The 72,089-nt window shown below is 34.7% G+C and overlaps 4 protein-coding genes, 1 long non-coding RNA gene and 1 other non-coding gene across 8 annotated transcripts in view; 3 read left to right on the forward strand and 3 right to left on the reverse strand.

Moving 5' to 3' along the window:
• The window catches only part of LOC109184182 (synaptotagmin-5-like), an 8,621-nt gene extending 7,781 nt beyond the window's left edge, over positions 1–840 (forward strand). For 2 of the 3 annotated variants that reach the window (XM_019334232.1, XM_019334231.1), the window contains exon 14: positions 260–840. In XM_019334232.1, coding sequence (XP_019189777.1) covers positions 260–490 — 231 coding nt within the window. In that variant the 3' untranslated portion in view covers positions 491–840. The remainder of the gene's footprint in view (positions 1–259) is intronic. The other variant, XR_002054732.1, reaches the window with a different exon arrangement.
• An 11,137-nt stretch (positions 841–11,977) lies between these two features.
• LOC109184189 lies at positions 11,978–23,793 on the reverse strand. Its single transcript, XR_002054734.1, has 3 exons — positions 23,781–23,793; positions 15,366–15,369; positions 11,978–12,064 (listed from the first exon to the last, which is right to left on the reverse strand). It is a non-coding gene; the product is annotated as an uncharacterized LOC109184189 (long non-coding RNA).
• LOC109184188 (CRM-domain containing factor CFM3, chloroplastic/mitochondrial) lies at positions 14,179–22,986 on the forward strand. The gene is made up of 10 exons (XM_019334238.1): positions 14,179–15,114; positions 16,171–16,603; positions 16,677–16,807; positions 17,844–18,287; positions 18,506–18,662; positions 18,757–19,049; positions 19,151–19,210; positions 21,449–21,520; positions 21,695–21,875; positions 22,591–22,986. Exons 1-9 carry the CDS (start codon positions 14,284–14,286, stop codon positions 21,812–21,814), a joined length of 2,541 nt encoding a protein of 846 aa, XP_019189783.1. The 5' UTR covers positions 14,179–14,283; the 3' UTR covers positions 21,815–21,875; positions 22,591–22,986.
• A 919-nt stretch (positions 23,794–24,712) lies between the features above and the next one.
• On the reverse strand, positions 24,713–29,015 carry LOC109184208 (cleavage stimulating factor 64). Its single transcript, XM_019334268.1, has 7 exons — positions 28,890–29,015; positions 28,683–28,760; positions 26,937–26,975; positions 26,280–26,828; positions 26,106–26,195; positions 25,070–25,249; positions 24,713–24,982 (listed from the first exon to the last, which is right to left on the reverse strand). The coding sequence occupies exons 1-7, from the start codon at positions 28,980–28,982 to the stop codon at positions 24,857–24,859; spliced, it is 1,155 nt and encodes a 384-aa protein (XP_019189813.1). The 5' UTR covers positions 28,983–29,015; the 3' UTR covers positions 24,713–24,856.
• Positions 29,016–32,701: 3,686 nt separating this feature from the next.
• LOC109184078 (NAC domain-containing protein 79) lies at positions 32,702–36,111 on the reverse strand. Its single transcript, XM_019334112.1, has 3 exons — positions 35,757–36,111; positions 34,625–34,908; positions 32,702–33,612 (listed from the first exon to the last, which is right to left on the reverse strand). The coding sequence occupies exons 1-3, from the start codon at positions 35,908–35,910 to the stop codon at positions 33,022–33,024; spliced, it is 1,029 nt and encodes a 342-aa protein (XP_019189657.1). The 5' UTR covers positions 35,911–36,111; the 3' UTR covers positions 32,702–33,021.
• A 16,005-nt stretch (positions 36,112–52,116) lies between these two features.
• On the forward strand, positions 52,117–52,189 carry TRNAH-AUG. The gene has a single exon. It is a non-coding gene; the product is annotated as a tRNA-His (tRNA).
• The last annotated feature ends 19,900 nt before the right edge of the window (positions 52,190–72,089 follow it).

Here is a 72,089-nt window from a genome sequence, read left to right on the forward strand (position 1 = left end):
GCCCCTAAGCTGAGGCGAAAAGGGGTGTAAGCGGTTGCTCGTCGATCGACCAACTAGGTGACCGAGTCATCTGAAACTTTTTTTTTAATGGTTTTTCCGCTCAAAACGACGTCATTTTGAGCGGATTTTTTTAAAGCGGCGCCCGACTAGCACCTAGCGCCTTTTGCAGCATTGTAATTATGTTTCATACTTCGTCCTACGCATCATTTATGTACAAGTTCAGAAGCAACAACCTTTTTTTTTTGTCATTATTGATCAGATGAAGCAAATGATGATCAAGCTTCAGTCCTTAGTGGATGACAATGACCAAGAAGGACTCTCGACATCATTGCACGAGCTAGAAAGCCTCCACGAAACCCAAGAAGACTTCATGCTCCAGCTGGAGACCGAGCAGGGGCTTCTACTAAACAAGATAAACGAACTCGGGCAGGAAATCTTTAACTCCTCGTCGTCACCAAATAACTTGGGTAGAAAATCTACATTTCCTTGACAGATGCAACTGCTTCTTCATCAGTGCTCCTCTTTCTCGTGCATTAAGTGTTCTTCTCACACGTAATTCATTACCGGTGGATGGATTACAGAATCCAGAAACTGCAATTTGTTGTCTTGTAATTTGTATAGTGAATATTGATGGAGAAACAGTACTGTTATACAGCCAGAAATGAAGCTGTGGCTTTCAATATAGTGCAAGTGTGTGTAGGCTTATTTAGTTGGCAATCATATAGTGAAAATAACATGTTTACATGTTTATATGTTGAATGTAAGCAAGATTGAGTGATGGATATATGATTTAATGATATGAATGCAATAGTATATTCTTTTTTTTTTGGGTATTTTAAAGATATGATTTTATTGTGTTAGTATACCTTGAGAAGTGATTTTTTTTTTTTCTTTTGAAATTATGAGTGATGGATTTAATCAACCCGGGTGGCCGGAATTAACAAACCCGATAATAATTAAAGAATAGGAGAAGTAAACGAATAATAATATGAAAAGACAAGGTATGTGAGTCACAGAGATTGTATTAATAGTAGATAATGAGATTACATGATGATAGTAGATAATAATAAGACAAGGATGAAGATGAAGATGTCCCAAATGAGGACAAATGGTGCTTATTAAAGTATAATAAGTCTAACCTACTCTATGAAAATAGCATGACCTATGAGAATAGGTATTCGCCCAACTGCCCTTAGAGGCTGACCTTGGAGCCAACCCTAGAGGCCGACGCCGAAGGCTGACCATGGAAGATGACCTTGCCGGTCAAGCCTCTGCGTGGCTTCTGCCTCTAATGTCATAGCGGACCACAGTGATTGAACCCGAGTCATGGCTGACCTTGTGGTCGGCTTTGTCCACCTTGGGCCGACCTTGCTCGGGTCGACTCTCCATCTTCCTTCAGGTCAATTTTCTTGTCATGTCTGCAAGTTGTAACTTGCTATATGGATAGGCCCAGTGTTACAAAAATCCCGCGACGCTAGGCGCTAGCCGGCCGCCTAGCGTATCACCATAATCAGTGGTCTAGCTGACCAACTAGGCCGTCTAAGCACGCCTAGGCTTCCTAGGCGCCAACTAGGCCTTCTAGGCACCGACTAGGTCGCCTAGTCGGCTGATTAGCTATTGTTCCCTTCTTTTTTAAATGAGTTATTTTACTCAATAAGACATCATTTTGAGCGAAATAACCCTAAAGTGTTCAAACTCTAGCTTTTTTAGGTTAATATTTAATATTTTAGTATTAACTATTAAAGTATTAAATAGTTTATAATTATCAAGTCTTAAAAAATTAAATAATTTTAAACAAACTTTTAAAAAATAAAAAATACACGAGCTCCTAGGTGCCAATTAATCGCCGCCTAAGCGCACTAGGCGCTAGGAGTGCCTAGAGATTTTTTCAACCATGGGCAGACCTAAGAAATACTAGCCATGTAATTGCTTGTTAGATTTTTTTGACATAGAAAAGTAACTCACTCTAAGATAGCCTTTCGTAGCCAAAGGCTCCATTTGGCATACTTAGCTTATAAGTCAGCTTAATGCTGAAAGTTAAAAAGTTAATAATTACCAGCTTATTTTGAAACACTATTTAGGGTGTCGTCTCAAAATAAGTTATTATTTTAAACTTTTCATATTTTACCATACAGAATTATAACTTATTTGTATAAGCTCTAACAGGCATAGCCTTAGTGGAAATTGAAAATTATTATCATGTTTAATACAACCTTTGGATAGGATTCGTTTCCCAAGGTAACGAGGAATGTAAAAAAATTTATCAAATTACATATTTATTATTTTTAACACTAAGTATAAAGTATTTTCCCCTCTAGGCTCTAGGAAGTACATACCGCTACTTTACTAAAGATAACACATTATTGAAAAGAAAATAAAAATATATATAGTTATGTTTGTAATTTGTGTTTTTTTTTTTTTTTGCAATATATATATATATATATATATATATATATATATATATATATATATATATATATATATATATATATATATATACACACACACACATGCAGACAGAATGACGTATGCAGTATGTATACATATAATGTATTTTATAGGAAAATTCTTTGTGGTAAACAACTTTCCGAACGTGTCTAATTACCGCTAACGTTCTGACCTCCTTATTAATGAACTCATGCCTGTCAGAGGATAGATGCCTCTGTTTTTGTTTGACAGGCTTCATGGTCGGGTTCACGGCCAACCGATGACATATAACGGACCGGTCGATCCCGGACATATCTTTCGGGCCCCATGCAAAAATGTGCATGTACTCTCGCAAAACTGACAGGACCGAGCTCCTTAGCTCGGGACTAAGTGACCTTCCGAGCTTGATCTTCCTCTCGGGGAAGCTCTCGTCTAACGGGAGTTCTTCAACCTCTTCGGACAGCTTAAGCTGTTCTTTCCTTTCTTCATCTCTTCTCTTAGTGACCGTTTTAATCCGAGATGTTCCGGCCTCTTGGTTCTGTACAGATTTCACGTAACACCTTCTAGCGGACCGAACATCTCCTCTTAAGACTCCCACGCCTTCTAGGGTCTGAAACTTCATACACAGTTGGGGCATTGAGATGACCGCGGTAATCTGTGTGATACCTGGTCGGCCTAGAATAACATTGTGAATGCAGTCGAGATTAACAACCACGAACTCCATCTCGACCTTTAGTATGTAGGGGTGGGTGCCGACCTCTACGGGCAATCGGATGATTCCCTCTAGATGATCATATCACCCGTGAATCCTGACAAGGGAGTCCGGACGGGTTTCATCATGATCGAATTGTGCTTTAACTTCTTGAAGACATCCATATACAACATGTTCACACTACTGCCCGTGTCGCCATTACCCTCTGCACATCAATGCCCATGATGTCGACATTGACGACCAGGGCTTCGGCGTTGTGGTCGGGGTCCGCAGGCAGGTCATCATTTGTGAACATGATCGGCTTGACTCTTACTTTTTTTTCTCTCTCCACTCGGAGTCGATAAGTTCGACCTGCAAGTCATGAGACCACTAGTGTCTCTCTTCCGAGTTGTCTCCCCCTTTTGACCCGCCAAAGATCATGTGGATCACCGGCTTGGAATTGGTTGGCGGGGGCTTGTGGTCTTGCTCGGGTTCCCGGTCCCTTTTGTCTTTGTCTAGCCTCTGAAAAATCTTCTTCCAGGACTTCTTACCCTTATTCTTCTTGGCGACGAACTGTGCCAACTCACCCGACTTCATCATGTCTTCAATCAGCCCCTTAAGGGTATTACATTCTTTGGTGTCATGGCCCCGATTTCGATGATAAGCGCAATACTTTGACTTATTCGGGCCATCCCGGGACAGTTCTAGCAATTGGACCAGATTGCAGGACTCTTGTTTTTTTCTCTCTCCGCTCGGAGTCGATAAATACGACTTGTAAGTCATGAGACCACTAGCGTCTCTCTTCCGAGCTGTCTCTCCCTTCTGACCCGTCAAAGATCACGTGGATCACCAGCTTGGAATTGGTTGGCGGGGGCTCGTGGTCTTGCTCAAGCTCTCGGTCCCTTGTGTCTTTGTCCGGCCTTTGAAAAATCTTCTTCCAGGACTTCTTGCTTTTGTTCTTCTTTGCGGCGAACTGCGCCAACTCACCTGACTTCAGCAGGTCTTCGATCAGCCCCTCAAGGGTATTACATTTGTGACACCCCGGAAATCAATACCTTAAACCCGAATTAATTACTTAATTAATTCCTATTTGCCTTACAATTCCTTCATAATTCCCATTGAATATAGTTAAGGGACCTAGTTTGACCAAATCCCTTAGCCTTCTAAATGTGACCAATGGGTTAGACCTTGTGCTTTATTCCTTATACACAAGCCTTTAATTAAAAGAATTTCTCCTAACTTGTTTGTGGGAAGGAGAGGTCCTTTTAGTCTTTTCACAAGTCCTAACTTGGAACCCAAGATATTTCCTAGACACATTCACCCTAGTCTTCCACACTTGGCCAAGGAAAAACCTCCCTCTCTACATTCTAGTTTATCCTCCAAGCTACCCTAAACCCTCTCATTCTACCAAGAAAACTCCTCACCTTATCCCCAAGGAAACCAAGCAAGATTTCACCTTTCACCATCTTCAAGCTTAGGAAGGGTAAGTTCTAGGCTTCTATAGTTTTATTTAATAGTTTTTCACCTTCTTTATCTAAGTCTTTTCTCTTTGCTTTGTGGGTTTTGGTTTGTGTACTGAAGATCACTTGGAAGAGGACCTTCAAGAAGGATTCTAGGAGTTTGGGAAGTGTTGATTAGGCTAAGAAGGTAACTCATGTCTTACAAAACCAATTTTCTCCTTGCTATGTATGTTTTCTTGTTGTTCTTGAGTGTGAAATGCATATTCTTGAGTATATGCTTTTGGTAGAACTTGTATCTAGGTTTTTGATGCTATTTGTTGAGCTATTTCTATGTATTAAAGTCCCACTTGTTGTCGATGTGAGTTTTGAAGTGTTTGGACTTGAAATTGTGCACTCTTGCAATTTTTCCCTGAAGTGGGAATTTCATCCCTGTTTCGGTACCAGCGGGTAGTTTGCCACCCGCTGGTACATGGCTGACATGTGGCGGGGGATCAACGGGTGGTTGACCACCCGTGGTACCACCCGCTGGTATGGGGGATGATTTTGGCATGTAGTTTGTATCCCGCCGAACCACCCACTGGTACGTCGGTGTTTGGCATCCATGTTGTTGATTCCTTGTGTACTTGTGCGTCTTGATTGATGTCTCGTAAATCTAGAGCGATGTATTAAGTATCCTTAGTAGGATTTGTGAGTCTTGAATCGTGTTTGTGATCCAACTTTTTGATTCGTTGGATTGAAGTGAAGTCTATGACGTACATATGAGCGTTTATGATTATCTTGTTGGTTTGCATGCTAGCTACGTTGTTTGTTGGTACTAGTATGTGTTTTTCCTCGTAATGACCTTGTTTATTCTTGATGATGAGGATTGGTAACTTGTGTTTTATCAATCGTTGTGGTCTCTTGATTTGAAATCTTTCGATATTGTGGCAATACCCTGGGAATGTCTCCTTCGTGTTCTTTCTTGAATTCCTTTGATTGAATCTGTCATTGTGAGCTTGTACAATCGTTGTACCTTATCTTGATTATTCATTGATTGGGCTATTGTTAAGCCTTGATTATCTATGTCGATGACTATGTGATTATGATTGTTATGAGATTGGCGGTAATGAGCTTTACTCCAAAAGTGAGATCGGCGGTATGTTATATCATGTTTATAAAAGCTGGCAGAGGAGCTTAGTCTCCATGGATGGTATAAGGTTGGACTGGTTGTACATGGTGGTCTCAGAGGTACAGGTCGAAACTGTTATAAGGATGGAGTAAAGGTTGGAACTTGGTCATTGATTGTGATTATTGTATCCCTCTTAATTATGATCTTACCCTTGTATGTGAGTGGTTGTTTATTGTTTACCTTTCTCCTCGATGGTTATCCTTGAATCCTTATCATTGTCTTATCAAGTTAATTCGGTTGGTTAGCCGTGTGTTGGTGGAATGAGTATATCCTTCGATGAGTCAATGCCATGATTTAAAAGCTAGTGTTGCTAAGACTATACTTATGTATTCCATAGTCTCAAAGCGGTTTTCTTATAAAATATATATTATGTATTTCAATGTGTTGGAGTGGGTTACTTAGCAATTTTCGCTAACGGTTGTTACACCATATGTTTTTCAGGTACAGAGTAGTTTGACCACGAGCACGCTAGATGAAGTCTTTGTTTAGACTAGCTTCCCTCCTCTCTCTTAGCTTAGACGATGTGGCCTGTGAGCCTTGGATTCTAGACTTGTGTACTTATGATGGTTTTGGATTAAGTAGATTGAATCTAGCCTGTGCATCTAAAGTTATAGTTTAGATGTGGCATAACATCCTCATTTAACTGTTTAGCTTCCGCAACTCTTATACGTTAATGATTAGACTTTGCTTGTATTCCTAAGCTTTAAATGTTTAAAAATATGCTTAAAATCAGGGGTGTTACAACATTCTTCGGTGTCATGGCCTCGATAATGATGATAAGCGCAATATTTTTGACTTATCCGGGCCATCCCGGGACGGTTCTAGCAATTGGACCAGATTGCAGGACTAAGCGTAGTTCAGGATCTCCACTGCGGGTCGGTTTAGCTGGGTGTAGGCTTGATTTTTGTCCCGACCTTTCTGCTACTGATTCGACTATTTCTGATTCGGTTGGCGGTCGTGGCGGCTTGGTCCGGCCTCTTGTCGTTGCTTGGTAGAGTTAGCCTCTCCTATGTTGGCGTAATCGGTCACTCGGCAGAGGGCTTCCTCGTAGGTCTGCGACGGGTGCAGAATGAAGTCTTGGTACAATGCTCCTACTCAGAGCGAATAATGGAGCACGTTGATCGCTATCCGATTGTCCATTGGCTCGACCTCGCCGATTGCATTATTCCACTTGGCGAGGAAATCGGATAGGGACTCACCCTCCTGCTGTTTGACGGCCTCCAAGTATGTGAAGTGTTTCCTAACAGCCTTAGAGTTGGCGAACCGCTGCACGAACTTGCGAGCCAGGTCGACAAAGCTACTTATCATCCCAGGCTCTAGCGACTTAAACCACTCAGCGCCCTCCCTGACCGAGTAGAATAGAAAGCTCGGCATATCACGTCGTCCGATACCCCTATAATGAATATGTTGTCGTAATATTAGTTAATATGTTCCTCCGGGTCAGTTTTCCCACTGTAATCCTTATTCCAGGAATGCGCAGGTCGATCGGGTACTTCTCAACAGTGACGCACCGACTTCGGTAGATCGGGGCATTTGCTCTCGTTTCCACCTGTTGAATTCTTGGCGGACCTAATCCATGATTCCTTAGGGCAGACCGACTTGACCTTCCCGTCGTCCTTCTCTGCAGGGGTGAGAGCGGGATGAGCTAACTTCCTCTTAATCGCCTCGTCGACTAGCTACGGGGAGGTCCACGAACATCCGTCCTTCACCATGGACCCCCAAACGTTCCCGTATTGGCGGCCGGATTTGGTCGAAAGCACTTGTCCTGGGGTTCGGCTCCGCATCCGACCCTAACCGAGACTGAACCGACCGTCGAGGCTGAGCGGGTTTCTCCTGGTGAGTAGACGGTGCCCTCCTTTCTGACTGAGCTAGGCGGAGCTCGGGTTCCTTGGCCCTGAACCCCCTAGTTGCCACAACTTTTGGAGGATTCGGCATCGGTGTGACATTTGCGGGGGGTACATCCCCGGAGTTGGCTGGAACGGGTAAGGCGGTGCGTAGAATCTCGATGAACCTTGCCACCACTAGAACGCTAGATCAATCATTCCCCCTGGATTTGTCAGGTATGGATACGGCATCTGGCCGGGAGCTGCTGAGAACGCTGGTCCCTACTAGATGACATTCATAAGCTCAGGCGGCGGTGCTCCCCTCCCCGGAGTGTGATTAAGATCCATAGGGAGTTGAGATGGGATCGGAGGTCTGAGCTACTATCCTCAGCCTCTTGCTCGTTAAAGAAATTGAGATACGTATACATTGTGCTCAGAGTTGGTATAGGCGGAATGGACGGCCTGTTATGTACCGCTTCCCATAGATGGAGTCAAATGATGTAGTAAATATGTTCAGTTACAACTACAAATACGGTTCTAGGGTAGGTTCCGTGTTCGGATCCTCTGCCTAGCCTGCTTGTTGGTTTATGTTCTAAGGCTCGGAATGCTTGATAGTGGGTCAGAGGCTCCCGGGTTAATCGCTAGTGTATTGAAATAGCCAAAAATACCTAAAAACATAAAAAGTACAATTGGGAAGGTTTCTCTGTGCAACAACGCATTTTCGGGGTAAAACTCTATAAAGTACACGACTTTAAGGCTAAATCATGCTTAAAACACCTTCGAAAAGTCCTTAAAAACTAGCATCTTTTTACGCTTATCACATGTCAAAACACACACGAAGGGGAACCGGACCATGTGTCTCATTCACCTTAGATTTGAAAAATGTCGCAAGGTAGCGGACATTTTCAAATGTATACACAAGAAAAAGGTGCACATAATCATGTAAAAACGGATAGGAAATGCATGAGGAATCAAATTCACTCCCTTGAGTATATAGTGTCCTTCTTCCCATATATTTTCTCCTTTTCCACCCTCACTATTTGTTATCCTCCCAACACTTACGTCAACAATCACCATCAATTTGTTCTTACCTTCCATACTTTGATTGCTAATCTCACCACCATTTTGTTTCTTTTCTACATCCGTTCCAATCATTCTACCCTCAACTTCACAATCTAAACTCTCCTCACCCCAATCTAAGTATTCACAATTATAGTATTCACTCAATGAATAGAAAGAAATGTTGTCATATTCCCCTATTGTACCCATCAATGTTGCAAAAGACGTTAGGCGCCCCCGTAGGCGCCTAGGCGCCCGATTTATATATATATTTTTAATTTTTTTTTGTTAAATTAAATAATGGTGAGTGCGTGAGAGGTCAGTAATTAAGATGAAGTAGTCTCAACTTTCAACGTTAGCATTGAAAAAGTAATAATACAGTTGGTCCCAACTCCCTAGATCTGATTTCAAAAGCCATGAAAAAGTAAAAAAATAAAAAAGCATATGATTTGTCCCAACTCCCAACGTTAGCTTTGGCCTTGAATGAATGCATCATCTCGTTTCATCTCTCAAAGCATCTATTTCTCCAGTAGTCTCCAACTCTCGGAGCATCATCTGATTTCATCTCTCTAATTCTCGAAGGCGACCAGCGACTGACGGAGGCGGAGGGGCGTGGTCGGCGACTGACGGACGGAGGAGCTTCGACGGACTGCAGATTCGCCGTGTCGGAGTCTCGGAGACTACTTCTCTGTTTCTGAAGTCGCGAACTCGCGAGAAGAAAAAAAAAAAGAAAAAGAAACACGGTTTAGACGGATTGGCCGGCTAGGCGGTCTAGGCAGCCGCCTAGCCGGCCGACCGCGGAGGAGGCCGATTTCGGCCTTCCTCGACGCGGCCAGTGGCCGCCTAGCGGTGCCTAGGCGCGATTTTTGCAACACTGGTACCCATAGAGTCAGTCTCACTAGAATCTACGGAATCACCCCCACCCCCTCCCTAAAACATCAAAAGAAACATCAATGAAAGGATCAATAGAATCATCAAGGGGGTTATTCCCACACGGGGCACAAATAGAATCAATACAATATTTAGCATCTAGATTTTCAAATTGAATGACACACGAAGGTTCAAGATAGTTACCAAATATAGTGTCATCATTCGATTCCTTGTCTTCCCACACTACCTCGATGTTGTCCACCTCCTCACTAGTTTCTTCCACCCCTTGTGGTTGTGTCCATTCATAGAGTGGAATCTCTTGAAGTACAGGAGAATCATCAAGCAAAAGATTGTCCTCGGCCCTAGGTGTTGTAATACTCCTTGAAACATAAGCTTGGGCCTCCATCTCGATGTTTGCAGTGAGCTTCTTCGTCAAGTGGTGAAGAGTGTCCTCAAGGTGTTGCAATGGTTGCAACATAGCATTCTTCAAAATGGCTAACTCTTCCCCTAGCTCATTTTTGATTTCGCTCTTGAGGTTTAGCAAGAGCTCTGTTTCTTCACGTATAATCTTGTGCCACTTTTCCTCATGACACTCAAGCTCATTAGGAAGGTATGGTGGGTAAGTATGTTGTGGTTCTTGTGGATGTGTAAATTGGTCTTTTTCAAACCGGTATGGTGGTGGTGAATGGTGAATTGGAAATGGTGTATGGTAGTGTAACGGATAATGGTCTGCATAAGGTATGTAATGGAGGTGTTGTTCACAGGTCGGAATTGGGTCAATGATGCTTCTTCACCGGGTGGACATCCATAAGGATAAGCATCCTTATGTATTAGTGAGCTTATTTGCTATGTTTTTGAAAAATTTCCTACACAAAAGCTCCACCAAACATGTATACTTGCAACTAGAAGTAGTTGCAAGGTGAGCAAAAGTAATATGCAAAGTATTGGTGCCCACTTCCAAGGCAAGAAACAAGCAAAATATGTACAAAAACAAAAAAAACAATAAAGAAAAACAAAATGGATGGGCAACCTAGTACTCTATTGACACATTCCTAGATTGTCATAGTGAGCACGCTTCACTTAGCACCTATTGTCATCCCCGGCAACGACGCCATTTTGATTGATGTAAGTATACGTGGGATGGATGTGTGTGTAAACGAAGGTTGTGGAACCCCCCGAGTGTCGAACTCAAGGATGACAAATCGGAGTAATCAAAGTGCAAGACAATCCGTTGTCACGATGTGTCAACAAGGTGAACTAGGTGCTAGAGGTAAGAGTATGGAAAGTTGTGTGTGCAAGCAAGGTGAACAAGAAAACTAAATAAAACAAATAAGAATGTAAAATGGGGATTTGGATGGAAAAGGGGTCGTGATCATGCATTCATTGGTCTCAAGTGGCCAAGAATGTGATGCAAGGCATGACTATCCTAAGGGAGAACCATGGCACCATCATTAGGTTGCGTAGAACCTAAACTCCCAATTCCTACGTCGGGTGAGGCATTCTAACAAACACTAAGAGGGCGGTCTACCGTTTCCTCCCCGAACTACCGGAGATTGCAAGGGTAAGACTAAGAAAAGGGCAATCTCTTGCTCCTTCTCCACTCTTACGTCCATTTGACCATCTCTCCATTGGAGCTCACAATGGAGAAAGGTCAATATGCACACCTCTACAATATAGACATTCAAGTTCAATCCATACATCAAATCCCATCATCTAATCTATACAAAACATGAAAACACAATCACAATCCAATTCCAACCCAAATCCTAGATGTCTAGCAATTCATCATCATTAATTGATAAAAAGCACAACTCAAATATGAAATTAAAGCAAGAAGAAGATAGGTTACCCAAGTCTTCAATCCAATGTGCTAGCAATCCAAATAGCAATGTTGAATAATGAATTCTAGAGATGAAATGGAAATCTTATCTAATGAAAGGAAGAAATATCTAACCCTAATCTAAATCTAACCTAAGAGAGTTGAAATTGAAGTGAAAATTGATGGTAAAAAAAGAAGTCTCTCAAATAGTCCCCTTACAAGCCTTTAAATAGGCTGAAAATCTGAAATTTCCGCGCTGGCCGCACAACTAATTCCACAACGCGCGTTGTCCAATGCGTTGTACTTTCTGTTTCCCGACAACGCACGTTGTGCGTTACGTTGAACTTTCTGTTGGGATTTTTCCTTTCTTTCCTTCACCAAAGTTGTAGCCCTTGAAGCTTCCAAACCATAGCCACTTGAATCACCTCATTTGGACACTCCTAGCTTGAAATATGCTCCGATTACGAAATTGTCGCCGGAATGTCCTGTAATTGACAATGTTTTGCTCTTTTCTTCAAAGGCAATTATACTTAGTCCTCATTCCTAACTTCTATCAAATTAAGTTATTCTAAACATGAATTAGGCTTAAAGGACTCTAAATATAGCATAATAAGCCTCCTAAATACCCTACCAAGTGTAACATCTTTGGCACTTATCAACATACTTTATATGTTAAATGCACAAATTTTTGAGATATTGTTATAATATGTCTATATGTCGATGATTTGATTTTTACTTGAAACTAATCTCATAATTCAATGAGGCACTCATTAAGAGATTTGAAATGAATATATGGTTCTTACTTCTTATGTGTTACTTTCTTGGCCTTGTGAATTGGGAGTGTACGAAGCTACAAGGCAAGATATTTGTTTTGGAGTTGGAATGCTTAGCAGATTCATGGAAGAATCAAAATAATCACATTGGGCTGTAGCAAATTAAAGTGAATCCTGAGATATTTCAAAGGTACGAGTAATGATGAAATTTCGTACTTTACTAAATGAAGTTATGAAACTTGTTGGATATACAGATAGTGATTGGACTGTAGATGTTGAGACCAATAAAAGCACATCGAGATATACTTTTTATCTTGGTTCTGCTATATTTTCTTGGCCTTCAAAGAAGTAGCATGTTGTAGCACATTAAATCGTAGATGCATAATACATTGCAACAACAAATTGTGATACTCAAGCAATTTGGCTTAAGAGAATTTTGAAATTTTATGACACCTGCAGTAAGCACCTACAATTGTTTTCTGTAACAACAAGTATATCATGCCTCATGCCAGTACTAAGTATATTGATGTAAGATTCCATAAGGTTAGGGAGTTGGTTGTTTCTGGTAAGATATCATTGTAGAACATTTATACTAGTGAGAATGCAATTGACATGTTAACAAAGGCAGATTGTCTAAACCTGTTAAATTCCTTTTGAGTCATATTCGGTCATCTTTATAGTAGGTCAATGAACCAAATTGTCCATGAACTGGCTGAAGCGATTGCGTTCACGCTACCTTAATAGTTTAGGAATGAGTCTCCCGCCTGTATTCAACCCCTTGTTCTTTTTGAAAGGAAATATCGGATTTCATTAATAATCAACCATAGATGAGATACACGCCGGCGGCTCAGTAAACCACTGACCTAAGGCAGACATAGAATCAGATGCTCGTGCTAACACATGAGCCAAGTGATTCGCAGACCCATTGACATGGCGAACATGCACGTTCCCAATGTTAGTAGAAATGCTTCGACATTGCTTTATAATCAAACCAACATACGATAAGTTCAGTTTACAAGAATTGAAAGCAGTACTAAAATTAAGACAATCTGTTTCTAAAATAATATTATTAAAATATCGTGTCTTTATCCACGTGGGCGCCTCCTTTACCACCATTGATTCAACCATGTATGGATCATTGCCGCAGCTTAGCTTACCACAACAGGTGGCCAAAAATTTCCCATGAACATCCCGTAATATTGCACCATAACCAGCGTCATTGCCATAAATACTCCATTTGTCACATTTTATCTATATTATTCATTGATTAAATAAACCCTTTCCTCTTTACTTATTTCTATTAGCATTTCTTATAATTTTAAATTTAATTTTTTTTTTATGTTTAATATTACTTTTAATGTAATTTCTACTTTTTAAATATATAAATTTTAGAACAAAAACCCAAAATGGTCCCTCGACTATAGCTAAATTCACAAATTGATCATCGACTTTCAATTTCAACCAATTAAGTCTTTAACTTTGCAATTTTAACACGATTTCATCCTCCGTCTATTTGACCGTTTGTTGACTGTGATTTTTGAGGATATATATGTAATTTCATGGTCCATCGTCGGTTTTTTAAGGTTCCGGTTGCATTTTCAGACCGCACTCTAGTTAAGTTCGTACCAGATCGAAGAAGACGACGTGTTTCCGAAATGGTGCAACGTAATCCTGGAGGTCTCCATGTGCTCCGACGAGAGCTGCAGGTTCTTCTGGAGATCGCCGATGAAGGCGCAGCCGCCAGCGATAATGCAGAATCGCGGTGAATGATGCAGATTCGTGAAATTACATATATATCCTCAAAGATCACGGTCAATAAACTGTCAAATAGACAGAGGATCAAATTGTGTTAAAATTACAAAGTTAAAAATTTAATTGGTTGAAATTGAAAATCAAGAACCAATTTATGAATTTAGCTATAATCAAAGGACCATTTTAAATATTTACTCTAAATTTTACATACTAATTCTAAACTTAATATTTAAAAAATTAAACTATAAATAAACCTCTCCTTTGGATTTCAAAAAAAAAAAAAAAAAAAAAAAAAAAAAACTCCTTTCGAGTATCCTTTAAAAGGAAATATCCCAATGCTGGTATGGTATATCTTATCGTCATCTTCGTCCAGTTCCCGCCTCCGAAGCCCACTGCATAACTGTGAGCTCAACCAATGAAAGCTTACATCAATTGAAGAAGATGTCCCTATCTCTATCCACTGCAAACTTAACAGAAATGCCATCGCATATCTTCTCTACACCCGCTCGCCGCCCGCCGTTCTTTCTCCTGCTTAAACCTCTTTCTTCCCTCCGCCCCCCCGTCACCGCCGCCGCCGGAAAGGCCAAAATACCCTCCCGAAACTACGGTAAGTCCAAGCCTGCACCGCTCAAGTCCAAGCAGCAGCAGCAGCAGCCCTCCCACTCTTCTTCGTGGCTCAACAAGTGGCCGCAGCATCCCGTAGAGCCATTGGCATCAAGCACCAATCCCGTTGATTTGGACACGGAAACCCGAGTTTTCGACGGGCACACCAGAACCGGGGGGACTGCGATTGAAAGGATTGTGTTTCGGTTGAGGAATTTGGGATTGGGCTCGGATGACGAAGAAGATGATGAGGGGAATTCGGGATTGGATGTTAATGGGGAAGGTAAATTGGGGGATTTGTTGAAGAGGGATTGGGTTCGGCCTGATACTATGCTGCTGGATAGTGATGATGAGGATGAGGATGAAACATTGCTGCCATGGGAGCGCAGTGTGGAGGGGAAGGATGCTGATGATGATGAGGAGGATGGGAGGAGGAGGAGGATTGCGAAGGCACCCACCTTGGCAGAGCTAACAATTGAGGATGAGGAGCTGCGGAGGCTGAGGCAACAGGGGATGCATCTCAGGGAAAAGATCAATGTACCTAAGGCCGGTGTGACTGGGGCAGTGTTAGAGAAGATTCATGACAAATGGAGGAAAATTGAAGTTGTGAGGTTGAAGTTTCATGAGGCTTTAGCTCATGATATGAAGACTGCACACCAAATCGTTGAGGTTTCTGCACTTTCACTTGGACTTTAAATTCAAATCTACACTATTTTATTTGTGTTTTAGCACTCTTGAAAATTTGTGAGCATTGCGTGATGTTTTAGAACAGTAATTGTGACACAAAACTTTTAAAGCAGTTCGAGAAATTCCTAATCTGCAAGACAGTTCTCATATTAGGAGAAAAACCTAGTAAATGAGCACGGTTTAAAGTACAAAGGTTGGAAACACTTAATACTTATACTTTTCTCTCAATACACTGAACTCTCAAGACAGTACGTGGGAAATATTGTGCGTGCCACATCTCTTCGGGAAGGGATCCTTTTATAATCTTCTTTGATGTTTTTATTGGAAATATGAATCTCATATTGTCTGGATTTATTCTTTGTTTCCTTCTTTGAGTAATCTTCATATTCCTTGAATCATAGTAGGATTGGTATAATGTTTTTGCCAATAATTTTAGAAAACGCTATTTTGGGCCAACAACTCTGACTCTTCATTTTTCTGTTCCAGTTTACTGTTTGCATACAATTTGGAAGGTTTTACATAAGTCGCTTGTATGCTTAAAATCCTTCCATTTATTAAGGTCCTCAATGAGGTATTGAGGTTGCCCATGCTTAAATTAAAAATTTTCTTCTGGGTAGAAGAGGTGTGGCATTTGATTGATTGAAATAAGATTTTGAATGTCACATTTAAATCTTGTTATATTGACCTAATGCCATGAAACAAGCACTCAAATAAAATGAGCCAATGGTGTAAGTTGAAAACTCAAAAATATGTAAGAAATGTTGATCATTAAATAAATTGTTATGTTTTAGCAAAGTTCCTCAAACTAAATTGGATCTTTCTCTTCCAGAATATACCTGCTGAAATAAATCCACACTATACATTTCATGCAACTGAATAATCCTATGCAAACTAAATTGGAAGTATGTAATTTATAATACACTGGCCAATTGAGATGTATATCAATATGATATTAATTGCCTGCTACTATTTAGTTGAGCTGTTCAGTCATTTTGCTTATATGAATATGGTCTTCAATGGACCCCTTTTTATCATCAGCGTCGAACAGGTGGACTTGTGGTATGGAGGTCTGGAAGTGTTATGGCGGTGTACCGTGGAAATAACTATCTTGGGCCCTCTTCAAGAGCTGAACCCAAAGATAGAGAAGTTTCTTCCTCTGATAAATCTGTGAACAACGAAAATAAGAGCTTTCACCCAGTTGAGGAAAAAAGTAACCCGGTTATCCACAATAAAAGCATGACAGCAGAAGAGGCTGAATTTAATAAGTTGCTAGATGGTTTAGGTCCACGCTTTGAAGATTGGTGGGGAACAGGAATTCTTCCTGTGGATGCTGATTTACTTCCTCTGACAGTTCCCGGCTACAAAACTCCTTTTCGGCTTCTTCCTACCAGAATGAGACCTAACCTAACCAATGCAGAAATGACTAATTTACGAAAACTTGCAAAATCACTCCCTTGCCATTTTGCTCTAGGTACTTTCTGTCTTTTTGTACTTTATATTGCAGGACTTACATTGTCTAAGTTGTAGCGTCATCATGGATTCAGGGAGAAATAGACACCATCAGGGTTTGGCAGTTGCTATTATCAAACTCTGGGAGAAAAGTTTAATTGCGAAAATTGCTGTGAAACGTGGAATTCAGAATACAAACAACAAACTAATGTCTGAGGAGTTGAAGGTGTGTTGGGTTTTATCTGTTATACGCCATTCTCAATTCTTCTGTACCTTTCTGTTTTATGACGTAATCTGATGATTGTGCATAGATTTGAGACAAAATGTTCAGAACATATCAAGTTTAGGATTCAGTGGATAAGGGATCATATTTTAGAACCAACAGACATCTAAAATTCATGCATTTTGGCACTTCAAGTAATTTGTTTATTATACTTTGGAAGTTGAATACTACATATGTTGGCATTGTGTTAGATGCCCTAAAAATTTCTTTCCTGTATGTATACGGAAATTTGCTACTTTGGCCCTTGGTGTATTTGTTTAGAAAGGAATGCACAAATTTTATTCAGCACCTTCTGACACATCTAGTGTTGGAGGAAGTGGTTTCCTTGCTTTTCATTTGTTGCAAGAGTAGTGGAATTTTTCAAGTGTGTGTGTGTGTATTGATGAGTTATTATCCTTAACTTTTGTTTCCTTCTACTTTAACATTTGCTATTTATTGGCTTTATTGCTTTAAGCTCTGGGCTTGCCACCAAATACTAGGGAAGTTGCATCTATAATCTCTTGGTGAAGACCAAATTATAAGAACACTTCTGGTTCTCTATTATGTATTTCTCTCTGTCTCGTCAAGAAAACAAAAATTAATTGATGACTTATATTCAGTGCTTGTTTAGTTGTCTCTAATATCTAGTATTCAACTTAGATATTGTGTGGTTAGAATACTTCCAAACTAATGGTTTTGAATTTTGAAGGACGGGCAACTGTATGCGTGTATAGTGGTTTGGTTTAGTATATGTTGTGTGAATTTTTCACATAGATATAAATGAGTTCTGATGCCATAGGGAAATTTTTGTGAGACACTGCTATTCAGAACTGCAATAGTATTTTGATAGATAACATTATGGTACATTGTAAAGTCTATAATTCCATGTAGCTAGATCTAATTTTCCTGTCTCTTTTATATTATTCGGGAAGGAGTAGGAGAATGAGCACATGTCAAGATGTATGCAGCTTACTGCAACTAACAACCTCTCATATAACAGGCATTAACAGGTGGAGTGTTATTGCTAAGAAACAAATTCTACATAGTCATCTATCGGGGAAAGGATTTTGTTCCCCCAAGTGTTGCATCTGCTTTAGCAGAAAGACAGGAAATAACAAAACAGATACTAGATGATGAAGAAAAAGTGCGAAAGGGAGCAACAACATTATTGGCTGTGGATAACTATGGACATGAACTAACTGGTAATTTAGCAGAACTATATGAGGCTAATGATGTTGAAGAGAAACAGAGAAGAGGGTTGGCAGCAGTAGCACCTGTTGATAATGATGGACACGCACTAGCTGGTACTTTAGCAGAATTTTATGAGGCTCAAGCCCAATGGGGGAGAGATGTATCCAATGAAGAGCGTGAAAAGATGTTGAAAGATGCAGCTAGAGCCAGGACTGAAAGAGTAATCAAGCGGCTTGAACATAAATTAGCCATTGTAAGTATATTTCTTTGTTTTAATTGGATAGAAAATATGATGGTTCCTTACCTAATGCTATTGTTCCTTATTTTAGGATATAAATGAATATAACTTGGCTTTTGCTAGTAGCTTCTCTGTTAAATCCTAATTTTTTTGGTTGCAAATACTTTCATTCTAAGCACAATGCATACAGTATACACATCTTTGTCTGAACTTTTTTCTCTTTAATGCAACAGTCTCAAGCCAAGAAGCTTAAAGCAGAGAACCTTCTATCAAAAATTGTAGCATCCTGGGTTCCTGCTGGTCCTTCTGATGACCAGGAAACAATCACAGAGGAGGAAAGGGTCATGTATCGTCAGGTTGGATTGAAGATGAAATCATACTTGCCACTTGGTCAGTTATTTCACTTGATTTTTATTTTTATTTTTAATAAAATTATATCCTACTTGAAATTGACAATTTTCTGTTTAATCTTCTGACCTTTAAGGTATTCGCGGAGTTTTTGATGGTGTTATTGAGAACATGCATCTACATTGGAAGCACAGAGAACTTGTAAAGTTAATTTCAAAAGAAAAGGAGCTTGCTTTTGTTGAGGAAACAGCTAGACTCTTGGAATATGAAAGTGGTGGAATCCTAGTGGCAATAGATAGAGTACCGAAAGGTTATTCTCTAATTTTCTATCGTGGGAAAAATTATCGACGACCCATTAGCCTCAGGCCAAGGAACCTTCTGACTAAGGCAAAGGCACTAAAGCGTCGAGTGGCTTTGCAACGATATGAGGTATTTTCATTCTCTACATACAATGTTTCTTTGTGATATCTTCATTGTTAAAAATTATATTATATACTTATTCTTTCTGATACATGCACGTTATTCTGTAGGCTCTGAGTCAGCACATCTCTGAACTGGAAAATAACATAGAGCAAACGAGAAGAGAAATTGTAAGTCATAGTTTCATATTCAGTTAATATTAATGCACTCATAGAGTCATAGGTATCAACTGAGTAGATATCTGTTGCTTGAATTAGACAATTGTGCTTTCAATTGCCAATATCCTCACTGGTTGTGAACTTTTCTGTCTGCCAAAACTTCATTCTATTAGCAGTCAAGACCACATTTCTTGGTTGCCTTGTTCTTTCTTTGTCAAAAATAAGACATGCTTGGAGCTGCTCGAATAAACTGTTATTATGATGTTAACTAGTAATTTATCCGTGCATAGAGGTGTCTAATAGGCGGGCTTGGGCTGGCCCGGTCCTAACAATAAAGAAAAGGCTAGCTTGGTCCATAGTCCGGAAAATAAAAAAAAAATTAGAAAAAAATATTAAAGATTATATATTTTAATATATAAATTATTATTTATGTAGTTACATATTTTTATTATAATTTACAACATAGAAATTATTATTTTGAACATTACAATTTACAAGTACATTAAAAAATAAAAACCAATCTTTTTTTTTTAATATTAATTTATGTTTATTTTTATTATTATAACTTATATATATAACTTAAAAATTATTTATTGACATATTTCTATTATAGTTAATCAACTATATAAATAAAGTCATACTATAAATAATGTAAAAGAAATCTTAGAAAAAGTCTTGAAGTAATAATCAATTTTTATTGAAGATTAAAAGAAATAAATAAATTATTTTATTTTATTTTATTTTTTAAAAATTCATTTAAAGCTCTCACCCAAAGTATTTTGTCCACGTGAAAGCGGTTTAGTGATATGAATTTGTATTACTCGCTCTATCCAATTTTACTTGTCTTGTTTGATATTCATTGGTCAAACGACTTTTTATTCTTTGTTGATTTTCATTAGTATTTTATTATTTTAAAATATGATATTTTTGTTTTTAATAGTGCTTTTAATATTGTTTCTAAATATATAAATTTTATATATATTAATACTAAACTTAATTTATGAAAAATTGAATTGTAAATAATTTTAGTCAAGCCTTATTAACCGAACCAGACACATAAAATGAGACGGAAGGAGTAGTACATTATATATTTAATGCTGAATTTTTTTTTTTATATATTCATAATTGTATCATCATTATCATAAATCTTATATCTTATATATTTATAATTTCATTTAAGAAAAATGACACTTTTTGTTCTTGAATTATAGGAAAATAACACTTTTTGCCCGTCAATTATACATGTTGCCACTTCTCGTAATAATATTAAATTAATTTTTAATTTATATATTTATAGGATTAAACTATTATTTTTAATTTGTATATATTTATTTATTCAAGATATATAATTTCAATGTGATCTATATTGTAAAATATTTAAGAAATTGGAACATGTCATTTATTTACAAAAATTAATATTGATTGCATTTATTAAGGAAATACAATTATATAGTGTATAATATAACATATAATAGAACATATTTATATAGAAATGAGCGAGAAGTTCTTTTGGCAGCACTTTTGTTATTATATAGATATAGATATAAATACAGATCTGGATTTTGTGCCATGTGTTGTTTCTACTGGGAATATAAAACAAGAAAATACTTTCTCACTCTCCTTCCTCTTGGGAACAAGCTTTTAGCTGCATCTCCCAATTCTTCTGGACTCTTTTCCTCAAATAAGTCAACTCTTTTGGATGATTTTCATGGAAAGCACACTGACTTTTGAGTAAGTTGGTTCTTTTTTATATGGTTCACATCCCAAAATTGCATCTTTTGGTACTAGGTATTTATTTTTATTTGAAAAAAATGTAGCTGATATTGTAAAATCCCTAATAAAGGGAGATGCAACAAGAAACAGATGTAATCATAATAAACAAAAATTTGAAGATAATCACATTATGGAGTAGAACTGGTTTATCTCGCTTATGATACTGAATAACTCTCATTGCATATTGTTGGGCATTTGCTTACCACATTCTTTTTGTACTCTGTTGACATAGTTGGTCTGTACCTCTAAGCTGTATCTGAATTAGTTTCAAGTTTTCCCTTTCTCATGGGTATTTTACTGCTACTGAATCTTGACTGCACCAAAATTTTGGTTGTGTTGATGGAATTATCTGCTTGATACCTACTATATTTATGCTAGTGCTGTCACTACAGCTGAACTTCATTATACATTTAAACATCAATTCCTTTTCCTTGACTCAACTGAAATTTATCATGTTATATTTTGGATACTGTATAGGGTGATTCTCAAGATGTAAATGGCAGTGACCGGAAGCACGCGAAGTTCAATCATGTTTCAGAGTTAACCCAAGTGAGTTCTTTAACTTGAATGTCTGGTAAGTCCCAGACTGCTAGTGTCAGTGTTGTAACTGGTGACAGCTTATTTAAGTTCTTTTTGGGACAAATTTTTGATCAATATGGCTTGATAGCTAAAGTGATAATGGCAAATGAATGATCTTTATTGTTTATATACGCATATGTATAGAGTGAAGTTGAAGCTTCGTGGATGGTTTCTGATGGCGATGAAGATGAAGATCCTGAATGGGAGAGTGATGAAGATTCTGAGTATTCCGATGCAGAGTTTTCATTTGCGCAAAGAGAATAGCAGATTTCTTTCTTGTTTTATCGAGCTTCTGGGGGCACAAAGACTAACTTCCATTTTTGAGGTAATCTATTGATTTAGTTAGCAGTGAAAATTTGTTGATACGCCAACTCTTAATGTGCATTACTTTGGATACTCTTTGAGATAAAACAATTAAAAATGTTTCTGAAGGCCACCATCTTGCTATTGGAACTAACTGATAGAAAAAAGAAAAAGTGAAATACTAAAATAGAGAGAGGGATGGGGGGGGGGGGGGGGGGGGAGATTAGGGTTGGTCGGTATTTTAATATAAAGGTGTTCTATGTGAAACTTCTGCCAGATGCATTGGTTTGCTTGGCTATGGCCCTTGTTTTTAAAGTTTCTTATTGGGTCCTTGGTTACAGATATCAAACTACTCTATATTTACCACTGTTGTAAAAATCAGCATTAGGCACTAGGCGCCCCTAGGCCGAGGGGATTTTACATTTTTTACCCTTAGGCAGACATTAGACGGCTAACTAGGCAGCCTAGGCGCCTGTGTTGGCCAACTCAACCGAGTATTTTTTTTTGGTGTGCAATGTGTATACTACTGTGGTTTTCTTATTATTATTACTCGCCTGACTAGCGCCTTCTACAACATTGTTATTTACTGTGTATGATTATGACCATACTCGATTTCTGAAAGGATAATTATAGGAACCCACCACTCCACCAGAGTGCCAATATTTTTTGCATGAACTAAAAGCATACACAGCAAAGTTTTAGCAACCATAATCTAATGATATCTTTTGGTGTTGAAGCATTGAGAATTGGAGTGGCAGTGGCATCTCAACAGTTTTGAGGAACAATGCAAAGAGTTTCATATTATAAACAATTGCATCTAACAACCTCAGCCCAGAATGATTGGTCATTCTATGAATCTTGTGGCTAAAGCGAGCGGTTTTGTCTGATACGTTGCCCAACGGCCACCTGTTGACAACTTCAAGTGTGTGCCAACATTACAGTTATTCTGAAGCAGATCTTTTGTCAAGCCCCTAATTATGCTGTATTTATAGAGTTTGTATTGTATGGTCCTTGTATACATTGTTAGGACTAGAGGTCAATGTATAGCCAGATTAGCTTGCACTTGTTTGCAGCTACTTGAATTGTGCAACTTGTATTTATGCATGTACATGTTTACCATTCTTCTTTTTACTCATATTTTCTTCTAGACTACAGAAGTGGAATGAATGGTATGGTTATTTTACAAAAGAATTATTCACTTTTAGTCTTTAAGTATTATTTTTGTCATTATTGGTGTATGACTAGTATCTTAAAGTTGGTATGATTTTGAACTAAAAATGTGATGCAAATGAAAGTCATGCACCAAATTTGGTAGAGATAATACTCAAGGACTAAGTGGGGAAACTACTTACACCAAGTATTTTTTTTTTTTAATTGCTGTTGCAAGGGTGTAATATAGTTTTTTTTTTTTTTTTTTTTAAAAAACTATATATATAAAGAGAATTTCATTTATGATCCTATGACTATTGGGGTATTGTTAATTGGAGTGCACGAGTTTTAAAATTGTCAATTTGACTCCACAACTATTTAATTTTTCTTAATTATAGTCTCTTCCGCCAAATTACCGGCGAGAAGTAGCCGGAAATTTTTAATGGCTAAAATGTTGAGGACAATTTGTCTTCTGTTTCTTCTCTTCTCCTCCTTTTCCATTTTCTTGCTTTGCTTGTTTGCCAAATTTCAAAATCTGGCGCTGCTTCTTGCTTCTGGATTTCCTGTTCTGGAACCAGTAAAAGACGTTGGCGTCACCCACTTCCCCATACTCTTCAAGCCTAATTCTTATCTGCCTTATCTCCTCCCGGGACGGATTCACCACCCCGGAATTCAAGAGAGATTCCAAGATACGTATAGGCTCCGGTTTCAAATTTCACCTTGGCTTTGGCTCCTGTGTCCTCTCCTCAACCCCTGTCGCAAAACAACCAATAGTCACACTAATCACACAAAATCTAAACTAAGAAAGCTTAATTATAAGTTCCAATTAACACACCGCTGGTACGTTTTTTAAAATCTTTTGTTTTCTAAGCCTTCTAGTTTTAATCAATGCCAGCATGACTGCAACTCCTCCCTCACCAAGAGTGGGTTAATTGGAACTTATAATTAAGCTTTTGGTTTAGATTTTATGTAATTAGTGTGATTATTGGTTGTTTTGCGGTAGGGGTTGAGGAAAAGACACCGAAGCTGAAGCGGAGGTCGTCAGAACAAATACATATCCTGGAATCTCTCTTCAATTCCGGAGTGGTGAATCCGTCCTGGGAGGAGATAAGACGGATAAGAATTAAGATTGAAGAGTACGGAGAAGTGGGTGATGCCAACATCTTTTACTTGTTCTAGAATAGCAAATCCAGAAGCAAGAACAAACATCATCAGACTTTGGAATTTGACAAACAAGCTGAGCAAGAAAATGGAAAAGAAAGAGAAGTGAAGCAAAAGACAAATTAGACAAATTTTCCCTCATCATTCTAGTTTCTAGCCATTAAAAATTTCTGGCTATTTCTCGCTGGTATATATATATATAAAGGAAGGATTCAGGTGCATTGCAAATTTAATTATGTGGAAATAGGCACGGAAGAGAGCATTTCAGAATTAATGTTAGCCCTTCAAATTCAATATATGATGAACAAGACGATGTGGCTATCTGAACCAAAATTTTACCAAATAGTATGCATAATCTTTCATACTCATTAACTACTTATGAATTAAAAAATTGACACAAGTTAATTCTAAATAAATAAAATTGTATAGTACAAAAACTTTACTTCTTATAGCGATACCCTTTCATTGCATAAATCTAACCCCCCCACCCAAAAAAAAAAAAAAAAAAAAAAAAAAAAAAAAAAAAAAGGGGAGGGGAGGGGGAGTCGGTCATCACAAATACAAGAGCCTTGAAACCTTAAGTCCGGGTTGATCTTAAATGAACATTTCAAATCATAGACCCTAATTCTGAATACAAACAAGTTCATTATGCGGCAGTATTGCAGCAAGAGTGTAGGGGTGCCACTTTGGGTCTCATTTACGCAGCATCTGTTGCAACTGAAGAACTTGAGTCCTTTGCTCTGGAGGCAATGAATGAATCTGTTCCGGCGTGAGACTCATCACTTGCTGAAGAAGGGCCTGTTCCATCTCCGGAGTCAACTGCATCATCAATAAAATTCACATGTTTTTGGGACCTCAAGTAAAATAACATTGAAAAATACAAGAGAAAAGAAATGCATAAATTACTGCTGGTTGTCGAGCAGGCTGATTTCCAGGGCCCATTTGGCTGGGGAATGGTGGTGGCGGTCCGGGAAGTTGTCCTGTAGGTGCATTCTCTGGTAGGCCAGGGATCCAAGGAGAGCCTCTATCTGCTGGCATGGAGCTTCCAACTTGATTGAAATCACTTCTTATGTGTGAACTTCCCGCCTTAGAAACACACCAGATGTTGGCAAGCATGTTAGCTTAGGAGCATTTCAGGAACCAAAAAGGTAGAGTAGGTAGGTACAAATGAACTTCAAGACAATTAGAGTACTTGCTTTCAGAAAACAATCAAACCATTTTTAACTGGTTAATGATGGACACAGATATCTTTATGCCTATATGTCAAATAATTCTAGATCAATTTTCACAAACAGTGAATGTGTAGCACATTAAGAAATGGGTGTGCAGACCACAAAAAGTTTGGGACATAGTGCAGAAGGCTCCACATCAAATAGGGTCTTACCCCAGCTTCAAGAGAAATGTTTTACATGGCTTAAACAGCTGAGCATTTGACCTCTATGCCAAACCCAACCTCAGCAGAGCAGTGGAATCCAAGCACTGGGAATTATGTCTCAGAAACTCTTTACATTTAACAGAATTCATTTATAGGAGTTAGTTTCAGAAAACCCATTACCAGAAACAGAATCTTGTTATGCATGTAGTTTCTGTTTCTCTCAAGATGAGGACTTATTTAGGTTTTATGGTCTGAAGGTGGTACATCTTGTTTCCTACTTTGTTTCTGAAGATATATTGAGCTTATGAGTAGTTAACCCCATTAGTAATATTTTAGCAAGGAACTACACTTCTTGACATTTGAGTCATTCGTGAATCACAGAGAGAAGGAAGCCCTAAAATTAGAAGGAATAAATTTCAACCAAATAAATAGATTCAACCTTCAATTGATTAACAACCAAATTACAGCAGGCAAATCTAATAGTTTATCATTGCTAGAGAAGATAAGATTTAAAACCAAAATGACTTAATTATGTAACACTCAAGCTTAGAATAATGTCTAAGGCACCTGATATAGTGACTGGGGAGGTGGCTGATTTGGATGTGGTGGCTGTCCTTGCATAAATGAAGGGCCCATTGCTGCGGGAGGCTTAGCTGCCTAAATGATCAAAATGAACAGAAGATTGGAATTTATATATCAATGAAGTCAATTCAATAACCTGAAAACTTATTTGTAGCTTACATGAAACATGGGTTGTGAATGGTGCATCTGACTGCCAGACTGCTGAAATCCCACATTGGGCCCCATCTGGTGGTGAATTTGCTGAGGGAAGGATTGCATTGAAGGTCTCATCTGCGGTGGTAGTGGTGGCTGCAGTGGCAGGTGCTGAATGCCACTAGTTTGTATTGATTGGTCCAACTGAGTAGGGGCAGAGGGCATGTGAGATTGAATATGTGGCGGTGGCTGTGCGGCAGAATGATGAGGAAGTGGTGGCATGTTAGGAGCTTGAGCTGATTGTGGCAGTGACATTGGTGCTGATAGGGCACTAGCATGTCCTTTTGGTTGTTGTACTTGCTGTAATGGATGAGATGGCAATGAGGGGGGTTGAAGGTTTGATGAAGGAGCAATCGAAGATGACATTGATAATGGAGGTTGGCTATGGTGCTGCTTTCTCATTTGGTCCTGCAAACCTGATTGTGCAGACACTGCTGGAACAGCCTGATTACTTGACTGCTGAACATGAGATGGTGATGGCTGCGTACTTTGTGTTGCAGGAGTTGGTGTGCTCGTCTAAAATAAAGCAAAATTATCAGGAGATGAAAAAATTATGCATGCATATACATATGCAGGCCTCATATACAATCAGCAGGAGTTCATGGGAAAAGATAAAATGCATACCGACTGTGTTGGCTGCACCATCCCAAGCATTATTTGTGCCTAATTAACACACAATGTTGACTACATTAGTAAATAATCAATGAAGAATCAATTTCAGAGATTGGTTAGTATCATAGTATTAAGTATTAACAAAGAGATTCAACATCTTCTGAACTTCATGTCTAATTGCTACAATGTGCATAAGCAGAATAATCATAAACTCTAGTCAAATAGAAGTTAAGCCAAACTTGTGGCGCAAAATGAGAGAAAACCTTGAATCCATTGTCAGCATTGCTAAAAAAAAGAACATGACATGATTTCTTCATTTGCTGTATGGTCAATATTAGTCTGTCCAAGTGAGAAGAATTTCAGCATTTTAAAGCAAGGATCATCTTCCCACTGTACTATATAACCCACTAAACATTCATAAAATAGTGAAGGTTTTCGGTGTGAGAAGACTGTGTTGGGGCATTAGGAGGGATTGTTTATCCAATCATTATGAACTTTCTTGTTTCTATAATCTATGAGTTATCATATCTGATTCTCTGAAAGATATAGTATAGAAAAATAGGCCCAACCTTGTAAATTTAATTTAGCAATAATTATATATTTGAATGCATTTAGTCATTTACACATCATAACATAGAAATAAGATCCTCACAGCTATAAGAATTATCTCAGAAACCACCAGCAAAAATTAAGAACCTTAAAATTGTGTTTGCAATCACAATCACAGTCACGCAAAGGCAGAGACAAGACTTTATTCACTTTAATTATGCGGTGCAGAAGCCACATATGCACATACAACAATTGCCATATGCTCTCTTTTGTTTTAATAAAATAAAAGGACACGACCATTTCTAATAATCAAATTTATACATTTTCTTTGAGCTGAAAACCATTCTTATTATTCAAGGATCAAATTGAAAGGAGTTAACACTTGTCTTCATGCCCACTATAATCGTTTTCAGAACACAGACCCCCTTGACAGACCTAAATCACCAATTTTCAACCCAACTGCCAAACCATACCCCTTTATTGTAACTAATAGCATTCCATGTCAACTATATTAATTTCTGTCATTCACATTAACTTCGTGCTTTTAAAACATGATATATTTTGTGACTTCTATTGAATGATGATGCTTTGAGCAACAAAGAATTGCCAAGACAAAAGATCCCTAATATGCTTGGATCTTGGGGTATAAGGATGATAATTAAGTAGAATGGCTTAAATTCATTGAAAATATGGTTTTTTGCATTTGTGAATTGGGGACTTCAAGCAAGCAAGTGGTACTGTTCTCAAACAACAACCAACACCTTAGTCTTTTAGCCTGGTTTTAATTTCAATTTTTATCATTCTTTGCATTTCATCAACTAAATGGCCACATGAAGAAGTCATTAGGGGTCACTAAAACAATGTAATGGTGAATTTCTCAGGAATTATATAGCTCATTAGTAGCTAGAGAAATAATGATCAGGAATCAATTTAATATCACATTTTCTCTACTCTTAACTAGTTCTTCCCCATACAAACTTCTATTATCTTCCTTTTCCTTTATGCAACTTTCTCTTCACTTCTGAAAATTAGTCCTCCAAATCTGTGACACTCATCATAATTATACAAAAATTAAAACTCTACCTTACTTCAATTATATTTCAGACCCTATTTCGCAACATTCCTTCATTAAAAAATGGCAAAGAGAAAACGAACCAAGTACATAAGATTTTCCCCAGAAAAAGGAATAAACTATAGAATCATTAAGACCTGAAAGAGATCTCTGGCCAAGGTAGGGTTTTGAATGAGAATTTGCCTAGCTTGTTTCTCGTTCTGCTCCATCAGCTTCTGCAGCACACAAAAATATTAAAAATTAAACGAAAATCGAAATTCCAGTCCAGTGCCCTATCTCAAACATGCAAGCGAATGCGTGAGTGACAGACGAAATACAGCACATCTATACGTATATACGCACACCTTCATCTGACACATGATGTCGTAGAGCTGATTCTTCGACATTCCAGCGATGTTCGCCGACAAACCTTCGCCGGCGACCTCCTTTCCCGCCATCGTTCTCTTCTGGCAACTGTGCCGCGTGAGAAATTGAGGAGAGCATTTATATTTCGGCCTTTTGGGTCGTTCAGCACTTAAGCCCAAGTGGAGGCCCAAATAATTGGGCTGACAAATTATACAATAGATTAGGGTATACCTTGCATTGTGGACTTTGGTCTAAAATAATATTCAAATTATGTGTTGATATATTTTGTACCTGCATTTAACCGTTCACGTGTTTTTAAATAAACTGAAAATACATAATATGTTAACTACAGACATATAACATAGTAACTATATACACATAATATGTTAACTGTATATACATATGTTCTATTTGGTAACATAGCTGATAAGCCAATTTTGACTTATTTAGCTAAGTTTGACTGGTCAATAAGCTACTTTAAATGTTTGATAAAATGACTTATTGCATTAACTTGGCAATAAGTCAAAATTAGAAATGCTAAGAAGAATAGACTTTTTGGTAAGGATGGCAATGGGTCGGGGGTGGGACGGGGAGGGCTACATCCATCACCCGACCTACCTTATATTTTCTCCACCCACCCCCACCCCCAACTCACATCGGGTGGACTTTTTCAAAACTCATCCCCACCCTATGAGTGCGGGTGCTCACTACGGGTACCCACCACTTATCATATATTTTTTTAAATAATATTTAAATTACTGACACATAATAAAATTCATTAGTGATACTAAAACATAAATTAATAGAAATATTTAAATATAATAACTAAATTGTTTTTAAAAGTAAACTTAGTAGTCTAAATATAAAAATAGAAAAAAGGATACACGAAGTTATATAAACTTTTATAAATAACTATATACTAGTACTTATTTTACTGTTATATATATATATATATATATATATATATATATATATATATATATATATATATATATATATATATATATACACACACACACACACACACATGGTGGGTCGAGTGGGGTTCTAGGCGAGTTTTGTAGATAGAACTCGAATCCAACCCGACCCATTGCAGGTTTATTTTTTTTAACACCCACCACCCGCCATCACGCAAATTATGCCCTGGAAACGTGTCCACCGTGAATGGTGAACACAAGTCCAAACGACGTCGTTTTTATGCAAAAAAAAAAAAAAAAAAAAAAAAAAAAAAAAAAATCGTGGATGTGGAGTTAACGGCACGCGTTTGATCAAATTATGAATTTTCTGTTATGAGATTATGAATGTAATGAAAATTCATAATCTCATAACAGAAAATTCATAATCGCATAAAAGTAAAATATTTATTAAATTATGAATTTTCTGTTATGAGATTATGAATTTTCTGTTATGAGATTATGAATGTAATGTAGATTCATAATCTCATAACAGAAAATTCATAATTTCATAACAGAAAATTCATAATATCATAACAGAAAATTCATAATCTCATAACTGAAAATTCATAATCTTATAACAGAAAATTCATAATCTCATGGTTCCAAAGTGAATGTGTAGGCATGGTTCCAAAGTGAATGTGCAGGCATGGATTCATAATTTATGAATGTCCGTGATTTCGGACGGGAATGTGTAGGCATGGTTCCAAAGTGAATGTGCAGGCATGAATTCATAATTTATGAATATCCGAAATCATTGCTCACCTCAAATTAAAGTGAAACCGCGAAATGTGAAAATGAAAGAAGAAAAGTTAGACAATTAATTAAGAAAAAAAAAATAACGGTGTACTAACATCGCTGGAACCGTGTTCACTAGGAATGGTGAACACGGTTCCATGGCATAACGATTGCCGTCATCACTCAAAAAATTCGATCCATGGCGGAGTTAATTGGGGTGGATATCCACGGGGCAGATTGAAATTGTCATCCCCGCTTTTTGGTTAGTTAATTGACCTTAATTATGAAAAGACCATTTACACTTGCCATTTCTAATATTTATCTCTCTTGTTGTTATTCACATGCCTTGCCCATTTTCCTTTATGTTTCTGTAACAACAATAATAATGTTTTTTTTTTCTTTTTTGATTTTCACTCATCCTTGTAATAAATAATAATAATAATAATAATAATAATAATAATAACAATAATAATAATAATAATAATAATAAATAAATAAATAGTAAAAGTAATTTAAGAGTTAAAAATTAGCACAATATGTTTATGCTCTTATAGGTCATTTTACATACAATCAACTAAAAGTAAATAATTAATTTATCAAACACTTTTTTACAATTAGATAATACTATCAGGTGGTCAAACCAGCTAACCCAATCAACTATTAGTTATCAACTAACTTAATCAGCTATCAGCTAATACCCATTCGACAAGCACCCCAATAATATTTTAACAACTTATTATATGTCTGCATTTAACATATTATGTGTCTTCAATTTACTTAAGCCACATAAGCTATTAACGGCAAATACAAAATATGTGAATTGTAAATACATTAGTTTTTACATCAGAATTCATAATACAAGATAGACCATGATCTATGATATAATAATTGCTTGGGCCTATTGTGGAGAATGGAAAAATTGGGCTTTAAAAGTGAAACAAAGGCCCAAATGCAACTTTTCAATACAACTGTTATTCATCCTTCAAGGATGTTTTAAATTTAGTATTTTATGCAATAATTTTCGACATTTATGATTCAAAATGTGTTCAATGTCTTGCTTTCACTATCTAGTTTTCTACAAAATTATTGAATATGATGATATCCTTATGATGCATTGTACAATATTTACTCTTTTTTTTTTTTTTTAATTTAATATAAATTTAATGTATGAGGTGAAATTCGAACTTAAAATTTTACTGTAACTAAAACTAAAGACATGATTGTCAATGCGATCACATCATGTGGACACTAAAATAGGCAACATAAATTGCTTGACAAGATCAAATTACCAATTCCCCTTATTAAGATGATGATAAGGTGGTCCAACTAATCCAACTAATTTCATTCAACAGGTAAGAATTTTTCTTGCTGCAAGTTGGAGCCGAGCTGAGGTGATTTTATGAGCTTTAATTAATAATTTCTTTGATGATGACTAAAATGTTCTTGAATCCCCAATCTCAAGAGTCCCTCACACCGCCTGACAGAGTATTTGGAATGATGTAAATTTTGAGCATAATCCCTACACTGCCGTCGCGAGGTTCGAATCTTGATCTCTTTTCCTAAATACTGCTTACTAAATCATTGAGCTAAGCCCGTGCGAGCTTGATGACTAAAATGTGGGGCATAGTATAGAGACAATTGTTATGCTGTGGAACTGTGCCACCTTGCAAGGTGGATACGGTTCTATGTTCATAATTATTGAATTATATGTTCATAATTATAAAGCTATATATTCATAACTTTTGAACTTCATATTCACAATTATTGAATCTCTATATTCATAATTACACAACTATATGTTCATAATTATAGAACTATATCTTCATAATTTTTGAACTATATATTCATAGTTATGAGCACTGCTGGAAATTATGAAATTTCCGACCACCTGAAAGTGATCAAGTGGAAAGCCTTGTTCTGACCACTTTAATTTTGGTATCCTGAAAAACCTTTGTTGCTATTTCCGACCACTTTTTGCTTTCGACTTGACTTAAGATCACTTTTAGTGGTCGGAAATTTTATAATTTCCAGTAGTAGAACAGTCTTAGAACTGTGTCCACCTTGCAACTGTACTTGTTGAGATAGATAGATCTTGAATATATAATAATATATGTATGTAGTGAATGAAAGACAAAATATACAACAAATTAAAAAGACTAGGGATTTTCCCAAGTCAATAACCACAGTTACGTTGATGATGACTGTTACAGTACAAGAAAACATAATAATAATCTTAAAACCAACAATGTATATATAATTATTCGATCGAGCTTATTGTTTTGTGTGAACTTTAACATACCCTAAAATACAATATTGACAGGGTGTTGTACTTACTCCTTTTCTTGGCCAAATCTCCATGGATCGATTGGAAGATCGATACACTAAAATAAACCTTTCTAGCGCGCTTCTTTACAAGCTGTTAGCTAAGTAGTCCTGATATTCACCAGATGTGGGAGTCCTGTGGGTTTTGCTGCTGATGATGGTGATGGTGATTGGCCGCAGAATTATCTAAAACCATAGAGGAAGTAGAAGTTGTGGTGAAGTCATTAGAGTTAATCAAATCATTGTTACCAAATTGTGGCATGTTGTTATTGTAGCAGGTGTAATCACTTGTGGTTATAGGTGCAGCTTGATGGTGAGCTTGGCCTCTAAGCTGCAATGCCCTAAAGAGAAAAGAGTTGACCGATGAGAGGTTTGAGGTGAGCAAGGAGGAGGTTGATGGTGGCCAAGAAGGGAGAAGGGGGAGAGTAGTGTTGTTGTTCATCATGTTGAGATTGTTCATGTTCATGCCCTCATTGGTATTGTTGTTGTAGCTTTGCAAAGAAATGTTGTTGAGGATCCCATTTGATCCCATTATTGTAGTAGTGTTGAAGTTTGGTAGCTCAATGTCTCCCAATTCATTGGCTATGGTGGTGTTGGTGTCACAAGGAGAACCATCTAGGGATTGTGGAGAAGATGCTGATGTTGCCTGCACTGGTTTCTTCATTATTGTATTGCACTTTTGGAACACTCTACAAACCACCCATTCCTCCTGTCAATAGGTACATTAGGTACATGTTTAATTCACTGGTTCAATAGATCAGATAATTTTTGAGAGAATATATATAAATATACCTGAACGCAAGCCTATGAAAGAATAATCATGTAACAAATATAATAATTAATGAATGCAAAATAGTTAACAATCAGAAAAACTTAATAATCTATATATTTTCATCAACATGTATTTCTAAATAAAGGTAAAAAGACTAATTGGGTTAATGGGTTTAACTAGTTAATAACATTAGTTAATTGTATAAAGATGTTTGATAACTTAGCTATTACATACAAAATGATTTTTCCAAAAAGCTGATCGAAAAGATACTTTTGAATAGTTTTTTGAATTTTAGTGTTTTGGACCAATAAACAGTTACAAAAAATTAATTAATCAAATACTTATATGGGTTGTTTAATCAAGTCGATCAAACAACTAATAATGATCAAATAAGTCAAAATTAACTGATAAGCTAACTATTTTACCAATATTCCATCTAAAATTACACTCCCAATTGAGATTACTGGCGTTTTAACATAATGCTAAAAGGATCTCAAGTAGTCAAGCACTTATAAGTCAAAATAGAAAACCAAAGGGAGTATTAATATTAGTATTTTTAGAAAACTTTTACAACGTAATGCTTATCTATTTTGAGCTTACACACATTAAAAGTATTAAGTGATGAAATACAATACATATAAGACACAAAATTAATAGTCAAATGAGAATCTCTTATCTCGTAAGAATTTGCAAACTAACATGAATGCACACAATCGTATATATATATATATATATATATATATATATATATATAAATTTTTACGGGAAGAAGGATTTTCATTGGAAAATCACCTTAAGACGTACACAATGTATGTAAATACTATAAAAGTATCAATCAATAATGTTGTGTTAATGATAATGAATTGTGCACACAATGCAACATTATATTCTAGTGTATGTATGTATGTATGTGTTAGTTGTAGAATATATATAGGGAGTATATTTTTACCTTGGTGGGTTTGAAGCCATGCTTAGATTCAAGCCTATATTCATGCATAACCCAGTTGGTCTTCTCCCCTTTTGGAGCTCTCCCTCTGTAAAAAACCAGCGTCTTCTTCATCCCCACCAGCTGCGGCTGCGCATGCACGCCGCCGCCGCGGAAGATCTCTTTGTCTTTGCCGGTCGTCTTCCAATACCCGGCTTCCGTCGCCCGGTTCGTCCGAAGCCCCGTCGGATACTTCCGGTCCCTCAGACTGAAGAAGTACCATTCTTTCTCCCCCATCGATGCTTTGCCTGCACTTATTCAAAAACATATATTTAATATTTCCCATTATTTAAGGAGATCTTCAAACCGGCATGCTAATCTTTTGTGAAAAACTAAATAAACTTCATTATATTGCATCAACTATTATGTAATGTGATGACATCTGTTATTGTTCTACTAAATGAGTGGTTACAAGATTGAACTTGGTAGTAGGAACAATTGATTAGTTGAGTTCAAAAATATGAGAAAATATAGAAAAGATACTATCTTACAGAGAATCATAAGTGTTTAAAAAAAAAAAATCATTGCAGCTTGGAAATTATAAAAAAAAAAAAAGAAAAAAAAGAAAATAAAAAAAAGAGAAACAATATTTTAAAAATTTAATTTGCTTTAATTTCTAAGTTCTTTTGTTTGAAATGATGATTACTGGGGCAAAATAAAACCATTTACTAGCTAATATTTTCATCTACTCAAACGTGATCAGAAACAAGAGTAGTTAAAAATAGCAACCACATTCCGACCATCTCCTATGATGGTCGAAAAACTTGTAAAAATCTTAAATTTTCTGCTTGATTTTCATCAATTGGTTGAATATGTATAAATAGAAATATTATCTTTTTCACTTGTGTTTACATTTGAACTTTTTGCCTTTAGAAGAAGAACCCAATATGTATGCGTTCTATATATCAAACAATCGCAATGAGAGTATTGATTCTTTTATTCAAATTATGCCAACTATTATGCACTGTGATAAAACTCTTGTTACCATTTTAAATGGTTACAAGATCGAATTTCGGTGTTAGGTCCATTAATTTTTTAGGCTAAAAAAAGATTTAAGAAAGTATAGAAAAGAGGAGAAATGATTGAGGGAGTTTACCTGGGAGGTCCCAAGGCTCACACTTATTGAGATCAACATCGGCAATTGCTATGGGAGAAAAACCAAAGTCGGAAACCTTATTACTGAGGTAATACGTTATCAGCTCTTCGTCTGTCGGGTGGAACCTAAACCCAGGGGGAAGGCTTTCCTCCATTTTTCCGGCCAATTTGCTTTGCTTTTCTGAGCAGATACGATAGGATTCTCCGGCAACGGCGACTGGCCGGTGGTGTTTGAGGATGTGAAGATCGATCGAGGAAATTAATTAAAGTGAAGAAAGCAAAGAGGGGAGGGTATTAATGGTGCCCAGATTACGTTGTTTTCTATGCTCATCATATCATGCTTCAAGAAGAAGCAGCCAATGGTATCTGTAGCAAGTCAGTCGATCTTATTATTGTACCATTTATTTATTTTTATTTTGATAATTACAGCTACCATATTGACAAAGATAGTCCATTATATTGAGGGGTTTGATTTTTCTTATCTTACTGCTCATTATAATATTGAGGCTACGTGAACACGAGGTTGACACGGTAGAATTGTCTTACCTGCCCGGCTGCCCCTCCCTAGCTAGGGCTTCAAATGCTTGTAATTAATTAATAAATAAAATTACAACATTACAACACTCATTTTAAAAACTTAGGTGATCCCAGTTTCACCGGTCAGATCCTAGTCTTCATGTGCGCAGCAGATAAGATCCAATTCAGACTTTCCAGCATCCTATTCGAACCCTCATACTGCCGCCTTCAATCATGACCTTTAAGTCAACGAATCAACTACACTAAGCCCCGAGAGAAAAATTACAACACTCTTAATTCATCAACGTAACATTTATTTTTCATTATTACTTTTAAATGAAATATATACTCCGCTATTACGAGTTTTTCAAATAAAAACATCACCCATAATAATAATAATTTTTTTGGGGAAAGGACTTTGTGGTCTATTGACGCTAAGTTGCTCCTCTATGTGGGAGGTTGTGGGTTTGAGCCTCTGTAGAGGCCCGACTAGGAGTCAGTAGTACTAAAATAAAATAAAAAATTTTGTGTGCATATATACCAGATTACTGCACACTTCTATGCACAACGAATTAAATCTAATCTAAATCAAGTGTCCAATGTTCGTGGCGTCAATATAACCAAACCCGGCCCCCACCCTATCACTGGAAACAAGTTTTAAGTGAGTATTCTCATCCCTAAAGCCAATGCCCTTAAGGCAATGGGAAGAAGTTTTATGGGAGGAAAAAGTTAACTAGCAGCCAAAGATTTACAACACCTAAAAATGAAAGGATAAAGGAGAAATATATTCTTTGGAGAGTACTTTTGCATATAGAAGTCCAACCACCTTCACCCATTTCTACCAACCCAAAACAAGTCTGTCTAATCATCTTCTTCACTCTTTGATGGTCATTATATCTCCATTGCCAAACATCCCCTCTCTTTCGTCATCCTCATTATTCTACTGACACTTGCCACCCCCTCGATCTCTCTCTATATTTGTGTTTTGCAGTATATGAATATATTAATGGAGTCCGTCCATTCGATCATTATCGCATTTGGGACAAAGTATCTCCAGCTAATTTATTATATAATATAACCATTGATAGTAATTAATTAAGTTTTGGGGTAAGGAATTTGGTATTAAGATAATTTTGATTAAGATATAGTTTCCATTCTATCTAGTATTATCCATCTTATATTACAAGGCTCTGTTTGGCGTATGTGTCAGTGCAACTCACATAATTTTTAAAGAATGTAATCACAAAATTTAATTTATGTAAAACAAAAACAATTAACGGTTGAGTGAAGGGCCAAGTCTAGCACCTTCCTCTCGAAAATGTGATGCCAGTATATAAGGAAGGAAATAAAGTTGCGCTTTCGCTATAAGCTATAGCTTTTGGCGTAGTGGTAAGCATTTGATCTTAGCAAGTGGTATTAGAGCCAAGTGAGGGTTTCGAGCTGAGTCCCAACAAGAACTATACTGTTAAGACCGGCAAGTGTAGTGAGGGGGAATTGTTAGACGGGGGCCAGCGAAGGGCCAAGTCTAGCAATTGGTGGCTAGGAGGATTGTTAATTACGCGAAGGCCAGTGAAAAGCTAAATTCAACACCCAACACCCTGCCTCCTGAAAATGTGGTACCGATTGCATCTTTAATTTGTTGTAAGCTATAGCTTTTGACACAGTGATAAACGCTTGATTCTAACATTCACGTAATTTCATGAGTTGTAAAATTATCTTACAATTTTCCATCATCATGCTATGCAACCCCTAAATGATTATTAAAACTAAAATAATAATAACAATGTATATATTGAATCAGACGTAAGTAAATAATTTGCGGTCGGTGCCAATAGTTGGGCTAAAAAGAAACATTAGTATATGATAATAGTTAGCTTATCAGTCAAATTTAGCTTATTTGACCACTATTAATTATTTAACTTGTTTAAAAAATCAATATAAATGTTTGATTAATTAGATTTTTGTAATTTCAAAATGCTAAAATTCAAGAAGCTACTCAAAATAACTTTTTCAATTAACTTTTTAAGAAAAGAAATTATACTAAACAGTTATAAGCTAACAACTAATTTTACCAAACACCTTTATACAATAAGTTAATATTATTAACTAATCATACCCTTTAATCCAATCAACTAACATTCATTTATCAAAATATGGTGAATATAGTAATTATGTTATTAGGTAAAATCCCAATTGAACATATATACAACAGTAAAAATAAAATAAAATAAAAAATGAGTTGTTGAATCACATGCATACATTGCACGCACCGTCATTGAGGAGGCAGCTGACCATTGGTGGCCTCATACAATTTCTACGTACAACAGTGAATTAACGTGGTTCAATTTCACAACCTATGAGTGGTTAAAAAAGCTCACCAAACCAAAAGACTGCAAACATATATTTATTATTATTATTATTATTATTATTATTATTATTTTTTTTTTTTTCAGAAACCTTGATTTCAGTGTCCATGTTTTTCTAGCCTACCAATCAATTTCCTGTACTTCATACCTTGATACTGTCCAAGTTTCTAGAACTCCCAACACACGTGCATTCTCTTTAACTTCAATGTGTAAGCTGCAAGCCTGCAATTAAGCATATAATTTCTTGGCAAGGAAAGAAATAGATTTGATTAAGGGAGAGTTTCGTTTAGGAGGGATATATATAGATATATGATGTAATATTTTTGGTAATCTCACATAACTTAACAGGGCGTTTGGTTGGAGGGGGAAATTATGTGGGAAAGGAATTGTAATTTCATGGGAGTTGAATTACTGGGAATAAAGTGGGAATTTAAATTCCAGTGTTTGGTTGACAGGAATAGAATTACTGGGAATTTCAATTCCAATATTTGGTATACATGAGAATTGAAAGGGAATAAGTAGTATAAAGTCAAAAATGTCCATTATTGTTGTTAGACATTTTTTAGGTTAAAAAAGGAAGGGGTAATTTTGACTCATCACTATCTTTTTTTCCCAGGAATTAAAATCTCAGGGGGCACATGGGATTTTAATTCCATGAAAATGGGGGAATTGCAATTCCTTCCAACCAAACTACGGAATTTAATGGCCTTTGAAATTAGGTGGGAATTAAGTGGGAAGGGAATTTAAAATCCCTCCAACCAAATGCCCTGTAAAGATTAAAAGAGAATGTGATTTATATGGTTACGGTGTTACAAAAAGTGAACTAAAAATAAAGTTTGAAAACCTCACATTTTACCGTGTGAGCTGTCTATTAGTATTCTTGATTAAGATGGTCAACTATGAGCAACCTAAACTAGTTTATTTCGTAATTTTTTTGCTGGATAAGGTCACAATGTGGGTTTTACCCCGTGCGTATTTTTGGGTAGTGATTGTCGGTTTTTCCGTAAATAAGAAGAATGCGATATTATAATGTTCATATTCTATTTTTTTGGATGACAATGGAAACTCACAAATACTACCCGAGAGCGTGCGTGCACTAGGTAAACTCTACTCTTGCATCTGAAAGTCACGTAAGAAAGGTAAATTGCACTAGATAGGTCGTACTCTATGCGATGGGATCAACCGAGAGGGTGTGACTGAACCAAATACTGACCAAATACAATGTTGAAAAGTTTCATTCTTACTAAACACTCACTATATTCTTGAGGGCTAGGTTCCTTTTAGAAAATTTTAATTTATTTAAAAGATTTTGATTATTATTAATTAATTAAAGTTCCATATAAGATGAAAGATGCCGCATAATTCTCCAACTCACCAACAAGGTTTTGTCTTGTGTTTTTTTTCACATAAATTTATGTTTAATTAAGGAATAATGTTACTGTTTCAATGAATATGAAATTACGTTATGGCTGAATATAAAAAACAATAATCAAGATGAACATTTATATTATAATGAGAATGTACTAAATAATAATAAAATAATAAAATTAATTAACGAGAGCAGCCAATATATTAGTATTTTTTGATATCTTTAAGGTGACGATCCCGATTTGTTATGGATTACGTTAGTCTGGTTTTGGTAGTTATGACCTCCATGCACCTTCATACCTCCCTACTTTAAACAATTCAAAATTAAATTTAAATTTAAATTTAAATTAATGTTAAGAAACTTCTTCGGGCAACTCAAGTGACCGCTCAATCAACGTTTAGTCTTATTTTTAAAGGTAGAGTGAGGATTCGAACACTAGTGAGAACCTTAAGAGTCATTGTATGATTTTGACCAATTAGTAGTAAAGAAAATTACGCATTAAAACAAATTTATGAAAATTTTAAGATATACTATGACAAAATCAGAAATTGGAGTATTTTCAAAAAAAAAAAAAAAAAAAAATCAGAAATTGGAGTCATAAAAAAATAATGTTGATGGCTTGGTCAACAGTAGTTCCACAATTCCCGAACATACATCGTACAGTTGTCTCTTGATATTTTGCGTACGTTGTGCAGTGCGTGTTAGAGATGTTGTTTTATTATATTGCCCTATCATGCATGTTTCAAATTAATAATCTCAATCTCTTCTCTTCTTGTTCGAGTTATTAACTTGGCACGGTCCACACAATTGTGTAAATCACGGTTCAAAATGATATTGTTGAATTTTATGAGTTAAAATAATGTACATTATGAGTTAGAATAATGTACTTTATGTGTTATAATGTACATTATATGTTAAAATAGTATATTTTATGTATTAGAATAATGTACATTTTGTGTTAGAATAATGAAACTTTTAAGGTAAGATAATGTACTTTATGAGTTAGAATAATATACGTTATGCTTTAGAATAATATACATTTTGAGTTAAAAAATGTATGTTGCAGTGAGTCGCATGAAAAAAAAATATTCAAAACCAATCAGCTGTGTGGACCATGATCTATGCAATAACTATTGAATATTCTTGGTATGGGCTATCTCTTTGTAACCAAATTGAGTCCGATCATTTTTTTTTAATCAAAAGGAAAAGATAAATTCAACATAAGTAATTTTAATTATTACAATCACAAATTAAATTTTCTTCGACTACTGAATGCCTAGAGGATCATTGAAAGGAATAACAACACTCTTGGAGGAGGGGAGTCCGAACTTTACTTAATACTAGTATTTGTCCCGTGCGATGCACGGATAAAAATTTATAAGTATTGTTGTAATGTTATATATGATACATAGTAGAATTAATTTTATTAAAAATGTAAGTTTAGTTATACATTATAATATTTAAATGTTAAAGACAATATATGACAAAAAGTGCATTCATATTGCTAACCTCATTTGCAATAATGATCTTACAAAGTTAAACGGACAGAGAAAGACCCGGACCACCTCGTGGTTTACACAAAAAAAAATAATGATCTTACAAATCTATTAATATGCATTCACAGTTAGGCGGAAAAAATATTTCCCTACTTAATTTTACTTTACCTAACTTTCTTTGTAAATAAATTATTAAAAAACTAATCAAAATTACAAACTATTAAAAAGTTAGTACATATTATATAATCAAAATTGATATATAATACTCGTAGAAATTAATTCATGATTACATGAATTTATAAATTTGTACGTATTTTTTTTTATCTTGCATCTTTGTGTTGTATAAACTCAACAATCTCTTTCATATATATATATATATATATATATATATATATATATATATATATATATATATATATAAAGACTTATGATGATTATTAAGTTCCTAAACCTTTGATATTCCATAACTCTCAAATGCACAAAATAGAGGGAAAAATTTTTTACCTTGATTCTGCTATATTATATATAGAGATTATATATAGAGATTATAGTTGATGAAATTATTGAGGTGGCATTTGGATGGTTGGGATATAAGAACTGGATCTGGATTAGGATCGGAATTAGATAATTACTAATAAAAATGAGTTTTAAGAAAAGTACTAGAGCAAATTAAATGTTTGGTACTACATAGAAATTTGAATTAAAATAAACAAAAAAAAAAAAGAATAAGAATAAATAAATATATAACAAATATAATGCATATACACATGTTGGAAAAAATAGTATAAAATGGTATGGAAAGTGACTATTTTGTGGTACAAATATATGTGGAGTCCACTTTTGATTTGGGTCGGGTCAAAGTGAATTCAGACTCTTCGTAGTTAGACGTATGAGAGCGGAAGCGTAGCCATGTAGATCTCCAGCCATAGTTGATGTTCCTGTTGTGTTGCCTTTTAACGGTAGACCGTTAGCCATGTTTTGCCTCAGACCTGACTCAGAACCCTAGATGGTGTATTGGTATCTACTGAGCAGTCTGAGTACCGTAACTGAATGTGCTATCATCAATCATCCTGTATCCCATCAATCCAGGATTATAATAGGCACAGAGTCTGGTTGACTAACAACTTCTAGTTATTCAGTCTAACCAGACCACTTAATAAGCCTAATCAACTTGCACCACTTAATTAAGGCCCTAATATATAATATATACTATATATTATTAGGGAAAATCTTACAAGACGAAGAGATTGATATATTGTACGCTTAAAACGGATAATGGGTGAATTAGAAATTGGTTCTCAAAGTAGGCTCATTTGAGTTGAAAAATGAAGATGGAAAAGACTTTAAAGAAGCTTTTGTCCCACATTGGTTTTAGAAGTGGGTTTGTACCACTATATATACAAGAACCTTTTTAAAGTACATTGAATTGTGTAGTATAGAGGCTTTCCCTTGTGTGTAAGGGGGGAGGGGTACAAATCAAATTTCAAATTGTGCTCGAAAAAACTTGATGTGTGTACGCCCGCATTGAGTAAGAATGTTTTAATTCTAGAATGTCAACATTTTACACACTGAAAATATAGTTTCTCTGCTCCTCTTTCTAATACCTTCTGTGTTCATCCCTTGTTCTAGTTCGTCAGGCTCATTTGTTTGAGTGCTCAAACATTGAGTCGTAGCTTGTTTTATCATTGGAAACCTAGGTTACAACGCTCGTAGCACCTTTAGAAGGTAGCAAATAAGGTTTTAAGGATAGTGCAGGTATCACACGACCCAAGCTAACCACCTAGCCTTTAACCCTATTTCCCGTTGTTTGTGCTTGTTATTATTTTCCAGAAATAATTTTTTTTCGCAGGATTATTTCGTAACAAGCTTAAAACCTTATTCCCTTTTATATTTGTTTTTGTCTCTAATTTCCTTGAAGAAATGGAAAGCCTCGCACTGCCAAACAACAATGGGGACGAGTTCATTGAGATCAACAATGGTGGGAGCGGCAACAATGTTGCACATTTCCAGGCATCGGTGAACGTTGGTTCACAAACCGGTGGGAGCACCGATGGGTACATCCCCATGATGCGGGTACCTACGGTATCAAGTGGTTTAGCTGAAAAACTGAACACGTTCACTGTATCGAACCTCAAGAGGTAGCGGCAAAAGATATTGTTTAACCTGACAACTCTCAGTTTGACAAGGTTCTTGACCGAGAGAATTCCTGAGATAAAGGAACAGGGGATGCTCAATCCGTGATGGAAGTTGGCTTTTGGAAGGATTCTGACTTCCTTTACTGAAACTACATCCTGAATGGATTATGTGATGCGCTATACGGTGTATATCACAAAATTGGCACAACAAAAACTATATTAATGTTTTTTAATCTGTTCATAACTACTTTCTCAACCTCCTGAAGCACAGAGAGTCAATAGCGCCTCCACTGAGGCTTGAACCCACAACCTCCCATGTGCTCTTCAAACAATTGAACTTTACTGCTGGTTAAGCCATTTCTAGGATGACAGTGTCCAAAAAAAAAAAAAAAACATTTATTGTAATTAACATGTCATAAAATATATTCTGCAATATACTTATAAGTCACTTTGTGGCCCTATGGATAAGGTGTTAGTTTACGAAACCAAAAATTTTGGTTTTGATCCCCAGTAGAGTCATTTGTGAGGTGCTATTAATCCATGAAATTACAAACACAGTTATGAGCCAAAACATTTGATTTCTGAAAAATGAGTCATTTTCAGTCCTTTTGTTTTATTTTCATTCATTTAAATGAATATATGAATTATTCATATATTAGTTATTATTATTATTATTATTATTTTTTCCATTTTTCAATTGAAAATGGAATTTCTTTTGTATTTTTTATTGGGTTTTTTTCTCAACATTTCTATTGACAACAGCGTATCAAACAAATATAATTCATTTTAATTGTCGATTTAAGTACAGATAAATGAAGTGGATCTATTTTTTGTTTCAAAAAAATTGTCAATTAGAAAATGTGTGTGTTTATTTTTTTTAGATTTCTTTGTTCAACAGTTTGACTGAATCGTTATTTCCCGTGTTTGGTTCATTTTCTGAAATACTGAGTAAAATTATATAATTAAAAATTTTAATTATTTTATTTTATTTTTTTTTTTTGAAAATATTTTATTTAAAATATAAAAACCAAAATAAAAGTGTTGTTGAAGATAACAAACCAAAACAAAATCACAGGAAAATCTGGTCTCTCAAATTGGAATTAATCCATGCTCAACCACACTTAAATAAAAAATCATACGACCCAGAAGGAATACAAGAAATAATCCAACCAGAAACCATACGTTCCATAAACAACAGAAACCACTGACCACCGTACCAGAAACCATACGACACCGAGCCGCCGACAAAAACAGCAGCCACAGGCGAGTCGAGATGACCGCCATCACTGGTTTCTCTTTGTCCGCCTCCTTAGTTTGTTGGAAATCCGCCGGCTTTGTGCCAACGTCCGGAACTAGAGAGGATAGGGAGCAATCGCAACGACGAGACATCTCCAGCCGTCGGGATCATCGTCAAAGGCGCCGATGACAGAACTAGAGAGAGGGCAGGGAGATAGAGTGAGAATTGCAGGCGACATCGTCTGCTGAATGTTGATGGGGAGGCTGAGCTTCAGACTTCAGTAAGAGAAGTAAAGAATGGAAAATGTGTGAGATTTAAATATACAAAGCATAATCTACGAGAAACTTAACTCGTAGCAGCGGAAGCAGAAGCATTGTAGATCTCCAGCCATGGTTGATATCTTGTTGTATTGCCTTTGAACAGTAGATCTGCAAAATAGGGTTAGCCGTTTTGTCTTATACTTGACTCAGAACCCTAGATGGTGTATTGGTATTTTCTGAGCAGTATGAGTACCATATAATATTCATGTATCTTGTATCCCATCAATACAAGCTTTATATAGTCACATTGGTGGATATAAGACTTAAACCTAAAGGTCCAACCCAACCAATTACTTAATGGGCCTAGTCCACTTGCACCACATAAGTAAGACCCATAATATATAATATATATTATACGGGAAAGTCTTACAGTCTCCCACTTGGTGCAAGTAATAGCACAATTCGCATTAAAGAACAAAACACGCGAATCATAGTAATATGTCCTCTACTGAATAAGTGAGTAATATCTCCTATGATCACATGCATATTTGATTCCCCAACTTGAATCCTTTATGAACAAACCCAATGTTTATTCTTGGTACCTGAAGGGATGTTTCTCAAAATAAAATGTATATGCGCAACTTAAGAGAGAAAATCATCCAAATTGTACAAAAGAGTACATTGTATGATCTCTAATATCCTTAAAAGCATGCCTTAAGTAGAGATCTCTTAATTAGCATAATGCTAACTATATATTCCATAACTTCTTTATAAGTTAACATAAGTACTACCTCTAACGGCTAAGAGCTTGGAGTTGACACGTCTGTCACTCCCACTCATCAAAATAGCCAAAAGATAGTCAAGTCACAGAAGCATTCCAATAACTTAGACAATAAACCAAAACTCTAAGTACATAAATTTGGAATCTTAAACATACACCATAACTTCCCAAATAATCTTAAGGTCCACCTCAAAATGAACTGAACATTATGAGTCTTACTTTTATGTTTCTCAAAATTGTCTTGAGCCTTACAAACTAAAATGGCCCAGGATCAATTTTGAAGAAACTAAATACTATTAAATGCTGAAGAATTTATTACTTAAAAGTGCACCACAAGTTATATGTTTTGTTCTAATAAACTCCTCAATATTGTTACAACATTTTTCATAAATATGTTGCTAAACCAATATGAATTTATATGAACAAATACAATATTAATACTTGTGGAATCTTTTGGACTTATTGTTTTACATACAATCCAATACGGGATGCATGAAGTCAATTAAATCCAAAATCTTTAATGGAGTATCTTAATGATCTTTTTCTAAATGATCACTCCCACTAATTATGGAGTATCTTAATGATCTTTTTCTAAATGATCACTCCCACTGATTAAGATATTCTTTAGCAAAATTAATGATATACGTACTCGTAATTGATTTGACCAACTAACAAATGAAGACCAAAAATGATATGTTGTCATTTGTAAATCAAAATCTCACAAAAACCTAATTGCATAATTAAACTTAATATTATGCACTTAATGTGATCAAATGCATAAAACAATATAAAGGGTATGAAAAATACACCAAATATTCATTTATTCATACTTAACCAAATATGGGCAATAACATTAATCATAATTCAAAGACTAATAAATGAATTATGGAATAAATGTACAATAATGACAACAGTCAGTTGCCTTAAAAAAAAATTTCTCATTTGAAGCATTGCCACATAAACATAATTGGAAACAATTCAGGATTCATAAATAAACCATAATAATAATGTTATCATTAAAATATTAATGGTAATAAATAACCTTATAATCACCATTAATATTTGGTATTAACAACCAAAGTATGGTAATATACCTTCTTTAATGTTTCCATTTTTCTTAAAGAAATAAAATGTGGCAATTTCAAAATTATAGCAGTCAAACTATAACTATAGCACTAATTACCAAAAAATGAATAATGATAAAACTTAATGACTAACCTTAATGATGCAAATTGCATCTCCCATAGTGCTATAATTCTCCCATCTTCATCGTCAGTAACCTCAATGCAACGTCACGTAACAATAAACACTAAATATGTAATCTTTCCAAACATAATAGATTACCAAGAAATAATAATTACTATGAAAGATAATAAACGAGATTAGCCCCTAAACTTAATAATAGTAATTAATCATGCCAAATTTAACTTAATAAATGGCACAACTATAATTAAGGGGATACTGAATGTCAATCTCATATTACCACATAATAATTAATCAAGACTATAATGTCTTTTAGGGAGACTGAAGTTATGGTAATAATCAAATTACCATTGTAAAGGCAATATACCAACTATATTGCTTACTATATCATTAAAGGAATTATATTATTATTAAGGCCCTGAAAACTATTGATGGATTAAAATATATATAATCAACTTAAATAATAGTTGTAATTCTTAATGGCCAAAATAACAATTATAATCCTTAAATTCTTAATGGCTCATAAATAGACCCAAAATAATAATTATAACACTTAATCACTCAAATTAGACCCATAAATTCAATGGTCCAAGTGAGTTGTGACATGAATATAAAATGGTTTGAAATATATCCAAACTTAATATTATTACCAACAATGAATATCATTAACAAAATATGGTAGTCAGTAATAATTAAGACTTAGTGAACATGTTATGCATAATAATCAATATTATTACCATAATAAACATGTTATAAGTCAAACTAAAATTGCTATAATTAACATTAAAATATCACTCAATAATGGTGGGATCCAAACTTTAATGACCCAATATAGGTTCCAAATAGCTTGTTCAAAATAGGTTTTAAAGTCCTAAGTAAAATATAGGACTAAGATATGCCCAAAATTAAATGGGAAACCAAAACAAGCGACTTTAGTATGTCATAATGTCTAAAATTGACCTAAAGATCCAAAGTTGAATGATATTTAATATAGACTATGAGTTAATAATATGTTAATCCAACTTTAAAACATGCTTTTCTAAATGCATAATTATAACAATAAAATTATAAAAAAATACTTAGCATGCTTGGATTTTACATTTTAATATATATTAACCCATAAATCCTAAATAAATTGCAATACTTTGACAATTTAATATGCATCTCAATATTAAATTAAGATTCACATAGCAAATTCAATACTTAATATTTGCTCAAAATTGAATAATAATTTAATTATGAATTTAATGCCAAAATTAAGAGAAAACTAAAAGGCATTAATATTTCAAATTAAGCAATTACTATATATTTACCAATTGCCAAAATAATATACAATATTAATTAAGGTAATATAAATATGGTAATTTAAACTAAATAATTACCATGTACCATAATTAAGATGTATAATATTAAATGAAAGCAAATAAAATATGGTAAATACATATAAATGATAATGGTAATTGCCTAATTACCTTAATCTTACCTTACTTAACTTAATTCACGGTCAAACTAACAACCAAAGCTGAAAGCCTGAAACAGTCGTTCTGTCTTTGCACAATTACACCAGCTTTTGTCTTCTTTAGAAATTCAACGTAATGAATTGGTAGCCGTTCATCTACTGTAACGGAGATTTGGCCATCCGATCGGCGCTGCCTGGAGAAGAATCGACAAGTTGGAGTCTGAACAAAGCCGCACGGAGAAGGAGCACCTCCGCTGGACAGTAACTTCATGCAGCACCAAACTGCTGCAATTCGTAGAAGCCATGTAGCTTTGTTTCTCCAACAAGGGCGTGCTACATTTAGTGCCCAATAGCACTTGTACCAACAATTCTCCATAGTGGTTCCCAAAATGGGCAAACAATTAAGCTCGTAGTTTTATATATAATTAATCAATATATATATATATGATGCTTGAAGATTCAAAATGAAATATATACACAACACAGTATACACATGTATACATACAATAACTAATTTTGTGCTTAATGTTAGATTTGAATCCAGCATACAAATATATACGAACTCCATGTATATATAAAAATTAATGTTGATTAAGACAAAATAATCAACTAGGCAGAGATTGATAAAGACTCTGATACCAAATGTGAGATTTAAATATACAAAGCATAATCTACGAGAAACTTAACTCGTAGCAGCGAAAGCAGAAGCATTGTAGATCTCCAGCCATGGTTGATATCCTGTTGTATTGCCTTTGAACAGTAGATCTGCAAAATAGGGTTAGCCGTTTTGTCTCATACTTGACTCAGAACCCTAGATGGTGTATTGGTATTTTCTGAGCAGTATGAGTACCATATAATATTCATGTATCTTGTATCCCATCAATACAAGCTTTATATAGGCACATTGGTGGATATAAGACTTAAACCTAAAGGTCCAACCCAACCAATTACTTAATGGGCCTAGTCCACTTGCACCACATAAGTAAGACCCATAATATATAATATATATTATACGGGAAAGTCTTACAAAATGACTTTTCAAAAAAAAGAAGGAAAGTCATTTTCTGAAAAAATTGGCTCATTTTCTATTGACCATAACTCATTTTCCTTTGACCTCTCATTTTCCAGTCTAGCCAAACACCAGAAATCGAAAAATGATTTTCAGAAATCATTTTATGGGTTTTCAAATAGACCATTAGGGGAATTCATTGGCCCAAATCAATATAGTTGATTCTAGGCAAATTATACCGTGCACCAGGGCGCACAATGCCAAAACGATGTCGTTTTGACCATGTTTTTTTTTTTTTTTTTTTTTTTTTAGAAATCTTGTTTCCCATTTCTATTGTTACATTCAAAAAAAAAAAAATCTCTGTTTCGAATACACATAAACTCATAACAGAATACACATAATCTAACATAATACATACACATAAACTCTTAACATAATACACATAAAATCTGAACAATAAAAACGACGTCGTTTTGACGGGCGCAGAATGCATTGTGCGCCCTGGTGCATGGTATAACGATTGTTGATTCTAGGCTTAGGATAGTTATGCCATAGATCAGGGTCCACCTTGCAAGGTGGGGATTATATTCACAACCAATGATTTTTTTTTTTTTTAAAAAAAATTATTGAAAACTCAGTGAGTAAATATTCAATTTTGTAATTGTGAATATAGAGTTATGAAATTGTGAATATAGAGTTCAAAAGTTGTGAATATAGAATTATGCAATTGTGAATATTGAGTTCTATAATTTTGTGTATTGAGATCTAAAATTGTGAAGAGTTAATCAACGATTTGGTCCCTCAATTATTAGCGAACTGTCAATAATGTAGTCCCTCAATTGCTTATTCATCGATTTGGTTCACGAAAATAATTATTTTTAGTCGATTTAGTCCCTTCGACCGTTGATTTGGTCCTCAAAAATAATTATTTTTAGTCGATTTAGTCCCTTCGGCCATCGACGGGAGACAGTTACCCGCACTGGAACTTAATTCTATATATATTTGACTCCGCATATATAAAAAGAAGAAATTAGATATAAAATAAACATATTTCTTACATAAATAATCTTTTTCAAAGTATCACTAATGAATTTTATTATTTTATTATGTGTAAGTAATTTAAATATTCTTTTTTTAAAAACATAATAAGATGATAAGTGGTGGGTACCTATAGTGGGCACTCACACCCAGTGGGGGTGGGGGTGGGTTTTGAAAAAGTCCACCCGATGCGGTTTGGAGGTGGGGTGGATGAAGAAAATATAAGGTGGGTCGGGTGATGGATGTAGTGCTTCTACTGAGACTTGAACCCACAACCAGAGACGGAGCCAAAGGGGGGGGGGGGGTGGAGGGGCAAGGGGCACCCACCCCCACCCCATATATAATATTTGTATGCATATATGTATATATAGTACATGTTTTAGTATTAGTATAAAAAACTATTCAATGTCAACAAGAAATGAGTTAGATTAGTTGGTAGAATACATATTTGGTAATAGAAAAGGACAAAAGGTTAAAGGTTTGAATCCTTTAGCATCAACGTAATTTTACAGGTTTTTTTACTCCTTCCCCTTGGCTTCAACACAGTCATGTTTCCTTCCCCTTGGGCTTCAACACAGTAACGTTTTTAATAGCTTTTTTAATATTTAATACACACACATTCTTTTATTTTAATAGTACGTGAGATGTGTAATTTATAATGCGTTTTCTGTTCAAATTATTTTATCAATTAATTATGTTTCATATTTTGTTATGAATATTTTTATAAAGTTTCGATGTGTTATTTTTCGCCCATATCCAACAATATTTACAACTATATTTCTTAGGTAATTTATTTTATTTTTTTTTATTTTTAAATTATCTTTTTTGTTTTAATGTTTTGTTTTTACTGGAAAAATTTTCTGAATCCGTCCCTATTGTTTCGCCTCCCCCCCTCAACCGAATTTCTGGCTCTGTCCCTGGCCACAACCTCCCTTGTAGGAGTTCAACTTGGAGCCATTGGACCACAAGATAAGTTTAAAAAATAAAGAATTTAATTCGATTCCCCTTACAAGGTAAACATGTTGCATGTATAACACTCTTTTATGCCTCTTATTATACAATCCTAAATAAGAGAAATACAACACGAACGCAGAAGTGCACTATTGTGAGGGCCCTTTCTTCCAGCAAGATGCAAAGAATAATGATATCCTTATTAGCTTTTTATTACCTTATTCATCATATCCCATCTCTTGCCAAAAACTTGCAGACAACACCTATGTTTAATAAAGGACATACTTGGCCGCCGCCACGCAAATTTACCTGTCGGACGTGTCACCAAATAATAATAATAATAATAATAATGTTCACCAAAAAATAATAATAATAATAATAATTTTAATATAATCATTCTCATGCAACCTGCGATGCTCTTCAAACAATTGAACTTTACCTCTGGTTAAGCCATTTCTAGGATGACAGTGTCAAAAAAAAAAAAAAAACATTTATTGTAATTAACATGTGATAATATATATTCTGCAATATATTAGCAAGTGATTCTGTGGCCCAATGGATAAGGCGCTGGTCTATGAAACCAGAGATTCTGGGTTCGATCCCCAGAAGAGTCTTTTTTTGTATGGTGCTGCTATCCATTCTCTCAAACTTCGCTTTGCTGCAGTTGATGTTAAATGAAATTACAAACAAAGTTATGGGCCAAAACATTTAGGGGAATTCATTGGCCCAAATCAATATAGTTGATTCTAGGGTTAGGATAGTTACGGCAAATTTTACTGTTGGACCGCGGTCCAATGTATTGTAATCTAGGCATCAAAACGAGACAAATTATATATATCGTGCACTGTGGTGCATAATTGATTATGTATCGCGCATCAAAACGACTTCGTTTTATTTAATAAAAAGAAACGGAATCCGTTCCGCAAAAAAAAGCTCTGTTCTTCAGTTTCATTTTATATACACTGCAGTTTCAGTTTAACACAACTACGGTTTCATTTTGATATAACTACAGTTTCATTCAATATTTATACACTCAAATATGTGAAAATATTATTTAATTTTATTTTATATACACTATAGTTTCATTAAAACACAACTACATGATCATTTCGATATAATTACAACTTCATTGTACAATATACACTCAAATATGTGAAATGTTATTCAGTTTCATTTTATATATACTGCAGTTTCATTTCACCACAACTACATTATCATTTTGATATAACTGCAGTTTCATTTGATAATATAAAAATAATACGTAAGGTAGTGTCGATTTAGATACACTGTAGTGCCACTCTGTTAACACTAATAGTGCGCCGTTTCTTTACTTAAAGAAACGACTTCATTTTGATGCGCGGTGTATAATCGATTATGCACCGCAGTCCACGATATAACAACTGTCAAAACGACATCGTTTTGATTAATGAAAAGAAACAACACCCGTTCTGCGTCGTTCCGCAAAAAGTAACTCAGTTATTCAGTTTCATTTTGTATACACTGCAGTTTCATTTCAACGCAACTACGTTATTATTTTGATATAACTACAGTTTCGTTGAACAATATACACTCAAATATGTGAAATTGTTATTCAATTTCATTTTGTATACACTGTAGTTTTATTTCAACACAGTTACAGTTTCAGTTCAATTCAATTGCAGTTTCATTTGATAATATAAAAATAATACGTGAGGCAGTGTCAGTTTAGATACACTGTAGTTTCATTTGGTAATTAACACACAAAAAATACGCGTTCCGTTAAGCTGTAACGGCTGCCGTTTCTTTACTTAAAGAACGGCGTCGTTTTTGGACCATGGTCCACAAAGCTTTGTGGACAGCGGTTCACAGTATAATTGCTGGATAGTTACCCTATGGATCGGGGTCCACCTTGCAAGGTGAATCTGAATTATATTGACAATTTTAAAACAGAATATTCATAACCAATGTTTTTTAAAAAAAAAAAAAAAATTATTGAAAACAACTCAGTGAGTAAACATTCAGTTCTGTAATTGTGAATATAGAGTTTAAAAATTGTGAATATAGAGTTATGCAATTGTGAATATTGAGTTATGTAATTTTGTGCATTGAGATTTAAAATTGTAAATATTCAATTATAATATTATGAATATAACTCGAATCCACCTTGTAAGGTAGACACGATCCATATCATAATTTGCCTTAAAATGCATAGTGGGACTATTTTGGGTCAATGCTAAGATTTTGGGTCAATTTAATTCCAAGCTTAATCCAAATGCTAAGAATTTAGACTTGTTTGGTCTTCTTTCATGTTCCTCATTTGTAGGACTCTGCATCGGTCGAATACGGATGGATCAGATATCCCATCCGTTCATTCTATCGGAGTTCAATTTTCTTTTTTTTTTTTCCACGATCCGTAATATTTGACGAGCATACTCTATCGAATTTAAAATATCGGATATTAGTTATACAATGTCGAATTTTGGATTGTAATCGGATATTATTAAAATAATATAAAATAATTCTTAATAAAATTTTTTGAAGAAAAAAGTTACTAAAAAATTAAAAACGTAGCCAAAAGACATCTTTACAAAACCACAGCTAAGTAATAAAGCTATGCAGGCAATTAGGCTATTAATATATTTATAAGTAAAACAAAATAATACTGAGTAACTTAGTAACATACAAGTATATAACCATAGCAAAACGTACAAGTTTCAATTTTACAACTAAATAAAAAACAAGTTTAACTTCAACAAAATTACAGCAACCAGCAGTAGGTAGTTAAGTCAGCATTTCAGCACTCAGCACTTCAGCAACAGTCCACCAGTTCTAGTGTTCTACACTTCTACACTCAAAATTAACATTAATCTACTCTTCTTCATGTTAATATTAAAACTTAAAACAATATTAGTCATTAGACATGTAACATTTAACAAAGTAAACTCTAAAAAGGAAACAACTTAGTAAATTGGACCTTAGGCATTAGGCTCAGAATGCATTTTTTGATATCAAGTAAGAATGTGGGCAAATTGCTCAGAATGTGTTGTATTGGCACATTAGCAACATACCAACTCCATTCCATTTATTCAAACAAAGGAGGAAGCTTCATCATAGCCAGCCAATAAAACAAATGCATTAAAACTGAACAGAGAGCAAGGAAGAGTTATACCAGAATTTCAGAATTGCAGAAATGACCAAATGGGACATCACTCACATCAATTGGGCTCAACTCATCTAAGGGCAGCAACATTTCAATAATAGAAATTTGCCAAGCCACTTAAAGGCTAAACACCACTTGCAGTACAAAAATAAAAAAAATAAAGAAAATACAAGTTACAAAGAAATAAAGAATAACATATTTAAGCACACATGCTAAATAAAATAACAAATTTAAAGTTTAAACAGAATGCAAGTGTTTACATTTTCAGTCCCAGCATCAGCTTTAATCATATATTCAAGCATGCAACTGAGATTAGAGATCTTAGAGAAGAATGTGTTGGGTGTGACATAAAGAGAACTAGAGATTCTCACTGTCATATGTTTTCAAAAGCTTCACTAAAATTTCCACAGAACACCAATGCAAGAAGGAAGGAACAGTCCCCAAGTCAGTAGTATAAGATAGGTCATTTTGCTCATATGCATCAAACACTCTTTGATATTGAATTGCAGTGTTGAGCATAATGTAGGTGATGTTCCACCTTGTAGGGACATCAAGCTGTAAAGCTGATTTAGCTTTCACACCAATGAGTTCAGCAAACTCTCTGAACTTTTTCAGCCTAGCAGGTGAGTTCCTAACCCATCTCACTGCATCCCTCACCCTCTTGACTGACTCATCTGCAAATTGCAACCCATCTTGGACCACTAAATTCAGGATATGGGCTATGCACCTCATGTGCATGTACTGAACCTTAAGGCTCCGTTTGGAAAGTAGGAAAATGACTTTTGGAAAATGTTTTCTGGAAAATGAGACATTTTCTAGAAAATATTTTCCTTTCCCGTGTTTAGCTACACACCGGAAAACTGTCTTTGTGTGTTTAGTTCATTTTCCAGAAAATGAGTAGGAAAATGAAAAGAATTGAATAGTTCAAAATTTTAATTGTTTGATACTTTTGATAAAATTTTATATATATATATATATATATATATATATATATATATATATATATATATATATATATATATATATATATATATATATTGTATGTATGTATGTATGTATGTATGTATGTATGTATGTATGTATGTATTAACATTTTAAAAAATGTAATTTTGATTTTAATTTTTAAATACAAAAAAAAAACTAATATTATTTGTAGACTTTACTTATTTTTTGAACTTTAAATTAAAAAAAAAAAAAACCTGCAGACCGGCCCGTGGCTCCCGTCAACCCACATGGGGCGAGCTATGGTTGCATGAACGACAAATTATACCGTGCACCAGGGCGCACTATGCATTGTGCGCCCTGGCCCAAAGTGACGTCATTTTGTACCTTTACGTGTGTCTGTTGTTAACTCCTTAAAAAAAAATTCATGTTTCGAATGTACAGAATTGTATAATAGAATACACAAAAACCTGAAAACACATAATTTTATAATTGAATACACATAATCTTTTTTGAATGGATAATACATATAATCTAACATAATACATAATATACATAAACTCTTAACATAGTATACATAAACTCTTAACTCTTAAAATAAATCCATGTTTCGAATGTACAGAATTATATAATAGAATGCACATAATTTTATACCTAAAAATACAAAATTTTATACCTGGAAACACAGAATTTTATAACTGAAATTCCCATGTTTCGAATGTACAGAATTATATAATAGACTGCACATAATTTTGGGAGGCGCGGGGCGCACATTGCTATGTGCGCCTTGGTGCACGGTATAACGATTGTTGCATGAACCCTAGCCTGCGAGTTTGGTGGGCTGACTCGCAAAAGCCCGCAAAAAATTAGGCCCAAAAATTTTTGCATGTTCATCCCCCCGCCCCCCCCAAAACAAAAAAAAGGGAAGTCATTTTCCCCCAAAACATACCTATTTTCCTTTGACTAAGGCATCATTTTCCATTGACCTCATTTCCCCCCTCTTGCCAAACACTAGAAACTCGGAAAACATTTTCCAGAAGTCATTTTTTCAGGTTTTCAAACGCACCCTAATAGAAGAAGAACCAGAAGATAACACTTTACTCTTAAAAAACCCCAAAGTTGTATCATTAGAAGAAATATTATCCACTGTTACAGTGAACATATTTTTAATTCCCCACTCAAATAAATAACTCTCTAGGGCTTTTGCAATGTACTCCCCCTATGAGAAGAAACTGGGACAAAGGATATAATTTTATTTTTCGGAAGCTTCCACTGGTCATCTATAAAATGTGCAGTACTGCACATATAATTGATTCTTTGGACAGAAGCCCATGTATCAGTGCTTAGACTGACCCTTTGAGTGCCCACCCTTAACAACTTCTTAAGGTTCAGCCTCTCATCAAGGAAAATTTGCTAGATGTCCCTAGAAATGGTCTACCTAAATGAGATATGAAACCTAGGACAAGCATAAGAATAAACCTCTTGAATCCCTGGCCCTCTACAAACCTAAAAGCGAGCTCATCTATGATTATCATCTCACACAGGGCCCTCCTAATGGCATCTTGATTAAATACCCATGTCCCCAAAACCCCCTCAAGAGCCTCTGTTCCAGTCCCAGAAGTGGAAACAGTGTTGAATGTGAGTAGGGACGCCTTGTATCCTTTGGATGAGGATTTTTAAGACAACCCCAACATATGATTTCTCAAAGATGATGTGTCATGTTTTTTAGATTCACAAAGGCAAACTGTTTTGCACAGTAAAGGCATTTGCCTAAAATCAATTTCCCCTCAGAATCTATGATCTTTTCAAAGTGATCCCGGACTTTGGATCTAGATTCAATTTCATTCCTCTTCTTAGTAGCAGGAATAGTAGGAGTGACCATAGGCTGTTGAGGATTCATCTCAATGCCTGGGATTTGTACTCCTTGTTCATCTACTGTGAGGATGGAAGAGGTCCAATTCCACTGATGTTTTGATTGCTCTCCATCTATAAGGATGAGCAACTGGCCATCAGCATAACAGAGCAACAGACTAACAATAAAAGGCTTCCGCACATAATGACATACACATTCCATAATCAGGATTCATGAATTCGCCATTTTATGGAAATGCCCACAAATTAGGACTTAACACTTCAACAGTTAACTATCAACAGGCAACAACTAACATAAACATACTCAGTATGTACTGACATACATATAACACATTTCATTCCATAATCAGGATTCATGAATCATGATTCATGAATTCATCATATTATGGAAATAGGCCCACAAATTAGGGCTCAACACTTCATCACACAACCATCAACAGGGACACCAGGCAACGACTAACGTAAACATACTCAGTATTGACAACAGTTCAACATCAAAAATCAATAAATCATCATTCATTAGGGCTCAACAGTCAACATACAAGTTACAAACATATATCAGTACTCAATAGGTTTCCACCACTACCACGTACATTTAGAAATTACAAATTTAAGGGTCCTTTAACCATAAACTTACAAACATATATCAGAATTTCAACAAATTCATCATGCATATGGAAAGCCCCAAAAAGTAGGGTTCATGCAACATCATTGAACTGGAACAAGCTGAACAGACAAACATGCAACACGAAAATAAGAAAAAAAAAAGATTCAGATATACATTTTAATTGTTTTCTCAAAGTTTCCCTTTGAGATCTAGGGCTTCAAGGCATCAAACTTCCACCGGCGACTAGCGTCTTTGGCTCTTTGCGAGGCTTCCACCAAAGTCCAGACGGAACAGAGTACCAAAGCAGTCGACCAGGGACAACAACAGGTCAACTGCGTCGATTCCCGTCGATGGAGAGTTCGAGATGGACAAATTTTGCACAGAGACAATGAGAGAATCGAGAGCTCACACGTTTCACTCTCTCAGACTTCAAAGAATCGGAGGAATGAGAGAAGTGAGAACTGAAAGTGTCAAGTGTGACTGCGTGAGAGAAGGCGAGAAATTGAGAAGTTCCCAAGTCTCAGAGACTGGAGACTGGAGAACGGAAGGAGATGAGCTGAGGGGTGGAGAGAGTGAGATACTGAGATCTCAGATCTGAGAGTGGAAAATGAAAAACCCTAGAAGTTAAGGATATATTTATAGCAGGCCTAAACTTCGGATTTCCAACGGGTTCGGGTGGGAAATGTCCTAACCTTACCCGAAATTATTAAATAGCCAAATAAGCTCGGGGCGGTTCGGACCATATCCGACGGGTTCGGATATCCTTACTGTTTGGTGCACCAAAGTTCTGGTCAGACAGGTTCATCGGGTGGGACGGGTTTTGCACAGCCCTACTCATTTGGAATAAAGATGCATTAATTAAAGTGCGTGTGCTCAAGAAGTTCTCATCTCCGCTAGGGATGGGGAGGGCATTTCTCACCCCGAATCCAAACCTAGTCTCAGATTCTCTAACTAATATTATATTATATATACTACGTATTATCTACAAATTTAATAAGAGCCAATAATGTTAGGCCCTTAACTGGAACAAAAAAATGTCGGTACGATTGTTTCTTAAAATGAATGGTTCATATTATTTTGATTTTAGAATTATTTAATGATTTTTCTTATTTACCCTCTATTATATTATTTTCTTCCCTTAAATAACCCTAAATTCCGTTAGTATAAACTTTAGTAACGGAATATTCAGTTAACTATTTATTATTCTTAACATACTCATTAATTTCTATAAAAAGGTCTTAGGTTCGAAACCCATCCCAATTAGAGTTAGCATAATTGTTAAACATATACTACGAATATCTTAAAACGTATTAAAAAAATATATATAATATAAAATTTAACATAAACTTTGGTCAAATAATTAACCCGACTAAATACATAGCATTCAAAGTTGAGCATCAATGATTATAAATCAGGAACTTAATCATTTGATTTTCTTGCATTTTAAAAAAAATTTGGTTTAGTTTTTTTTTTTCAATTATGTTTTTCCATTATTGGAATGATTTAGGTCATTATGGTATTAATATTTTTTGTATGTATTTTTATAATGGTACAATTGTACATTACTTTACAAATATTATACTATTATTTTTTTATCGGACAAAATTGTTCTTACATCATTGTCAGACCTGCGCGACCTAACTACCAAGTTGTTGATCATTAATACAATTACACATGAACTGTAAAACGGTATGACCATTTTCAAAGAATTGACAATGTTGACATCACACTGGCCTCAATTGAATAAGTTTACACATCAAAATATTATCAATGCATGAAAACTTCTAAAGAAATTTGTAAGTTAATTTAATTTTTACTATATCATTATAACAATGTCTATTGTGACTATATATTTTGAATTATTTATTAGCAATTAAAAGCAATTGTAGCAATTGTCATTGACACACTCTCAAAATAATTTGTCTCAACAACGAATGGAAATTAAAAAAATTCAATGATTTCATTATTGTTGAACAAAATTAGTAGCTACAACAAAAAAATAATACATATGCATTTAATTAATTTAGAATTAGATGTCTATAATGTCTTTATTTTTTAAAAATATTCATTATAAAAAAATTTAAAAAGAGATGTAATTTCATTAGTTATATTATCTGTATTTCTTACAATTCAAAGATTACTTACCTTTAAATTAATTAATTTATTATATTCACTACATTGTCTACTGTTTTCTTTTTACATTATCTTGTAATTAAATATCAAAGTTATAATACAAAATATGTTATATATATATTTATTTACCAAGTATTTTATACAAATATAATAAATATTAATATTTTGTTCAATTAAGCAAAAAAAAAAAAATAATATTTTGTTCAATACTTTCACATGATAACCTACAATACACATCTCACATCACATGAAACATGTAGGGGAAAAATTACCACTACCAAATATCAATAGGTTCTTGTAAGATAAAGAGCTCATAGTACAACTAAAATCACAGTCATATATACACAGCAAGGCAAATCTAAACCTTCCTACACTATAATCTCATTGCACGATGTATATGCTGTGCAAATTATGTTGTGGAACCGTGTCCACATTGTAAGGTGGACACGGTTCCAAAACTGTTCATAATTATGAATATATTGTTGGGTAATAAGGTGGAAAATCCCAAAATAATAATTCTACAGAAAAATTATTATTATATGGGAAAAACAGAAAACTGGGAAGGAAAAGGTGGAGTGTTTGGGTATAGGTTTAGCACGAGTTCGAACACAAAGTTCTTTTCCTTAAAACCTTATTTGCTACCTCCCACAAGTGCTAGGAGCGTTGTAGCCTATGTTTCTCAGGATAAAACGTGCTACGATTCTTTGTTTAAGCACCTAAACAAAGAAGCCGGCAAACAAAGCAAAGCAGTGAACACTGTTGGCTAAAGAAGAGAGTAGAGGTAGAGTTTTGGTGCTGAAACCTTACTGGAATTCTTTTGTTTCTTACTGTGTAAAAAGCTACTGTCCTACCTTTCTTTATATAGGGCTGTTGGAAGGGATAGCATTCAACATGGCCTTGAATTGGTATTAAAACCAATTGTATAACACCTGTAACAGCCACCCACTAAATAGGATTAAACTCAGTTTTAAAATTGGAATTAAAACAGTATTAATTCCATAACAGATGAGTTTAATCTGTATAACAGGCTGAACTTTCGGGTTTCAAACCGTTGGGGTGCACCTGTTCAGGACACGAGAGTACAACCCGAGAGTGCATCTCTCGTGCTGTGGTGCAACACGAGAGTGCACCTCTCGTGTTCACCGTTGCACGAGAGTTGTGCTCTCTGTGCACCACAACCTCTCGTCTCTCTGTAACACGAGAGTGGTGCTCTCGGTTTCGACCGAACCAAGTGAGTGCACCTGTTTAGGACACGAGAGTACAACCCGAGAGTGCATCTCTCGTGCTGTGGTGCAACACGCCGAACCAAGTGACTATATAGGTTGGAAAATGATACCGAAGTTTGGCATAACTTAGCCCGCAAGGCCAGCAGGTGCCAGCGCACACGAGCTTGGGCTTGAATCAAGCCTTTTTGATCTCATCTCTAGTTGGAATTTGATTTTCGGGGTAGTTTTAAAAACGGAAACAACTGTGTTCAATGCTCGATCCCTGCATAGGATAGATAGGGTCACACCCTTTGAACCTTCCCTCGTGAAGATACATTTACTCTACTGACTGTACGGTAGAACGCGATGTCTTTGAACCGACTGCCGTTTGTGTAGACGATGACATATCTCACACAGGAACCTCCCAACCATGCTTTGTTCTCATGATTGTGCCCATTTTGGTCGTGGGTCACCATTCCTGGTTCTGCAAGAGTTTGTGAAGAATTGTGCCCATCAATTCTCCTTTGAAGCGACCCCCACTTCTCTCTCACACAGGTGATTCTTTCCCGAGTATCCCGCATACTCACATATGTCAACCGACATTCGAATCATTAAAGCATTTAACATGCTAACCTTGTGCGGGAGCCACTGTTTCTAACGAGGAGTGGTAGGGAATCCGAGACCCCCACAGTGACACGCTCCGTTTCATAATTTAGTTGTCCCATTGAACCTATGTGTCAGCTAGGTTGGGTGTCCACTATAGAACTTTATACCAAGGGCTTTAGACTCATTCCTCGTCTCAACTTCTCCACAGCTACTCTACATAACCCTTTGGTTAGCGGATCCGCTATATTGTCTTTTGACTTTACGTAGTCAATCGAGACAACATCAGTTGTGAGAAGTTGTCTAATGGTATAATGTCTACGACGCACATGTCTAGACTTACCATTATATAGTTCAAAAATTATAAACATATAGTTCTATAATTATGAACATATAGTTCCGTAATTATTAATAATTTAATATAGAGATTGAATAATTGTGAATATGAAGTTGAAAAATTATGAATATATAACTTTATAATTATAAACATATAATTCAGTAATTATGAACATAGAGTTCTGTAATTATAAATATAGAGTTCAATAATTATGAATATGAAGTAGTTCAAAAATTATGAATAAATAGCTTTATAATTATGAACATAGAACCGTGTCCACATTGCAAGGTGGACACGGTTCCACAACATAACGATTGTTTGTGCAACCACCACTGCCAATAAAAAAAAAAAAAAAAAAAACAAACAAAAACAAAAACAAAAAAAGAAGACATGTACTGAAGATGAAGATGAAGATAATGATAATGCTATCCAAAAGAGAATTAAGAAGAATTAGAGAAATTTAAATCAAAAGTAGCACTCCGTATTTATTTAGACTAGCGTTATTACAAAGTTGGAAACATTTATTTTAGTGACAATTATAATCAATCTCTCATATATTATCTTGCATTTATATACTTTAAATTATCGATTTAAATAAAAAAAATTCAACATTTATTTACCTATGCATGAAATCTCATATATAATATTGCATTGATATACTTTGAAATACTTATTTAAAGATAATTATTGGGCATTATCCCATTCACGCTTTAAAAAACTAGTATTTATATATGGAGTATAAAATCGTTAAAAGACTCACAAGTCACAACTTAAAACCCTAGACCATCTATAATATTTTCAGAGTCCACTTCTCACTCGCATCTGCCCTCTGCTATCAGGTGTTGTGGGTTGAGGGTGGGGTTTCGTGTGCTTGGTGGGATGGTGACGTCGTTGCTGTGTGGCGCTGTAGGCAGAGGGTAGAGCTGTCAATACGGGCCAGCCCGACCCATACAGGATGGCCCGTCACGGGTTGGAAGAATACGGGTCGGGCCATGCCGGCCCATTTTCCATATGGGTTGGGATTTTTCCAGCCCAACCCGTTGGTTACGGGCTGACGGGCTAAACGGGCCAACCCGTACTACTTTTTTTTTTAAAAAAAAAAAAATTTATTTTAAGCTATTGATTTTATTTTTAATTTGTTATAAGTTATAATAAATAAATTACAATTTAACTCTAGAAATCCAGAATGGCATACTTCTTAATTCCAAACCAACATTCATGATTCCACATTCAAATCTTACAAGTTTTCAACACAATTTTAATACAACATTCAAAGTGTTCAAGAAACACATAACCAAAAGTTCAAAATAGTCAAACATTCAAATATAATTTAAATTCAAAAGTCCATAAATGATAAATCCATTAGTGAGTAGTGACTGCAAGTCTACAACACAACAAAGATATTAGAAGCCTTCCCAATAGCATCATCGTAATGGAAAAAAAAAAAAAGAATAAATTAGTAAAACAATAGGGATTTTAGGGTTAGACTTAAGTCTATGTCTATCCTAATTAGAAATTTCTATTCCGAATAGGGTATTCACGTTTTTTTTTTTTTTTTTTTTTTTTTTAGAAAAGTGTATATATACATTAATTATTATTAATATATTAAGAAGTTATTGTAGCTTAATTGGAAAGAACTTAAATTGGTAACTAAGATTAAATGTTATGGTTCAAATCTCATTTCAAACAAAAATATATCAATTTATAAAAAAAAAAATTATATATTATATATTTAAAACAAAATAAACAATACAATAAATTACGGGCCTAGCACGGGACCGGCCTTGAATACTATGAGCCGGCCCAAGACTGACTGACTACACTCCACCTACCCATAGATCAGTTTCTTTCTCCATCGATATCATTATTATGAAAATGTAATATGGAGTATAATGTAATAAAATACGGAGTATAATGTATTAAAGAATGTAAATGGGGACCTGTGCCAGCTTGGCTTCACCCCATCCTTTACTTTATATTGATGGTCCGTTTGGTTCACGGAATAGACTGGAAATGGCATAGCATTCCCAGTAACAGACCTATTCTTCTGTTTGGTAACAATAGTACATATGGAGTATAATGTACTAAAGAATGTAAACGGGGACCTGTGCCAGCTTGGCTTCACCCCATCCTTTACTTTATATTGATGGTCCATTTGGTTCACGGAATAGACTGGGAATGGCATAGCATTCCCAGTAACAGACCTATTCTTCTGTTTGGTAACAATGTGTATTACTAGGAATAATGTTCCTAGTAATAGCCTATTACCTCAGATGAGGTAATAGCTATTACCAGGGCCCCCCTGGTATTAACTTATTCCTGAGTCCTCAGGAATAGAATATTTTTTTTTTCAATTTTAACCTTATCTTTCTCGCCGTTCTCTCCCTACGTATCATTCTACCCTTCCCAGATTCCTTCATCATCATCGATTCCTTCATCATCAGCATCAAAGTCAAGCAATTTTTCCAGCCACATCAAATTAAAGCATCATCAACATCAACATCAAAATCAAGTAAATCTTTCTGCCACATCAAAGGTAAATTTTCAAATTTTCATTTTTTACCAATTAAATATTTAATTATATATATATATATATATATATATATATATATATATATATATATATATATATATATATATATATATATATATATATATATATATATACACACACACACTGCTGCAGCGCGGAGGGTTCCGCAGCCGCAGCAGTTTTTTTTAATTAGTTTAGTTTATTATATCATTAATTTAATTATCACAAAATTTATATAGAATGACAAAAGACTCTAGGTCAAAAGTGAGGAATTCCGTTAGCAGTCATCGACTCAAAGAGTCAGCTTAATTAGTTTGATTCTATAATGATAGACTTGGTGAGAGTACCAGATAATGATATGTTCATCTAATAATTTACCCATCTAATATCAATCAAAGTTTATTTAGTTAGGAATTGTAATACTTACTCAGGAATTGAATTGTAATACTTAGTTAGAAATTGTAATACTTACTCAGGAATTGAAAATGAAAGAAAAGATTGAATTTTTTTTTTATCTTGAATTGAATTGTAATACTTAGTTAGGAATTGTAATACTTACTCAGGAATTGAAAATGGATGGGTCCTTGACTTAGTTTTTTATTTTATTTTTTTTTTTTTTGGTTTTTAGTTTAGTTTATTGTTTTTTTTTTTTTTTTTTTTTTTTTTTTTTTTTTTTTTTTGCTGAAAAGTGTTATTGTTTATTTGGTTTTGTTTTTTTGTCATAGCAATGTTATTGTTTATTGTTTAATTGTAAGTATTTACTTTTTTTTTGGTACTTTCATTTATTTTTATTAATGTATACATACAAATAATTTATTTATGTTTATTATAGAGTCACAAAGAAGCTGCCTCTTTTAGAACAAGAAGCTTTAGGTTTTATAATGAGTTATCTGCAATATATTCTAAAGATCGTGCAACTGGAAAAGATGCACAGACAGCAGATGACGTAGTTGAAGAAATACAAGATGAAGAACAGAATGATATAAGAGCTGACACAGAAGATAGTGCATTTGTTGGTTTGGATGATATTGATTTAACGAGTACACAACCTGAGCCACAAAATGATGGTAGAAAAAGAAGCAATTCAAGTAAGAGAAAGAGGAGTCATGATGAAGCTATTGAGATATGTGCTGAGAATATGCTTAATGCTGTGAAGCTAATAAGCAATACAATGTCAGAGGTTGGTAAGAATCTGTCTGATGGTCTTCAATATGATCGTGATATGGATATGTTTCAGAAGCTTGAACGTGCATTAAAAGAGGTTGATGGTTTGGCAAATGATGAAATGGACCTTGTTTCGTTTAAGCTCACTGATCATCCTAATAAAGTAGCTTTCTTTCTCAGTCTTGATCCTGATCGAAGACTACAATAGATCAGAAGATTCCTTGCTTTCAATTAATCATTTTATGAACATTGTAACTTGCATTGGATTGTTTTGAGAATTTTGTTAAAAATAACATATGTTATGCTTCTTTTGAATATTGTTAAATGTTCTTTACAAAAGTTTGTTATTTATATGACTATTTTGTTTTGAGTATTAATCATTTGATATGACGATGATGATGATGATGATATATAATAATAATAATAATAATAATAATAATAATAATAACAATAATAACAATAATAACAATAACAATAACAATAACAATAACAATAACAATAACAATAACAATAACAATAACAATAACAATAATAATAATAATAATAATAATAATAATAATAATAATAATAATAATAATAATAATAATAATAATCGTTTTTGTACAAGGGCATTTATGTCTTTTAAACATATATTCTATTCCTATTCCTTAACCAACCAAACGTTGGAATACAGTTCCCTATGTCTATTCCTTTAGCGGACCAAACAACATAATACAATTCCTATTCTATTCCTTGCCTATTCTATTCCCTATGGAATAGCATTCCTATTCCCTCCAAATTCATTCCGTGAACCAAATGGCCCGTAAATGCACAATAAAGACAACTCTAAAGGTTGGGGTGAACAAGGTATTAGCATACCTCTTCTTATTGCTTTCTTAAGTTTGCCCACAATCTACTAGACTACTACCCATGAATCAATTGAGCGACCTGTGCAGGCCTTAAAAAAAATAAAAAATAATAAAAAGTCCTACCGACCCTTCCTAATGTTGCTTCAACCGCCACATTTTAATTCAAGAATTTTAACCCAATTCTCTTTTGTTACAATCATTGAATGCATTGTCGCTTCTCAATCTCCTCCCAAAAAATTGAATCCCAACCCCAAGAGTCATCACACTCTGGCCCAACAGAACATTTGAGAGGATATAAATCACAGTTACTCAATGGTTCAGCAGATAGAGTTAAATGTCGTGTGCACAAGAAATCTGCCCACTTTAGACATAATCCACATACTATCGCTATAGAAATTCAAACCTTGATTTCTTTTTTCAAATACTGCCTAATAATTAAACTAATGAACTAAGCGAGTGCGAATTGTCGTTTCTTGATCAATCTTCTCCAAAAAGGCCATGTCACTTCTCAATCTGCCCCTTAAAATTGACTAACTCACGTGTAAAGATTGTTCACATAAAACATTTCCCTCTTTGCTAGCCTTCAAATTTCTCATTTATTTGGTAATAATAAAAATCAATATGACCAGCACTTTGCCCTTTAATTGGGTCGGCCCAATGCAAACAGAGATTAGTATGAGTATGGTACAAGTTTAAAGGTATCTCCTACAATTAGGGTCTACTTAGGACACTTCATGGTCTGACCAAAATAATAGACGATTTCTTCTTCCCTTTTTTTTTTTTTTTGTTTTTTTTTGTTTTTGTTTTTTGTTTTTGTTTTTTCTTTTCATTCAATCATATGAATATGTAGCGAAAGTAGTATGAATATTTTCTAAATAAATAGATCTTCTGTTTCTTTTTTACATCACCACACAAATACAAAATTTGAGAAAACAATTATCTTTAATTAGTTAAGGTGTTATATATGTAAAATTTATTTATGAAATTTTTACAAGGTCATCAATTCAATCATTATAGAGCATTAACTTACTTATTTAACATTATTTATTTATTTATTTTGGTTGTTCACCATATTGTTTAAACACGAATGATTATTTACAATATAGTATCTGTTGTTTACTTTCTCAATCTTTTTCAACTCAAAAAATCAATAGCTTTACCGCCGGGGTTCGATATTGTGATTTTTTATTTGCAATGATAACAGAAGTTCTTCCATATAAATGCATCCAATATGACATTTTTGTATTAATTCATTTGGATGATCGAAGCCTTTAACCTTAAAAGCCTGAGGCAGCACAGTATTGTAGCATTTCTTTTGTAAAGAGCAAGTCTCGTAGGTATTTAGATGCGTGTGACTAGGTTTTGGTCTTATCTCAATTCTCTTCTTTTCTGTTTTCTTATTATTATCGAATGTCTCTTGAATTACTTTTCCTATCATCTCGACATTCCTGCTTTACTAGATTTCGCATTTCACTACAGCAAAACAAGTTTTCTATACTTTTAATGCAAAGATTCAAAGATATAGTTTTGTACATGAAAAGCTGCCTGTATGCATATGCCCTTGTAGGGGAATTCCTTCATAAACCAGGCCAACTCCTTTTATATAATTTTTTTGAGCAAATACCAATTTTGGTCCCACGAGTATTAGCAAATGACAGTTCTGGTCCACATGTTTAATTCCTACCAATTTTCATCCATGACTATTGTTTTAGTACCAATTTTCATCTACAACTATTATTTTAGTGCCAAAATTCATCACACCGATCACCCATTCGTTTAAGACATGCTGAAATATGAAATTATTAAGGGTAGTTTCGTGCTTTTCAAATTAGGATCCCTATTTGAGCATTAATAAAGGGATTTAAGCCCTAAGATCTATACCAATTTGAAGTTTTCCTCCTCAAATTAAGGTAGGATGAGGAGGAGAACTACGAATTGAGATCGATCTTAGGGCTTAAATTCATTTATTTATGCTCAAATTGAAATATTAAGTTGAAAAGGATGAAAATACCCTTAAAATTTTTAGATTTCGGCATGTCTTAAATAGATAGGTGACCGACGTGATGAATTTTGGTACTAAAATAATAGTCGTGGATTAAAATTGGTACTAAAAAAATAGTCGTGGATAAAAATTGATAAGAATTAAACATGTGTACTAAAACCGTCATTTTATTAATACTCATGGGACTAAAATTGGTATTTTCTCTAATTTTTTTTTTATAACATTAAGTGACTTTTTTTTTTAATTATAAGAAAATGATTATTTATTTATCCTTTTTTTTAAAAGTTTGGCGCATATATCTATTATCTACTATCTACTTCTACTTCTACTATCTATCTACTATACTAATAAGAGCCCAAGAGAGTTAGGCCTATAATGGGTAAAAAAAATGGCGGTCACAGATTTTAATCAAATGAATGGCTCAGATTGATTAAAAGATTGATCAGATTTAAATTTTACACTAAAATTTCCTAAAATACCCACACACCGTTACTAATTCCGTTAAAATTTTAAGAATTGCCGTTAGTTCACCGTTAACTTACTCATTGATTTCAATAAAAAAATGTCTTAGGTTCGAACCTCATCCAATCAAAGTTGGCATAATTAGTACTCTATTTTACTCTTATTAAATTATATATAAATAATAATTTAGTAGTTACAACAAAAAATAATACATATGCATTTCTTTAATTTAGAATTATGTGTCCACAATGTCTTTATTAAAAAAAAAATTATTCATTATCAATAAATTAAATAAGATAAATAATTTTATTAGTTATATTGTCTTTAGTTTTCTTCAATATAAAAATTATTTATATTCAAATTTACTAATTGATTATATTCGCTACATTGTCCTTACAATGTCTTTATTCAGTGAAAAAAAAAAATTATTAATTATCAATAAATTAATTAAAAGAAATATTTTCATTAGTTATATTGTCTTTATTTTTCTCAAATGTAAAAATTTTTCTATTCAAATTCATCAATTGATTATATTCACTACATTATCTATTATCTTTTTTGTGCACTATTTTTCTAATTAAATATCAAAGTTATAACATAAAATAATGCTATATATTTATTTACCAAGTATTTTATTAATACCATGAAAAAAATTAAAAAAATATAATTAATAAAGCCAACAATATTAACTACTTTTGAGAGATTTTGTGACAAAGGGAGTATTCAAATCACACAACAAATTGAAGTGAGAACTACCTCGCAATGTCCTTGTTTGACAATCAGCTGTTAGCGGTTAGCGTTAGCGAATTATACTAGCGGATTTGACCAGCGAATTTATTTAATTATTAACATTGGGTAGAAAAAATGACCGCCAAATTATTAAATAAAATGAATGGTTCATATTGTTCAGGTTTTAATTTTTTTCTTTTAAGATTTTCTAATTTATCCTTAATTATATGATTATCCATTTAACTTTTCCGTTAATTCACCGTTAGTCTAATTCTAATATTAAAGTCTAATATAGAATTATAACTACACCATTAATTTAATTCTAATATTAAAGTCTTAATAGAACTTAATCACAAATCCTAATGTCGGAATCTCCTCAAACAATATTAGTATATATTTAATATTTTATGCCCTAATTTTTATTTGTTCTCCCTTATGTCCCGTATTTGGTTTCAACCATACCTATACAATTATTTTATTGACAATTATAATCAATATTGACTATATTATCTTGCATTTGTAAACTTAGAATTACCTATTTAACCCGCACGGGCTTAGCTCAATGGTTTAGTGGTTAGTATTTGGGAGAAGAGACCAAGGTTTGAACCTCGGCGGCGACAATGCGGGAATTATGTCCAAAGTGGGCAGATTCCTTGTGCGTATCAGCATTTGGCCCTGTCTGCTGAACCATTGAGTCACCGTGATTTACAACTTCCCACAATGCTCTGTCGGGTCGAAGTGTGGGAGGCCCTTGGGGTTGGGGACTCAACCTTTGGGAGAAGAATTACCTATTTAAATACGCAAATTCAACCTTCAATTATCTATGCATGAACAATTTCAATATAATCTTACCTTAATATACTTTAAAGTACTTATTTAAAAAAATTATTGGGCATTTTATCCCAATCGCGTGCGCGTAAAAAACTAGTAGTAATTATATAGACCTTACTATATTATTGAGTGGTTATTAATTAAAGTATAGCGCATTAATTTCATTTTAAAGTATTGAGATATGTGTTATGTGTTATATATCAACTATTACAAGGATAAACAACTATTGCTGAAGATTTTCTTTTAGGTACATTGCACTAGTATTTGCATCTTAATTAATAAGATGAAACTAATCCTCTTATCAAAAAAAAAAAAAAAAAAAAAAAGAAGAAGAAGAAGAAGAAACTAATCCAGTTGAACTTCAATTCGGTCATACATTCATACCCCATTTGAGATGTCTAGATTGTGTTGGACACCAGTGAAGAAGGTTGAAAAAAAAATCCAAAAGGGAAAATCATTTTTTGGGAGAAGAAAGTTTGAGCGTGTGTTGATTGGAAGATGGAAAATGACTTCCGCAAAAAAAAGGGGAAGTCATTTTCTGGATTTTAGCCTTCATTTTCCATTGACTAATAAGCATTTTCCTTTGACCATTTTATTTTCAGCATTCCCAAACACAAAAAACCCGGAAAATGATTTTCAGAAGTCATTTTCCGGGTTTCCAAACAGACCCTAAAATGTTTTAGTATGCCATTTTGTTCATTTTCTGGAAAATGAACCAAACACCAAAAGATAATTTTCCATCATTTTCTGGAAAATGAACCAAACACCAAAAGACAGTTTTCCATTGTGCAGCCAAACACAGGAAAGGAAAATGACTTTTGGAAAATGACTCATTTTCCAGAAGTCATTTTCCGGGTTTCCAAACAGACCCTAAGTTCAACATCCTCACATTAAGATATAGTGCTGATTATAATTGTTACACAAATAAAAAGAAATAAATTTATAAATTTATTACTAGTTATACCTTTTGGTATAGTAATAAATGTTTTGATCCTAAATTCAAAGTCACAAATATTGTCTACTTATTTATATAATATATATATATATATATATATATATATATATATATATATATATATATTTGTGTATTTAATCAACTAGATAGTG

This window comes from Ipomoea nil, unplaced genomic scaffold, assembly GCF_001879475.1.
Source record: "Ipomoea nil cultivar Tokyo-kokei standard unplaced genomic scaffold, Asagao_1.1 scaffold1250, whole genome shotgun sequence".
NCBI lineage: Eukaryota > Viridiplantae > Streptophyta > Magnoliopsida > Solanales > Convolvulaceae > Ipomoea > Ipomoea nil.

Bases quoted from the DNA above. Each gene is read 5' to 3' on its own strand.
- LOC109184208 (XM_019334268.1), bottom strand. From the start codon at position 28,982: ATGGCGGGAAAGGAGGTCGCCGGCGAAGGTTTGTCGGCGAACATCGCT. The intron at 26,976-28,682 runs GTCTTAATGATT...TGTGTTAATTAG, and splicing joins TGGCCAGAGATCTCTTTCAG to GCACAAATAATGCTTGGGAT. The intron at 26,196-26,279 runs GTAAGCTACAAA...TTGATCATTTAG, and splicing joins ATTCACAACCCATGTTTCAT to GCAGCTAAGCCTCCCGCAGC.
- LOC109184188 (XM_019334238.1), top strand. From the start codon at position 14,284: ATGTCCCTATCTCTATCCACTGCAAACTTAACAGAAATGCCATCGCAT. The intron at 15,115-16,170 runs GTTTCTGCACTT...TTTTATCATCAG, and splicing joins CTGCACACCAAATCGTTGAG to CGTCGAACAGGTGGACTTGT. The intron at 18,663-18,756 runs GTCAGTTATTTC...CTGACCTTTAAG, and splicing joins GAAATCATACTTGCCACTTG to GTATTCGCGGAGTTTTTGAT.
- LOC109184078 (XM_019334112.1), bottom strand. From the start codon at position 35,910: ATGGAGGAAAGCCTTCCCCCTGGGTTTAGGTTCCACCCGACAGACGAA. The intron at 34,909-35,756 runs GTAAACTCCCTC...GAATAAGTGCAG, and splicing joins TGAGCCTTGGGACCTCCCAG to GCAAAGCATCGATGGGGGAG. The intron at 33,613-34,624 runs GTAAAAATATAC...ACCTATTGACAG, and splicing joins ATGGCTTCAAACCCACCAAG to GAGGAATGGGTGGTTTGTAG.